The sequence below is a fragment of the Trachypithecus francoisi genome, unplaced genomic scaffold, assembly GCF_009764315.1.
Source record: "Trachypithecus francoisi isolate TF-2019V2 unplaced genomic scaffold, Tfra_2.0 Lachesis_group17, whole genome shotgun sequence".
Lineage (NCBI taxonomy): Eukaryota > Metazoa > Chordata > Mammalia > Primates > Cercopithecidae > Trachypithecus > Trachypithecus francoisi.
The window spans coordinates 39,092,318-39,164,151 of NW_022681462.1; the positions used below are offsets into that span (position 1 = coordinate 39,092,318).

At 43.2% G+C, this 71,834-nt stretch overlaps 2 protein-coding genes across 6 annotated transcripts; one reads left to right on the forward strand and one right to left on the reverse strand.

Moving 5' to 3' along the window:
* Positions 1-14,180: 14,180 nt before the first annotated feature.
* LOC117062891 (ribose-5-phosphate isomerase-like) lies at positions 14,181-51,373 on the reverse strand. 5 transcript variants are annotated; one of them, XR_004428611.1, is made up of 5 exons: positions 51,031-51,373; positions 44,510-44,570; positions 42,886-42,941; positions 17,742-17,954; positions 15,709-15,788 (listed from the first exon to the last, which is right to left on the reverse strand). XR_004428611.1 is itself a non-coding variant. In XM_033176768.1 (4 exons), exons 1-4 carry the CDS (start codon positions 51,307-51,309, stop codon positions 14,196-14,198), a joined length of 414 nt encoding a protein of 137 aa, XP_033032659.1. In that variant the 5' UTR covers positions 51,310-51,371; the 3' UTR covers positions 14,181-14,195. The 5 variants fall into 5 exon arrangements, 4 of the variants coding, with proteins under 4 accessions (XP_033032659.1, XP_033032658.1, XP_033032661.1 ...); XM_033176768.1 differs by lacking the exons at positions 15,709-15,788; positions 17,742-17,954 and adding an exon at positions 14,181-14,207 and having other exon boundaries at positions 51,025-51,371; XM_033176767.1 differs by lacking the exon at positions 15,709-15,788 and having other exon boundaries at positions 17,746-17,954; positions 51,025-51,371.
* A 790-nt stretch (positions 51,374-52,163) lies between these two features.
* Positions 52,164-53,598, forward strand: LOC117062910 (mitochondrial import receptor subunit TOM6 homolog). The gene has a single exon (XM_033176777.1). It carries the CDS (start codon positions 53,038-53,040, stop codon positions 53,260-53,262), a length of 225 nt encoding a protein of 74 aa, XP_033032668.1. The 5' UTR covers positions 52,164-53,037; the 3' UTR covers positions 53,263-53,598.
* Positions 53,599-71,834: the final 18,236 nt, after the last annotated feature.

Here is a 71,834-nt window from a genome sequence, read left to right on the forward strand (position 1 = left end):
TATCTCCACCAAGAAAAAATGAGGGACTGAGAGACTCTACTTTCTAGGAATAGAGCTGTGGAGGGTCAATACCTCAGAAGAGAAAAGTACTGGAATCAAATGAAAGTGAACCAAACTATGCATCAGACACTTATCTAGCCTCTCATATAGAAAAAAATATATTGAATAAACATCGAATGTGTTAAACACTATTTAAAAATAAGGAAGTACATAGAAAGGACTAAATTCTATTCTGTAGTTTGTTATAACAGATGGCACGTCTGGCACCTGAAATTAGAAACATAAAAACAAATATTCAAACTATTAATCACATTATAAGAATATTTCCCTGAGTGTCCAGGCAGTATTGAGCCCACTAGCTGAGTAAATTCCTAGTGTTCTCCTTTCTTACCTGGGAAGGCCGGGCGCGGTGGCTCAAGCCTGTAATCCCAGCACTTTGGGAGGCCGAGACGGGCGGATCACGAGGTCAGCAGATGGAGACCATCCTGGCTAACACAGTGAAACCCTGTCTCTACTAAAAAATACAAAAAAAAAAAGAAACTAGCCGGGTGAGGTGGCAGGTGCCTGTAGTCCCAGCTACTCGGGAGGCTGTATCAGGAGAATGGCGTAAACCCGGGAGGCAGAGCTTGCAGTGAGCTGAGATCCGGCCACTGCACTCCAGCCTGGGCGACAGAGTGAGACTCCGTTTCAAAAAAAAAAAAAAAAATTAATTGGCCGGGCGCGGTGGCTCAAGCCTGTAATCCCAGCACTTTGGGAGGCCAAGACGGGTGGATCACGAGGTCAGGAGATCGAGACCATCCTGGCTAACACAGTGAAACCCCGTCTCTACTAAAAAATACAAAAAACTAGCCGGGCGAGGTGGCAGGCGCCTGTAGTCCCAGCTACTCGGGAGGCTGAGGCAGGAGAATGGCGTAAACCCGGGAGGCGGAGCTTGCAGTGAGCTGAGATCCGGCCACTGCACTCCAGCCTGGGCGACAGAGCCAGACTCTGTCTCAAAAAAAATAAAAAAATAAAAAAAAGTACAAGGTTATATATAAACATTATTAGTAATTTTTACAATTTCTCTTTGGTCATTCATCTCCAGTTAGTCTTTTTTTTTTTTTAACTTTGATTCATACCATAAAAAAATAAACATTCCAAAATGAATACAATATTTATAAGGCACAAGAGAGCTTTATGTTTTTCAAACTCTTAATGAGAGCACTGGTCTTTGTTCCTTTTAGGTGGTTTCTAATTATCAAGAAAAAAATATCTTATTTCCTTTCTTGAAGCATAGACCTTAGCCCCACAATACATGATGAGAACTGACATGGGAGGCCCCCAGAGCTCACCCTCCCACTCCATTCTCTTTCCTCATCTCCTTCTGTGCTTACCAGGGACCCAGAGCATTAGCAGCCCCAGGAGCTGAGCAGGGAACCTCGTTGTGAGAAGGTGACATGAGGAGTCCTGATCAGTGAAGGCGAGGTTAGAGCTGAGCTTTCATCTTGGACTCACAAGAGAAAGTCCTCCAACTAGGGGGAAGGTGTCTTTCTTGCGAACAATGTAATGTAAAATATCTCTTAGAGGGAAACAAGTGGAGATCAAGGCAAGTTTGCCTGTAGTCAAGGAAGGAAGAATGTGACAGGGAAAGTTGGGATCTTGGACAGGGACACACTGTGTAGCACGTGACTCTAAGAAAGCACAAGGGCACTGATGATGTGGAAATGTGCCTCTAGAATGTACCTCTGGGAGGTGAATGCCATCCTACTTAGCTCCTGCTCAGCTAATCTAGAGAAGGAAACAACCCCATCCCCACAAGCACTGGGGACAGAGAGCCTGCAAATAAAAAGCAGCCTTGACCCAATTAAAGAATTGTCTGGTATCTGCTGCTTCCAGGATAGCTGCTCAAGAACATCTGATGCAAGTGTTGGAATCTGCCCTCCCCTGGCCCCTGGTGAGTGAGCCCCACCAGAGTGGTCTGTCCGGCGGGGTGCGGTGGCTCACGCCTGTAAGCCCAGTACTTTGGGAGGCCAAGGTGGGTGGATCATGAGGTCAGGAGATCGAGACCATCCTGGCTAACATGGTGAAACCCTGTCTCTACTAAAAATAGAAAAAATTAGCCGCGTGTGGTGGCGGGCCCCTGTAGTCCCAGCTACTTGGGAGGCTGAGGCAGAAGAATGGCATGAACTGGGGAGGCAGAGTTTGCAGTGACGCAAAATAGCACCACTGCACTCCAGCCTGGGCGACAGAGCAAGACTCTGTTTCAAAAAAAAAAAAAAAAAAAAAAAGAGTGCTCTTTCCAAGGGCCTCACAGGGAGAATGATGTGAGTCTCTACATTTAGAGCCAAGAGCCCAGCTTGAGTAAGAGGAAAGGGTGAAATATTTTATGTTTCAGGCAGTGAATATGAAATTCCTGGTGACCAGTTGTTCTATAAATTCCATCATAATCATCTCACATACACCAGACTGACTAAAAGGCTCTCTTATTTATTTGTTTGTTTGTTTATTTTGAGACAGAGTCTCGCTCTGTCGCCCAGTCTGGAGTGCAGTGGCCCCATCTCCGCTCACTGCAAGCTCTGCCTCCTGGGTTCATGCCATCTCCTGCCTCAGTCTCCTGAGTAGCTGGGACTACAGGTGCCTGCCACCATGCCCAGGTACGTTTCTGTATTTTTTAACAGAGACGGGGTTTCACCATGTTAGTCAGGATGGTCTTCATCTCCTGACCTCATGATCCACCCGCCTCAGCCTCCCAAAGTGCTGGGATTACAGGTGTGAGCCACCACGCCCAACCTAAAAGGCTCTCTTAATGGAAGAATTTCCTAGGATAATGACCCAGAATCAACAAGAAATAACTTTGCCTTATGTTTTTCCGAGTGGTGTTCAGGGAAACTCTTCTCACGCAGTCTCCCTGGTCATGTGGAGTCAGGTCCTGTCAGGGCTTCCAGGTTCTTGTCAACTCTGAGTGAGACCTGAGTCTCCCCCCATCTGGATGTGGTGCAGTCTCAGCCCTGAGATAGAAAGAGTCAGAGTTCAGGAGAGAAGAATGCCTATTCCATTCCAGTGTGTTTAGTGAGTAGCTTTGTCTTGAAAAGAACAGAGCCCCTAATAAGCCTTTTCAGGTTCTGGAGACTATGCAATCCCTACCTTGGAATATTGGTCTTGTCCACCTGCGAGGTGACATGGAAATTGACCAGACTTTAGTAGCGGGACCCGAGGCAGAAAAGGACTCTGTGGCAGGTTTCACCCACACTGCAAGTGGCTCTGCCACATGGGCCGGTCCAGATACAGATGGGATACAGACAACACTATCAACCATGCGGACGTCATTGGCACTCAGAGAATGCTCCACCATGTAGCCAATTCCCGGGTCATTTCAAAACATTTTCTAACACAGATTATATTCTAGACCCCAAGATATTTTAAAGAAATTACATGAATTTAAACCATATGAAATAAATTCTCAGAAACCAAAGGAATTGTATTAGAAATCCGGAAAAGGAAGTTAGTAAAATATCCAAATATTTGGATACTAAGTAACACACTACTAAATAAAGTTTGAGACAAAGAAGAAACAAAAATAGAAATTACAAAAGTGTTTTGAACTGAAAGGAAACATTGTATATCCAACTTTGTAAGATTCAAAAAAGGGAATCTCACAAATTTGGACATGCAATGTTATCCTTCAGTTCAAAATACTTTTATAGTTTCTATTTTCAAATAGAAATCAATTTATAGCCCCCAAATTACAGCAGTATTCATGCATTTTAGCAGAGAAGATTTTAAAACACCTGAGCTGCCACTCTGACACACCAGTAAAAAAAGACCAAATTATACTGATCTTTTAAAATGTGGGAATGTGACGTGCACATGTCTGGAAATAAAAACCTGCATTAGCAGCCTCACAACAGAAAAGTCCGAAAGGGGATGGGCAGAGTGTGTAACTTCTCAGAGAACTGGGAGATAGGGAAAATCAAAATAGCCATGATATTATAGGCCATACATATGTGAGACTCCTGAGAGCTTTCACGTTCTCAAAAGCCAAAAATCATGTAGTACTCATGGTTTTTCATCTTCCTGATGGTTGGTGAGAGTGAGGTCACTTGGCAAAGGCAGGAAGAAGTGCCCTGAAAGTCTTCCGCGGCAGCAGGTGAGGACACTAGGGTCCTCTCCCGGTAATGTAACAGCATCCCTACAGCCATGAGGACAGCAAGAAACATCAGCAGCTGCTCCGAAAGGGATGTGGCAGCCACTCGCTGGAGAGTCTGTGGGGCCCGAGTGCCCTAAGTCGAGGAGGAAGGAAGAGGCTCTGGGAGGCATCCTGGAGGGCCCTGGCCTTATTCACACAGAAGAGGAGCCCATGCCTACAAGTGAGGACTCACAGCCTCTTCTTCAAAGGCTCTCCAGCCATCTCCACCTAAGCCCGCCTGCTGGAGATGCATCCCCTGGAACTGCAGCTGATCGGGCTGCACTGGGAAGCTGCACTTCCTTGTGAGGTTTGTTTTGGGGCCATCACACTGTGCAGGGTCCCAGTGAGTGTCCTGCTCACATGAGGATGTGCCGCATCTCCAGGCTCCCAACTGGTGACTGTGATAGTGAAATGGATGGAATTTTGATTGGATCTGTGTGCCCTCTTTGTTAATATGTGTAAAAACATACTCTGAAAAATTGTCATTTATCCCATGTGCTACAAACCACTTGCTATAAACCACTTTTTCCCTTTAAATTTGGTCTGTCTAGTTAAGAATATAAATGTAATCTTACTTGCCATAGAATCCATTATCTTTGAATAGAAAACCATCTCTAATGTAACTCACTTCCTTAATCAAAATCAAGATTATCTTATCCTGTTGATTCAAACATTATTTTACTTCATTCTTACCAAGCCATGGCACTCAGAAATATTCGTAGAGCACAGTTTTAAGCAGACTATATTGAAAGCAAATATTTTCTTTCTTTTTTTTTTTTTTTTTTTTTTTTTTGAGACGGAGTCTCGCTTTGTCGCCCGGGCTGGAGTGCAGTGGCCGGATCTCAGCTCACTGCAAGCTCCGCCTCCCGGGTTTACGCCATTCTCCTGCCTCAGCCTCCCAAGTAGCTGGGACTACAGGCACCAGCCACCTCGCCCGGCTAGCTTTTTTTGTATTTTTTAGTAGAGACAGGGTTTCACCGTGTTAGCCAGGATGGTGTCAAACTCCTGACCTCGTGATCTGCCCATCTCGGCCTCCCAAAGTGCTGGGATTACAGGCTTGAGCCACTGTGCCCAGCCAAAAGCAAATATTTTCTATATCATTACTTACAGAATGTAGAAATCAAATTTATGTTCATTTGCAAACCACTAATTGTAAAAATAATGCATTCATTTATTGTTTGAAAACATTTTTCTTATGATGACTTACTAACATAGTCACCTCTAAAATCTCATTTCAATAAAGAAATGAAAGGAACCTTCATTGCCATGTACAATGATGTAGGAATGGAAAGGCCAGAACAACCACTGCAAAAGGTACAAAAAATTTAAAAGAATGAAAAGATTAAAGTTATATAATATTTATTTCAGAAGTAGTGAAAGGAGAGTAGATGATTTAAATACCAGGGTGACAAATACCCTTTGTCACTGAGCTAATGTTAACCTAACTTTTTGTCCCCTTGCCATATCTGCCAGGTTTGCATGTGGACACAATCCCTGACTTGGCACAGGCAGAGGAACTCTCCTGGGAAAGGAGAATCCAGCTAAGCCTCAGGAGTTACACAGGGCAGCATCTCTACATGGCCAGTGTTCTCCATGGGATATTTGCTGAGGTCTGAGTAATCAGGCAGGCTGGGGTTGCTGGGCTAGAAAGACATAAAACTCCCACACACTCAGGGTGTTCCCCCAATTCCCAAGACTGCACAGAGCATCCCACATACATGTCTGAATCATGGACACCAGTCTCCATCTCCACTGCCCCTCTGCTGATATAGGCCCTGCTGGGTCTTCTGATCAGCATGTCAGTGCCTGTGACATCTCCCAACCCAACCAGTGGTCTCTCCTAGACCTCCACTAGGGGCAGAATGAGTTTCAGAAGCTCTTCTCAGCTGTGTTGGGTTGACTAAGACTGAGTGACGTGTTCTCAGGTCTCCTTGCACAGGGACTTCACTGGTGCGACCTTTGGTGATTACAGACCTAGAGCCCTTCTCAAGGCACGACTTTCCCATGAAACTTGCAGTGATGTTGGCTCCACCCAGGGAAACTGGCAGCGGTGCCTTTAACTCTGTGGTTCTTCACAAGAAACACATCAGATCTCCTTCTGGGTCCACATAATGAATGGTCAATCCCACCACCAGCCACATTTCTACTCACCATAGGTCAAGATAGTTTAATTGAATTTGACCTCTCCTGCATTTCCTTCATGCTCACAGTCCAGCAGTCTGCCCAGTCTTAAATTCTTAACTTTGGGAAATGAAACATTTCACACCGGCTGGGCGCGGTGGCTCAAGCCTGTAATCCCAGCACTTTGGGAGGCCGAGACGGGCGGATCACGAGGTCAGGAGATCGAGACCATCCTGGCTAACACGGTGAAACTCCGTCTCTACTGAAAAATACAAAAAAACTAGCCGGGTGAGGTGGCGGGCGCCTGTAGTCCCAGCTACTCGGGAGGCTGAGGCAGGAGAATGGCGTGAACCCGGGAGGCGGAGCTTGCAGTGACCTGAGATCCGGCCACTGCACTCCAGCCTGGTCGACAGAGCAAGACTCCATCTCAAACAAACAAACAAAAAAAAACGAAACATTTCACACCATTCTGTATTTTCCCAGCCATATATGGAAAACTTCTATGTGTACATCTTCTAGTATGTGCTCTGTTTTTAAAACCAAAAGTTGGAATTTCAAGAACTGCTTTTTCCTATCAACAAGAAGTAATTGAGGCTAATCAAAGAGTTTTAGCATTTATCTGCTATGAAGTTACAAAACCTGCTTGACACTCAAAAAGCAAAATTTTTACTGATTTTTCCCCAGCCAGCCCCTCTGAGAATAACTCGTGTACAATGCTGTATTTAGTGTCTTATGGAGTGGGAATTAAGTGGGAAGTAGAAGAACTAAGAAGTCAGAAAAGTGGAAAAATATTTATTTTGATTATAATAAGACTGGGTATGGCGGCACACACCCATAATCTCAGCACTTTGGGAGGCCAAGGTGGGCGGATCACATGAGGTCAGGAGTTTGAGACCAGACTGACCAATGTGGTGAAATCCCATCTCTACTTAAAATACAAAAATTAGCTGGGCATGGTGGTGCAGGACTGTAATCCCAGCTACTCAGGAGGCTGAGGCAAGAGAATTGCTTGAACCTGGGAGGCAAAGGTTGCAGTGAGCCAAGATCATTTCACTACACTCCAGCCTGGGCAACAGAGTGAGACTCCATCTCAAAAAATAAAAATAAAAAATAAATGTAATGAAACATCTTAAAATACAGTAAAAACGGTTAAACCCCAAGATATATTCAACAAGTATTGCTACAATCTGTGTCAGTTGTCTGGCTGTTTTGCTGATTACTTTTGATAAACTAATGTAGGCAGAGTTAGGAGGAGCTTTCATTCTCCTCTCCCTTCCATCCTGCTTCTTTACTCACAGGGCGCTTGCTCCCCCTCATCTCTTATTATTTATGAGAGTGAAGCCTATGACAGGTGACAGGGACGTAAACTGCTGGTATCTGCAGTGTAGCTGACACACACATTGTCCAGTGTCTTCAGCAAGAAACTATTTCCTGGTTCCCTAGCATCTTTTCCTTACAGACTCAGAGGCCCTACTGAGCTGCTCCGCAGAGAAGCAGTGCGTGTGGGCAACGAGGCCACCCCAGCAGGAAGGTTTGTGTTTGGGGCTGTACCACTGTGGGAGGGATATGTATATGCTGCATGTAGTAATAAATGCCAGCATCTTCGGGCTCCATCCTGCTAGTTTTAAGCGTGAAGTCTGTCCCTGCCTCACCTGCTACCACTGAACCTGTCTGGGGTCCCAGAAAACCGATTGGAAACCAAATAGAACAGGAGTTGTGGAGGCTTCCCTGGTCTCAGCAGGCTCTGACTCAAGTAGGTAATGCCATTACTAAGCAGGAGGCTCTGGTTCTGACAATGTAACTGCCTGAGGGGTTCACCTTGCCTGCTGCCTAGATAGAGCTGATTTGTCAAGACAGGGGAATTGCAATAAAGAAAGAGTAATTCATGCAGAACTGGTTGTGTGGGAGACCGGAGTTTTATTATTACTCAAATCAGTCTCCCTGAACATTTGGAGAGCAGAGTTTTTAAGGATAACTTGGTAGGTGGGGGGAAGCCAGTGCGCCAGGAGTGCTGATTGGTCAGAAATGAAGTCACAGGGAGTGGAAACTCTTCTTGTGCTGAATCAGCTCCTGGGTGGGAGACCACAAGATCAGATGAGCCAGTTTATTGATCTGGGTGGTGCCAGCTGATCCATCAAGTGCAGGGTCTGCAAAATATCTCAAGCACCGATCTTGGGAGCAGTTTAGGGAGGGTCAGAATCTTGTAGCCTCCAGCCGCATGACTCCTAAACCAGAATCTCTCATCTTGTGGTCCTACACAGGCAATCTAGTCCCCAGGCAAGAAGGAGGTCTGCTTTGGGAAAGGGCTGTTACTGTCTTTGTTTAAACTGTAAACTGAGTTTCTCCGAAAGTTAGTTCAACCTATGCCGAGGAATGAACAAGGACAACTTGGAGGTTAGAAGCAAGATGGAGTGGATTAAGTTAGACCTCTGTCACTGTCTCTGTCATAATTTTGCAAAGGCAGTTTCAATTAGACCTGCAGCAGATAGAGGCCGGCTCTCCAGGGGTGACAGGTCAGGAGAGTGGAGTCTGGGTCATCACAATATCCCCACAGGATCTTGAAATAATGAGAAAGAAGTACAAGGTTATGCACAAACTTTGTGTGTCATTTTCATAATTGTTCATTTGTTGTTTATTTCAGCCTATATAATGTTTCTGCAATTTTGATTCATACTCCAAACATGTCCAATTTCCAAAAAGAACCCAAAGGACGCAAGGCACAAAAGGGTGTCCAGAATTCTTCTACATCCTCTTTCTGTTTCTAAATCAGATTCTTCTCTGGAGCTCAGGTCCTTGGTTCTTCTGGAATCTTCCTCACTCTCATAGATGTAAATATCACAAGCCCCATCCTAGAGCACAAGACGTTCTCATCTAACATGTGGACGGAACATACACAGGAGGCAGTGGGGCCCCCAGAGTTCACCTTCTCACCCCCTTCTCCTCTCTCATCTCCTTCTGTCCTCACCAGGGACCCAAAGCATTAGCAACCCCAGGAGCTGAGCAGGGAGCCTCACTGTGAGAAGGTGAACCAAGGAGTCCTATCAGTCAAACCAAGGTTAGAGCTAAGCTTTTGTCTCAGACTCACAAGGGAAGGTCCTCCCTGGGGGACAATAAGCAAATCTCCTGGTGGGTGCAGTTATGTGAAAAGAGCCTTGGGGAGGGTGGGGACCTGGCTTGTGAGCAAAATAACTTAAGTATCTTCTCTGTCTTGGGGGAAACCAGTGGGCATAAAATCTATGCTGCCATTGAAATAAATTTAAGTATTTCCTTCTATCTTCTCGAACAGATTTATTGTTTCTTAGTACTTCTCAGGTACATTTTACAAGCCTCCTTTATAAAGTTGAGTTTCCATAAATATTTTGATGATTCTTAACTCTTTGTTCATTTTGTTTGATAGAGTCCAGATTTACTCTTTCAAATGTTTTTAATTGAGATTAAACACTTAAAGTGCAGAAATGTTAAACGTGCAACTGAATAAAGTTTTATGTATATTCTGCATCCAGATGAAATGGTAGAATATTTCAGCTTCTCCAGATTCTTCTCTCATAAACCTGCCCAGTCATCAGTGGCTCCTCTATCCCAACCAACTGGCATTCTGACATCTATCACAATAATTTGGTTTTCCTTGAACTAGAGCTTCATGTAAATTGAAATAAACACTTTGTTTGGTTGTTTCTAGCTTCTTTCTTGTTTCTTTGCTGTTTTTGAGGCCTTCATTTCTTCCTGTGGATCTAAGTTACTGTCTGCTGTCATTTCCTGTGATTCTGAAGAATCTCCTCTTGAATTTTTTGTAGAGCATGTCTGCAAATAATAATTTATCTTAACTTTAATCAAGAAGAGTTTTCACTTTGCCTTTATTTTTTAAGCATACTACTGCTGGATATTGAATCCTTGGTTGAGTGTTTTTGTTTTAGCATGTAAATATGTAATTCTACTGTCTTTTAGCCTCCATTGGTCTTGAGGAAAAGTTAGATAAAGACTTTATTATTGTCCTTCTGTATATAGTGAGCCACTTTTTTCTGGATGCATTTGAGATTTCTCTTTGTCTTTGTCTTTGGTTCAGCATTTTTACTATAATTATGAATAGTATGATATGAGTATCATCGCGATTATCCTGAATAAGTACTGTTGATTTTTTGATCTATAGACTAACTTGTTTCATTGCTTCTGAAAGGTTTTTGCCTTTATTCTCAGGACTCTCAGGTATGCCATCTCCCAGAGATCCCCTCTCTGTGTGGTTCTTCTCAGCTTTTCACTCCATCGTATTGCTGCACATTTTTAATTGGACTCTTAGCCATTACAGGACTATTTATCTACTTGGATAGCTGGATAACGGTCAAATTTTTGCTTTTTGTGTAGTGCTGGTATCTCTTGCACCATCATCTTGTTGACATCGCTGCCCCAGGTCATTATTTTAATGATGAGGTGTTGGACTTGGCCTTAACACTCTCATGGAGTAATACTTGGGTATGTTGGGCTGAGAATTAGGGCATTTAACATGTGGAAAGGATGTGGGTTGTCTTGACCAGAGGGTAGATTCTTGTCAGTTATATTGATGAGAATCAATATAACTGGGATCTGGACTCTCCTCCCATTGAACTACTTACTGTCCTGTACTTTCTCCCACTGAATCCTGATGGGAATGTGTCTTCTGAGGCTATAAGAGAACATTGAGGCTGCATAACTTTTGCCTCGTACTCTTGGGGAATTGTAGAGGGAGCAAGCAGTCACATGGGTAGGCAAACAGTCCCAGCTGAGATCCGGCCAACTTCCAGCCAACTTTGACATTGGCCACCATTGAGATGACATCTTACTTGACTCATCATCTGACTATGTCCATAAAGAAACCCTGGCAGGAACCTTGATGAGCCCAGGCAACATCTAGAACCATAGAAATGATAGGAAATGATAGCAGTTGTCATATGCCATTAAATTTGGGGGTGATTTGTTTTGTATAGAGTGCCTAGAATACCAACTTTTAAATACACAGGACATACAGAAATAGAAAGTCATCTATTGATGCTATATGAATCTGGGTAAACTGTATATTTCAATATCAAAGTCTACAATAAATTACAGTAATAAAAATAAAATTTTATTGGTGGAGGGTAAAACAAATAAGCCAGTCAATTAGTTAGAGAATCTAAATGAGGTCCACACATATGTAGTCACCCAATTAACAATAAAAATGTTACAGTCATTGTCTTGTGCATTTGTGCTATAAAAACAAAGAAAGAAAGAAATACCTCAGGCTGAGTTATAAACAGCAGAAATTTATTTGCACAGAGTTTCAAAGGCTGGGAAGTCCAAGGTCGAGGCACCGGCAATCTTGGTGTCTGGTGAGGGCTGCTCTGGCTTCCTAGATGGCGCCTATGGCTGTGTCCACCTCCATGGTGGAGGTGGAAGGGCAGCAGGGACAACTCTGTGTGAAGTCACCTTTATTAGACTTTAATACCTTTCCATAGAGCAGAATCCTCATGACCTAATCACTTCCCAAAAGCCCCACCTGTTGATACTGTTGCACTGGGAATTAAGTTTCATTATAATTTTAGGAGGGGACACAGACATTCAAATCATAGCATCAATCTAGTAGAAAAATATATATAATAAATGAATGGTATTGAATCAATTTGATATTTATATTATACCAAATAAATTTTAGCATCTGCATTTTAGCTCTACACTGATACAAATGTCATGTGTAAATAAATCATAAACCGAAGTATAAAAGGTAAATAAAAACAAAAACGTGTAGAAAATAGCATAGAAGCATCGCTGGTGACCAGAAATAAAGAAAAAGATTTCTTAAAGAAGACACACATAGCACAAAGCACAAAGGAAAATATCAGTCAATGAGATATCACTCAAACAATTTTATTTTCATAAAGTTTTAAACAAATATATTTTAAAATATTGTTTGATGAATACTTATAGAAGAAATTACAGAGAAGAAAGTCAAGTTATAAAGAATATAGAGAGATTCAGGCAAGATGACTGACTAGATGCAGCCAGGTAGACCAGCTGCCACTGAGGGACCGGGAGGACAGACACACTCCTAAGAGATCTTCAGGGGGAAAGCAGGGAGAGTGGATAGAGAGAAGACACAGAAGCTGGGATGAAGTGGGAGGAAGCCAGGAACCCTGCACGGGGCTACCATACACTAGGACTCCTTCCTGGCCCCCAGTGACTACCAGGTGGATTGAACAGGCAAGGAGCAACCCCCTCTCCTCACAGGTCTCTGGAATCCAGGCAGGAGGAGATCCCTCGTCTCCTCCTCACCTCTCATTTGAATTGGCGGGGAGAGCTGCTTACAGAAGTGGTAGGGGGGCAGTACACCAGCTAGTGTGGAACCCAGAGGGTTTGGTGCTGCAGTGTCTGTAGCAGAGCAAGGCCAGGGACTCCCATCCCTCTAGGCTCTACCTGTTTCTACAGGAGACATTGCCTCTAGGGGAACTGTTGGACCTGAACTCTGCAGGGCGGTCTTGCCCATCAGATGAGGCCAGTCTGACCTGAGCATCCCTTGATTTGCTGGCCTATTCCCTCCTGTGGCGCAGCTTGGCTGCACTTGCTTGCTTTGCACTCTCGGGTGCCCCGGGGACCCGCATCAAATCTTCTGCACTGACGGACAATGCCTGACCAAGGAGAGCTCCAGAGGGGTGGCCACCGCACCAACCTGCCCTCTCCTTCCCCCTGCTGCAGCTTCCCCTGGCCCACAGCTCCCCTCCACATCATTCTGCCAGTGCATGTTCACACGAGGAGATTTTGCCTTCTTCACTTCGCCAGTGCACGAGTGTGCATGCACTCTGCGATGCCACTGCTTCTGACAAAAGTGCACACTGCCCCTGCTCACCCGCCATACCACCATTTTGCAGTCAGAGCCTTGACAGACACAGAGCCCTCCATCCCAGTCCATTCCATCTCCCCATCCTGGTGCCAACACTGCCGCCAGAGTGAAACTGGGCATGGAGAACGGTGGACCCTCCCCAACCCTGAGCAGCCACCACTGTTTGCCCAAGGGTGCACAGAGGGTGCATACAGACCTGCGCCTGCTAGCACTCTGCTCAAAACTATACAATTACATGGAAATTAAAGAACCTGTCCCTGAATGAATTTGGGGTAAAGAATGAAATTAAGGAATAAATCAACAAGTTCTTTGAAACTAATTAGAACAAAGATACAACATACCAGAATCTCTGAAACACAGCTAAAGCAGTGTTAAGAGAGAAATTTATAGCCCTACATGCCCACCCACATGAAAAAGTCAGAAAGTTCTAAATTTAAAAACTGACATCACAACTGAAAGAACTAGAGAAGGAAGAGCAAACCAACTCCAAAGCTAGCAGAAGACAAGAAATGATCAAAATCAGAGTTGAACTGAAGGAGACTGAAACACAAGAAAACCTTCAAAAGGTCAACGAATCCAGGAGATTTGGGGTTTTTTTGAAAAAATTAATAAAATAGACAGCCGCCTAGATGAATGAAGAAAAAATGAGAGATGATTCAAATAAGTGCATTTAGAAATGACAAAGAGGACATTACCACTGACCTCACAGAAATACAAATAACCCCCAGAGAATATTATGAATACCTCTATGCACACAAACTAGAAAAATCTAGAAGACACGGATGAATTCCTAAACATGCAAACCCTCCCAAGACTGAACCAGGAAGAAGTTGAATTCCTGAATAGACGAATAATGAGCTCCAAAATTGAATCCGTAATAAGCAGCCTACCAACCAAAAAAAAAAAAAAAAAAAAAAAAAAAAAAAAAAAAAGCCAGGACCAGATGGATTCACAACCAAATTCTACCAAACATTCCAAGAGGAGCTGGTATTATTCTTACTGAAACTATGCCGAAAATTGAGGAGGGACTCCTTCCCCATTCATTCTATGAGACCAGAATCATCCTCATACCAAAACCTGACAGAGACAGAACACAGAAAGAAAACTACAGGCCAATATCCTTGGTGAACACTGATGCAAAAATCTTCAACAAAATACTGGCAAGCCAAATCCAGCAGCACATCAAAAAGCTTGTCCACCACAATCAAGTACATTTTATCCCTGGGATGCAGGGTTGGTACAACATATACAAATCAATTAATGTGATTCATCACATAAACACTGACTGACAGGCAGGTGGGCAAGGCCAACAGGAACCGCCCACCCCACTGACCAAGCTGACTGTAGCTGCACAGCTGCATGAGGGAACCCAGGCCAAGCAGCTAAAAAACCTCCCAATCAGCCTATGGAATCACAGCAAATAATTGTTGTTTCAATCTTTTAAGTTTTGGAGTTCTCCAATATGCTACAAGAAAATGAAAACATTAACAAATCAGGCTAGGTAAAGCACTTGTCTAGGAAACAGCTTGGTTTCACTCCCCTTTGCCTCTCCTCCTCTGTACCTCTTATTTAAATGTGGGGAAATAACTCTTCCTCTGCCCTGGATTCAACAGATCAGAAATCACAGACTCTGAGAACATCTACAATGTAGACCCTTCACATTCTCAGATTGCGCCCCTTGTGTGAAGCAGGTGCACGAAGGGAGGGTCATCCACCCAGAAAGGGTAATTTAGTTCCAGGACCTGTCACTGTGAGAGTCTGGCTGAAATGCTGCTGGCAGTAAAACACCCCAACGTCTTTGGCTTCCACCCTATGGATAGAGAAAGAGAAGTAAAAGCCAGGGCCACTTCCCTGGAACCTGGAAGGGGTTCCAGCAACCTGGGCAGAAACCCCAAAGAAGAGCAGCCTGGGAGCTTCCGGGAGTCTCTGTTGATACCAGGCCATGGAGACACCTTCATCTGTGCTGCTTTTATAGGTGATGGAGACAAAGTCACCCCGAGTTGCTTCCAAGGTCTCTGGAGACTGAGTCAGGACAATACCACTAGAGCCTGCAGGGACACCCCATCCAGGCAGCACAATGCATTACTTCTCAAAGGATTACAAGAAACTTGCGCTGTTAAAAGACTCACGCCATGCTTAAACATGACAGAAATTAGCACCCCTGGACCTTCCTACTCTTTCTTATGTACAAGAATCCACATAGAAATGGCTGAGGAGGTGTCCTCAGGACCAGGACAGCTATGAAAGGGGACACGGCATAGTGCAGCCCCACCCTCAGGGGCCAATGGGTAGGTCCATCTTCACAGCCTGACCAGTGCCTTAGGGACCCTCTCATGAGAAGTGAACATGGGATGGGAGCAGGGACAGAGGTTTTCTGAGAGGCAAAGGACAGGCTCAGGGCTGTGGGCACCTCTGCCTCATGGTTAGCCCTGGGCTCTCTGCCTTCGTTTCCTAAGGAGAATTAAGGCATATCACCTCTCCATGTCACACTGTAATTTCCAAAACACATTTGAGCTCATTATCCCTGTGTCCAGGGCTAAAGCCCCTGCTCATGAACTTCGGGGGAAATGCACTCACCCTGAAAGCCCATCATTAGGAGGCAGAGGAGCAGGGCCAGGAAGAGCATTTTGGAGTGTCCAGGTATCTGCTGCTTCTAGACTTAAGGGAAAGGGGTATGTGGTTAGGCAGGTAGTTCCTGTCAGCTGCTCTAGAAGCAGGGCCCTTGCCTCCAGGGTTAAATAAACACATGTGTTCATGGAGTTAATTTGTGTATCTGATGACCTGAACCAGAGCCCCTCTCCACAGGGCTCACTCTACCTGTAGCTGCCAGGAGGTGGTGGAGAGGATGGGGGTGCCTTGGGTCCCACAGAGACTCAAGTTGGACTGAGCAGGGCCAAGATGTTGCCCCATTCACAGAGCTCCTCTCCAGAGGCCGGAACAGAAGAGGATGTCTACAGCAAGATCACTGGACATTCCATTCTTATGGAGATGGGGCTTGCTCTACTTTATGCTCTAAGTGGATGCCAAGGTAACAGTTGCTCTGAGCCCAGACGGGGTAGTGAGAGATCCCAGGAGCCCTCAGCTCTCCTGTATTCATAGGGAGCCTCTGGTCTCCTCCATCATGGGAATCTGTAAGGAGACAGATGCAAGAAGTTGGAGGGAAGTGGATCTTCCTAACAGCTGTCGGCAGTAACTGAGGCCAGGGGAGGGGCAGGTAGATCAACACTTGATTTTTGAGTCCCAAATTCTAAAGACAGTTGGATATTATATTCCCAAATTCGGGATTACTCCCATCTACTGAGTCAAGATATTACTAGAAAGTTGATTGTTATACACTTTGCAAAACATTACAAAATGCCTCGTGAACTTAACTAAAAAATATGCAAAGCAAATGACAGTCATTTCTATACTTTGGACAATTTTCTCACCTCACTCAGCCTACACCAAATATATTTCCCTAGTGAGTAGAATGGGTAAAATAGTAAGCTAAGGTGGATCCTATCTGGGTCAGGGGCCATCCAAATCTTCCATGAGGGCTGAAGACACGGGCTTCTGAAGGCAATCAGAGCACCAGAGAATCGCAGCCCATGACTATGCTCTGTGTAGACAGCTCCTCCCAGATGGTTGAGGGCTGTCTATGGCTGTGTCCTTCCTTTTACATGATAATGTGGGACAGAGCAGCTCTTCAAACAAACCCTGAGCAAGGCTGTCCTGTGTGTGACCCACTGACCTGGACATAAGTGGCACTGGATTCACTTAAGAAGTGAAATGACCTGTGATCATGAGAAACAGGAAAAGGAAGGGAGATGGGGAGAGAGAGAGGCTGTGGCTTGTGTATGCACACAAAGATTTGGTACTTCAACAGTTTAATACACTGAGTATGGTCCCCAAAATGTCAGATCCTCTTCCTTAGAACTTAGTAATGTCATTATTATTTGTAAAAAGCACCTTTGCAGATGTATATTAGGGATATTAACATGAGGAGATTATCTGGATTAACCAGGTGGGCCACAGCAGCCATGACAAGTGTCCTTTTAAGAGGGAGAGATTTAACACAGACAGAAGAGAAGGCAATGTGACTACAGAGACAGAGACTGGAGTGATATGGCCACAGCCAAGGAAACTTGCAGCCACCAGAGGCTGGAAGAGGCAAGAACAGTCTTCCCCTAGAGCCTCTGGAGGACCCTGGCTGCCAAAACCATGATCTTGGCCCTGAGAAACTGCCTCTAAACTTCTGGCCTCCAGAACTATGCATTTCTGTTGTCTTAAGCCACCAAATTTTTGGGAATTTGTTATAGTAGCTCTAAAAAATACACAAAAAGTACTCAAGGAAAGCCCAGACTAAAGGTGCAATGGTCATTTGCAATTTCCTTGTTCAATGTTAAAAGCTACACATAAGTGGATTGGTGGAGGAGTTTATGGTGGAAAGAAATGCACATGAAACCCGTAGCCCCCAGTGAGGAAATTTTGTGCAATGAATAATGATGACTTTTAGTTGAAAGTGACATCTGGCTAGTAATATCTTACACAGCCTCTTCATTCTAGGATATTCAGAGGTACATAAAACAGAGCCCTGAGTATTCTTCTCTAAAAAAAAAATAATAAACTTACATTTAATGGTACATCATCTGGATAAACTCTCGGACAGCCCTTGATATCTGTAGTGCTCCATTTCACAGATGAGAAGATCGTTCATCAGAGGGCGTGGGTGGTTTGCCCAAAGTTACATGGTCAGTGAATGCTGGGACTGGGATTTGGATCCACACGTGTCTGACATTAAGTTGGTTCCTTCCATACGGACAAGCCCACAGATGATCCCACTGCCTATAAAATGGGAGAAGAGACAAAACCAGAATGCTGTGAAATTCACAGTTCCCTTTTGCCTCTGCCCCATACCATGTGAACCCTAACATTAAACTCAGCCCCTTCTACAGTTTCTTCTACAAAATGCAACTTTCTTTAAGCTTTTACAAACTCTGAACATCTTCATTTCAGACTTAAGGGAAGGAACACATCTTGCCTTGCCCTAACCTCTTCCTCCTCTCTTCTGTCAGTTTCCATCTCTGACCCTGTCCTTCTCTCTCAGATTGTGTCCTGCAAATCTAATTTGTCCTATTAGGTAATCCTACCCTCCTCTCGAGTGCCGTGGGATCTAACCACCTGGCTCTCAGATACCCAGAATGTACACAAGTTAATCAAAGGGTTTACCCAGAAGGCTTTCTCCCTAAGAGGAATTCTTGTGCTAGCTCTCCTCATGATAAACTGTTCCCCGTCTTTTGTCAAAATTGACACCAAATGCTGACAAGTTGGAAAGGGTTGGATGATTAGAAAGAAACCATCCCCTCACAGAGACAAATGGCATTCTCTCCCTGTGTGAGAGCTTCCTCTAGCTGCTGCAACAAATTGCCACATCCTTACTGGCTTCAAACAGCATCGATTTATTCCCTTACAATTCTGGAAGGGAGAAATCTCACACGGGTCTCACTGGGCTAAAATCAAGCTTCCCTGTGGACATCATGGGGAAGAGCTTGTTTTCTTGCCTTTTCCATCTTTTACATGCTGCTGTCTCTCCCTGGTCATGGCCTTTTCCTCACATCACACAGCCTCTCCCTCTGTAGTCACAGATCCTCCCCACATGTGACCCTCCTGCCTCCCTCTTATAAGGACAGTTGTGATTACACGGGGCCCACAATATAGTCTATGATAGTCTTCCCGTCTCAAGATTCTTCATCACGTTTGCCAATTTCCTTTTGCTATGTAATTTAACATTTATGGGTTACAGAGATTAGGGCATAAATATCTTCTAGGGGATAGGGGAGGGTACATTACTCCACCTACCAAACCTCCTTATGATCCCCCAGCTGTCCTCCCCTAAGGAAGAAGGATCCAAAGTCACATGACTTGGAGAAGGAGAGAAAAGGGAGCAGCCAGCAGCTTTATAAAGCAAGAGAGTGGGAGGGATCTGAGTCAGGGCCCTCTGGTCTGGGGGTTTCCTGGGCTGGAGAATTCTTCTGCTACTGCTGCTCAAATGTGGACATCAGAGTGTGGAGTTATTTGTTAGAGCCTCCTCTGATTTTGTGACCTAGAAGAAAAGAATCACTACTCAATCGCAACCTATGAGAGACTGCTAAAGAAAAATTAAATGGTTTCTTAATGTCTGAATTTCTCCACCCATCATAAGAGGAAAAGTGGCAAGAATTTAGAGGAAAGATACCTCCACAAATGAGGATTTGCCTATAGTCTTAGGCTGGGTTTCTAATGACAAGGATTTTCATGCAAGCACTACATTTACAACCTGCCAAAACCCCTGAGAGAGAAGGAAGAAAGTGGGGCAGGGAAAGGGAAATGAACAGTGAAAGGCACATCAGCAAGCAGCTACTCATAAGGACAACTGAAGCTCAAGCCCACATAGAAACATGGGAAAATGCCTCTGGGTTATTCCACCTGAGAGGTGAGGGAGCTGGGGTGTGTATACACCTCCCTTGTAATCACTGATTGAGGACTGTCATACAGGATGCTTATACCAAGCCCTGAAATCTGCCATGTGTGCAGGCAGAGCTGCCTTCCCAGCTTCAGAAAGAGCAGTAAGGGGTAGATATGGCCTTCAGGAGTCTGCAGAAGTACAGTGAAGGGAAAAGGCCAAGGGTAAAGACAAGGACTGCTATATCCACAGAGAAAAGGTGTGTATGTTAAATCTGGAGGGTTCATGTGTGCTAGATCTCTCTGGAATAGGATCCTGGCTAGTCAGTTGCAAGCAGATGCCCTAGAAAATCAGGCCCCATGACAGCGAGGAGTTTTGTGCACAGGGTGCACCCACTGTGGCTTGGCCACCCATAGTCATGCATGCAGTAATACTCCCCAGAGTCCCCAGGCTGCAGGTCACTGATGCTGAAAACATAGCTGGTTCCACTTCCCTTGCTGCTGTATCGGGCTGGGACACCTGGGGCCAAGGTAGTGACATGAGATATAAGGGGTTCAAGTCTTTGTCCAAGTTTTATCCGGATCCAAGATATTTCACCATGTACATCTGCACTGGCTTGGCAGGAGATGGAGACTGTCTCTCCCAGAGGTGCAGTTAGGGATGCTGGCGTCTGGTTCAGGATGATGTCTCCACTCACTGTCATAGAGTAAAAGAAGACAGTGACATTGATGGTGCACAGTAAGAACATGCACCAGGCAGCAGTTGCCCTCACTTATGAGAGAGAGTTCATTGACCTGGCCTTTCCCCAGGGCCTCCCCGTCACCTGCCCTCCGGAAAGCCAGGCTCCAGAGGAGCTACACCTGAGCTCCCAAGAACATACTGGCAGGCAATGCTCAGAGCTTGGATAGTGCATGAGGCATGAGACTTTATAGAGACTTGGACTGGGAGGAGGCATACGGTGAGAACATGCAAAAAAAGAGGCACCAAGGCAAGGACCCACTTGGCCTGTGTGCTTGTAAGATTTTGACCTGAGAGTGGGCCCAGTACCCTTGTGATGAAATCAGCAGTATTAAGGAGACAACTTTTCTATCTTTTGAAAGTAGCCAAAAAGAAAATGATGCCCTTGCCTGGAGGGAAAGGCAAGAAGAAACACATCTTTTGTGACACTGACTTTCATAGCCAGTCTAGAATTAGACAAGGCATTAGTTCAAAACTGCAGAGGAGACTGACTCAGGAAGTGGAGGAACTCTTGAAGCTAGAAGGGATGTTAGTACGATGGGAATAAACTTCATCAATAATTTTTTTTTTTCCTTCAGATCAAGGACTCTGGTGTCTCACTTTCAAGGCTCCTCTCACACATCCTGGGGTGAAGCTCCCTCCATCCAGACTAGTCCCTGCATCCTCCACCCAGGACCTGACGACCATTGCTTTGGGGTTTATGTGGAGTCACCATTGAAGGTGAATCCCAGCTTGTACCACAGATGGTGGTGGCCACTGAGATACAAGTTGGGTGGTGGGGCTTCCTGGCTAAGAATCCAACTCAAGTCCCTTGGCTCTTTGATAAATGGTTCCCACTCGTGGGTTCCTGAGGCTGTGGCTACAGGCCTCAGTTCTAAGTCCTTTCTTCTCACACTCACAGCCTTTCCCAGGACTCATTCTGGCCTCCTCCATGCTGGGAAACCAGACCATCCTCCTGCTACCCTCTTTAGAATCCAGCACTAACAGCCTGGAAGCTTTTCTCTGTAAACTCTCCAAATGCAACCTCTGACAGAAATCTGGCTGGAGCAGCCAGCATGTTTCTATCAAAAACCCCTGATTTTTCCCAGATAAATAAGCAAAAACAAAATAAAACAAAACACAGAGGAGGAGGGGAAACCTACAACACAATTTTGCTGTTGAGGAAACATAACTCCCAGATTTTATGTCTTTTCCAACTTTTCTTGTCACTTCGTAAGCATGATTCTCTTTTTGTGACTTATTAAAGGATGGAGGAGTTAAGGAGAACCAAGAAAATTTAATCTTAGAAAATAAAAAGAGACATGGAGACAGGAAGAGGTTATAGTTTATAAGCTCTCTGAAGCAGGTTGTATTTCTCTAGCCATGGATGCTGCAGCACCAAGATGCCAGGGGAGAACATCACGAGTTAAGTTCCTGCCCTTCCTGCCTCAGAACCCCACAAACACGCACACATATGGCAATGCATTTCTTCTCCTAAAGAGTAGGTCTATGGCCCAGCCAGGCTCTTTCTGTTAAGTATCTTTTCTGGATAAATTAGAATAATTTTAGAAGCAGTTAGAAGAAATGATAGCAGTGATTTAATAAAAAACAAGATGTTTGAAGCTTGCAGTATTTACGGCTGACGCAGCAGTTTGGTGACAGCAGAAAGGCTCCAGGTTGTTTCTGTGTTTCTGCTTTGCATCTGAACCACTTTGACTTTTTCAGTCTTGGGCTCTATGCTTTGTCTCAAGAGGGCTACAGTGGCTCTAAGCATCATGTCCTCTCATAACCGTTCCAGGAAAAAATGCAGGGCAAAGCTCTTCACCTTCCCTCTTTTTCATGAAACACCAAAATCCTTCCAGACTTTTCTCACCCTTCACTCCCCGACATCTCACTGTGAAGCTGATCCCATATGCCCCAAATCTCTGCTCCTGTCCTGGGCTGGGAGAGGCTCATGTCCTCCCCATGTGCAGCAGGACAGAGCTGGTGCCTATGCACCAAAGGAGCGGGGGAAGGCTGGGGTGTAGGTGCTAAGAGCTGTACCACATCTTCAATCTTATCATATTTCTAAGTTGAATCGGATGGAGAGGGGAGATACAAATAGCCTTTATATCTGGTGGGATTGGAACAAACCAGGCCCTGAAGATGACAAGGAAGTCAAATTTCTAATTTTCCAGACGGCAATTTTAGCTTCATCAGTTGTGAAAATGTGGTCTGTGAGTTTAAGACCAGGACAGACTTCCAGGTACTACAATAAATGGGAAAGAAATCTGGAATGAGGTCCTCAAGCTTTATGCTGCCCAAGAGCTGCCGGGCACTGGCCCTGGGCTATGGAAAAAGCAATTTTTGTCCTGAGCCATGGGGCTGAGGACCTAGGAGGAACCAAAGGCCCTGCCCACGGGGCTGCCCCACAGGGGTTTCAGGGAAGGAAAGTGTTCACACTCCCACAGGCGCTGTACCAAGCCCAGAGCCCACCACCAGGGTGAAAGACTCAGAGATCAGAGCCTTAGCGCTGGGCCTGGGGCCAGCTGTCCTCAGCTCTGTCCTCACTGGTCTGGAATGGTTGAGACCCTACTGGAGCCAAAGAGGGAGGAATAGCAAATGTCCCCAGAGTCTTTATTCAGCCCAATGCTGTTCTGCTTAGAAAGAAATGGAGCACACGCTAAATAAACATAAACATAAAATGATTGTGTATCCATGGAATACTATGCAGCCATAAAAAGGATGAGTTCATGTCCTTTGCAGGGACATGAATGAAGCTGAAAAGCATCATTCTCAGCAAACTGACACAAGAACAGAAAACCAAACACCGCATGTTCTCACTCATAAGTGGGACTTGAACAATGAGAACATGTGGACACAAGAGGGGAACATCACACATCAGGGCCTGTCAGGGGGTGGGGGGATAGGGGAAGGATAGCATTAGGAGAAATACCTAATGTAGGTGACGGGTTGATAGGTGCAGCCAACCATCATGGAACACGTATACCTACGTAACAAAACTGCACATTCTGCACATGTACCCCAGAACTTAAACTACAATTTAAAAGAAAAAAAAGTGCGTATGTATAAATGTATTTGTAATATGTATGTTTAGATACACATTATAATATATATGTTTACAAATACTATATATCTATATTGTAAATGAATATCATATGTAGCTTTAGTTGCTGGTACAACATATGATTTTAAATTTTTGTCCCAGGTTCAAATTTCTGCTCCAAATTTCTTGCTAACTGTATGGCTTTGGACAAGTTCAGACGTTTTTCAATTCATTTTCTCACCTGCTAAATAAGGGTACTGCTAACATTTGTATCATAGAATCTGTGTGAGAATTAAATACATATCTATATATGCTATGTATGTATATTACAAATAAACATATTTATATAAATAAATACAACTTTAATTACTAATACAAGTTATTAACTTAAATTTGGATAAATTGAGCACAAACATTTAAAACCAGCAATGGTGCACCACCCCACGGCCCCTTCCCCGCCACAGAGCCCAAGGGTCATGAGGCTCAGGACCCTGCCCCATGTCCCTGCTAGGCCAGGCAGTGACTAGCCCATTGCTGAGGATGCTGAGTGACCTGAAGGGGATCTGGAGAACACAGGGCAGGAGGTGTCAAGGTGACAGGCAGTGGGTGTGGGCCCCAGTGAAGAGGCACTTTGTACCCAGAGCTCCACATGGGCAGCTCCTCCCCTGGTGGTGCAGCTTTCATTCCTCAAGAAAACATTCCTGTTAAATGCCAGCAAACTGAGGATGAAGCCTGAGTCCTCCCTCCTCACCAGAGAGTCCGAGCTGCGGGAGGAAGAGGAGCAAAGCTGAGTCTCCATGTCCACAAGGAGCCTCCTGAGACTGATCCTGTTCAGTGAGGGTCGGATGAGCTCCGGGGAACAGCCAACTTGGAGGGGAGTGATAATGCCAGGCTTCAAGTCTCACAGTACAAAGCGTGTTTTCCGCACAACTCAAGACACTGGCAGCTCCTCTCAGGCATCCAAGGTCACACCAAAGAACCCATGCCAGCCTTAGGGGCTCCCTGGTGATAATGAGACACGATTACTCTATTACTTTGCTAGTACTTCTAGGAGCGGGGAGCTCTCTTTTGTTTATTGTGGAGTTTGTCTGCCATCTAGTGGCAGATTTGTGACTTAGCGTCTCAGAGGATTCTAAATGCTGGGTCCCAGTGAGTCTTGGCTAAGAATCTTCTTTCATGGATATTCGTGGAACTGATCCTATTATTTCCATCACTAGGACAGATCCTATAGGGAACACAAATGATTCCTCTCCTCAATAAGCCTGTCACCTAGTTGGGGTCAAAGGATATTCAGAAAAGATATTAGTCATAAAGCAATCAAAGGCTGAGTTCTGTAATTGACATGAGATGCCAATGATGTGGAAAAAAGGATGGGCGGTGAGGAACCATTCAGGGAATAATAACAAAGGCTGGGGTGGGAAGCTGAGGGACCCTGGTCCGGATGGGTCAGCCCAGCCTTATTCTTCCCATTCTTGAAACCCTTCCAGAGCAGCTCCGAGGACCACAGCAGCAGCATCTGCACCAGTTTGGAAGAATCTGGGGCCACACAGACTTCTGGACTAACAGTTGGTGAAGTTTGTGCTCTGAGTTATAACAGTGTGAGTGACCACATGTGATGATTGAAACTAGTGTTGACCATTAGAATTTCTTTTTAAGGCCAGACGTGGTAGCTCATTGCTGTAATGCTAGCACTTTGGGTGGCCAAGCCAAGGAGGGCGGATCACCCGAGCTCAGGAGTTTGATACCAGCCTCGACAACATGGTGAAACCCTCATTTCTACTAAAATACAAAAACTTAGCTAGCCGTGGTGGCGTGTGCTTGTAAGCCCAGCTACTTGGGAGGCTGAGGCACGAGAATCGCTTGAATCTGAATATGGGAGGCAGAGGTTGCAGTGAGCTGAGATGGTGCCAAAGCATTCCAACCTGGGCATCAGAATGAGACTGTGTCTGAAAAACAAACAAACAAGAAGAATTTCTTTTTTTCAAAAAAAAGCTTTATTGAGGTATGACTGACATACAAAAAGCCATACATATTTAGTGTATAAACTAGAGGTATTTGTAGGTAAGTATATGCCTGGGAAACCATCACCTCAATCTTATGCCAAAAACTTATCCACCATTTTCAAAAGTTTCCTTGCAATCTCTTTGTTTTGTGTGTGTGTGTGTGTGTGTGTGTATGTGTGTTGTTTTGTTTTCGTTTTGTGGTAACAAAAAGACCTTAGCATAAGATCTACCCCCATAGCAAAATTTTAAATATATGACATATGTTTTTAAACATATGCCCTAGTTGTACAGCAGATCTCTAGAACTTACTCATTTTGCATAACTGAAACTTTTTACCCTTTGACAAATATCTCTCCGTTTCCCTCTTCTTCCCCCAGTCCCTGATAACCGCCATTCTTCTCTCTGCTTCTATCAGTTTGACTATTTTAGATTTCACGTATAAGTGAGATCATGTAGTACTTATGTTTCTGTGTCTGACCCTTTTTTTTTTTTTTTTTTTTTGACAGAGTCTCACTTTGTTGCCAGGCTGGAGTGCAGTGGCACAATCTCAGCTCACTGCAACCTCCGCCTCCTGGGTTCAAGCGATTCTCTTGCCTCAGCCTCCCAAGTAGGTGGGACTACAGGCATGTGCCACCATGCCCAGCTAGTTTTTGTATTTTTAGTAGAGATGGGGTTTCACCATGTTGGCCAGGATGATCTCAATCTCTTGACCTTGTGATCCGCCCGCCTTGGCCTCCCAAAGTGCTGAGATTACAGGCGTGAACCACCACGCTCAGCCTGAATTTATCTTTTTATCAGTATATATGAACTTCTTTATCTCTTCTTTCTCTGGTGACATTTTTTGACTTAAAGTATATTTTGTCTGATATATGCATAGCCACCTCTGTTCTCTTTTGGTTACCAGTTGCGTAAAATACCTTTTTATGCCCCTTCACTTTCAGCCCACATGTAACCTTAAACCTAACATAAGTCTCTTAAAGACAAAAGTATAGCTAGTTCTTAGATTTTTTAATCCACTCTATAACTTTTGATTGAACAATTTAGTCCATTTACATTTAAAGTACTCGTTGATAGGTAGGATCTTACTATTACCATTTTTGTAAATGTTTTCTGTCCATTTTATAATTCTCTTGCTCATCTCCTCTTATTGTCTTTCCTTGTGGTTTAATTATTTTTTGTATTGTGGGAAGCTCTGATTTTCTCTTTATCTTTTGTGTATTTACTGTATTTCATGTATGTGCATGTGTGTGTGGGGGGGGTCAACATAAGGCTCACATCAAACACTTTACATTTCTAGCAGTCTGTTTTAAGCAAATAGTAATTTCAATTGTATATAGAAATTCTACACCTTACTTCCTCCACACACATTTTATGTCGTTGAGGTCAGATTTTACTTCTTTTTATATTGTGGTTCCATTAACACATTTCTGTGGTTGTGATTATTCCGACTACTTTTGTCTCTTAATTTACATGATAGTGTTAAAAGTAATATACACAACACCATGATAATGTTAAACAATATTCTGTGTGATCAAAAATGTGTTTACCTTTAGCAGTGAGATTTATTGTTTCATATGCTTTCATGTTGTTGTTTAGTGTCTTTTTATTCCAACATGAAGACCTCCCTTTAGCACTTATTTTAAAGCAGGTTTAATCATGATGAACTCTGTGTTTTACTTTGTGAAAGTCTTTATCTCTCTTTCAATTCTTAAGGGACAATTTGCCAGGTAAAGTATTCTTGGTTGACAAGCTTTTTTCTTTTTTTCTTTTGAGTGTATTATTTCACACTTTCATGGTTTACAAGGCAAGAAATCCATTGATAATCTTATTGAGGGTCTCTTACATGTGAAAAGTTGTTTTTCTTTTGCTGCTTTCACAATTACCTCTTTGTCTTTAACTTTTGACAATTTAATTTTAATGTATCTCCATGTAGACCTCTAGATTCAAACTATTTAGGAATTTACATTTTGTTTAGGCTTTGTGATCTGGGTGTCCATTTATCTTGCTGGATGTGAAAGATTGGGGTCTCACTCCCATAGCCCAGGCTAAATGCAGTGGCATGATCTCAGCTCACTGAAGCCTCGACCTCCTGGGCTCAGGTGATCTTCCCACCTCAGCCTCCCAAGCTGGGACCACAGGTACATGACACCATGCTCAGTTAATTTTTCTATTTTTAGCACAGACAGGGTTTTACCATGTTTCCCAGGATGCTCTTGAATTCCTGGGCTCAAGTAATCCACTTGCCTTGGCCTCCCGAAGTACTGGGACCATAGGTGTGAGCCACTGCTCCTCACCATTATTTATTTAATTAAACTTTCTGACTCTCCCTGTCTCTCTTTCTCTCTCCTTAAGTTTCTGTAATGTGTATATTGATGTGTTTGGTGGTGTTTGACAAGCCCCATAAGTTTTCTTCACTCACTTTCATTTTCTTTTGCTGTTGTTCATCTAACTGAATAATTTCAAATGACCTCTTTTTGGTCATTTGGTCACTGATTCTTTCTTCTGCTTAATTGAGTCTGCTCTTGAAGCTTCCTATTGAATTTTTCAGTCAAGTCATTGCATTCTTCAGCTCCAGGGTTTCTATTTGGTTCTCTTTTATGTTTTCTATGCCTTTAATCAACTTCTAATTTTCTTTATATATTATTTTCCAGATTTCATTTATTTGTCTATCTATGCTGTATTGTAGCTCATTGAGTTTCTTTAAAATAATTATTTTGAGTTTTTTGTCAAACTGTGTATGACTCTTCATTACTTGAGACTCAGTCATTGGTGTTTTATTAGTTTCATTTAGTAAAGTCATGTTGGTATCATTCTTCATGATGCTGAGCTTCAAGTTTGTGTCTGTGCATTAGAAAGAGCAGTAACCTCCTGTAGTCTTTATAGCCTAATTTTGGAGGTAAAGACCTTCAATAGTCAACCCAGTCAGAAAATCTGGCCAGATCTACTGGCAGTATCCACAGACAGGCAGAATCAATACTAAAATCAATAGGCAGAGTCATCAGATTCATGGGTTGGTGGGGCTAAAGCAGAGTCTATAGGAGCTGGAACTCAGTTCCCAGGCAGATGTGGCTGCTTCTGGGTCTGTAGATTGTTGGAACTGGAGCCAAGACCATGGCAGTCTGGCCACCTCAGGGACCACAGCTGAATCTATGGTTGGCAAGTCTGCCAGCAGGGGCACTGACAAGTGTGGCACTTGCAAGATCTGCAGGCAGATGGGACTGCCTCTAGGACCATGTGTGAATGAGGCTGAAGACAGGTTCAAGAGTGAATGAGGCTACTTCCAAGTCTGCAGTCAAGGGGTCCATTATAATGTTGCAATCAAGTATGGCTTCTGTTAGGTCCCTGGATGGACTGACCTGCCCTCAGGACTGCAGTTGAGCAGGACTGTAGCTGGACAAAAGCTGTTTCTGAGTTCATAGTCAGGTATGCAGGTGACAGATCTGCCATCAGGTGTTTAGGCAGGTAAGGATCCTGCTAGGTCCCTGGACAGACAGAACTGCCTCCTCCTCCTTGCTCATGTTTGAACAAGGTTAGTGTTGAGTCATGTAGCTTCTTCCAGGTCCATGCAGGACACAGGTGAAGGAGAATTTCTGTGATGATGAAAATGTCTGTATTCATGTTGTCCAGTGTGGCGACCATTAGCCACATGTAGATATTGAGCCCTTGAAACTGACAAGCTAATTTTCCATTTTATTTAACCATAATGAATTCTAATTTAAATTTATATAGCTACATACGACTAGTATTTACCATGTGAGATGGTGCAGTTTTAGATAGTAATAATCAGTAATATCACCAGGACAATCAGGCTGCTAACTGTTAAGTGGATAAGTGGATAGTCTGGCCCACAGCCACCACACCAAGTTGGGGGATGTAGTATGACCAAGGTAGACAGAGCACAGAATAGATCTTTGGAAACCTCCCTGGTTTCTGTTGCATCCAGATAGGTAATGGACACTATCTCTCTTGGAGTCACTGAAAGGGAAGCTTGAGACTGGGGCCCGAAATGTTGTCACTAGAATTTGAAAACAAAAGACAAATATGCCCATTATTAGTGGTGTCTCACTCCATGTTCTTCCCAGAAAAGTCATGCTGGCTGATCACACAGGGCTGTGAATGCTGTTCTCGCTGAGCAATGATCTCAAATCTCTATGAACCCCATAACTTGGGCCTCCCCAGTTTCTTCTTTTTCAGCTACAGCCAGAGTCCTAAGAGTCAAAAGTCCAGAGACCCTTGTCCAGGATTAAAAGTTGTACCTACCTGAAGTTGATCCCATCTCAGAGGCAGTGACCAATCACTGAAAAGCCTTTAAAACAATCCAATGGTATAAAAACAGACTGAGGAAGATCACTATGAATGGACACGGAGTGATTTCCAGCCCACGCTGTTAAGTAAATATGAGGAACAGAATATATACATTTAAAAATGCCAGAATCCAGAAAGACTAAGTGAGGAAGTTGGCAAATTTAGCACACTAGATTGGGAGAGATTTTAGGATGTTTGTGAAAAAGTCAGCACCATTGACTTTATAGTCATGCTTCAGAGCTAACCTTTTTAAAAAGGTGACAAAAGGGGAGAACACTGGTTACAGCCATCACATGACTCTGTGCAGGATTCGTAGCTGGAATAAAGGAACCTCAAACCTTCATGTTTGAATGCCCAAGTCCCAGCGATGTGAGTTTATGTTCATGTCATTGCTTATAATGCACAGAAACCAAAGGATGGAAAACTTTTTTGTAAAGACAAGCCTTCACAACATTTTCTGCTTAAAACAAAAAGCACCTGAGATTAAGAATCAGAAGGTCCAGGTTCTAATCTTAAGCGAGCCAGCCCTGTGACCCTTGGCAAATTTTCTCATCTATAAGAAGGTAGGGACAGATGAAATGACCAAGGCCAACCTTCTAATCTAAAATCCTAAGACTCTAAAACTAAAACATAAAGATCTTGAAAATTGTAATGTTGGAGCCAAAGGCCATTATCCTTAGCAAACTAACGCAGGAACAGAAAACCAAATACCACATGTTCTCACTTGTAAGTGGGAGCTAATAGAGGGCAACAGTACACACTGGGGCTGACCAAAGGATAGAGGGTGGAGGGTGGGAGGAAGGAGAGGATCAGGGAATATAACTAATGGGTACTAGGCTTAATACCTGAGTGACAAAATAATCTGTACAACAAACCCCCATGACAAGAGTTAACCTATGTCACAAACCTGCACATGTGAACATGCAGGCAGAGATCAGGGGGATGGGCCTACAAGCTAAGGAACACCAAAGGATATCAGCAACCCACTAAGAGAGTTTGGAGGAAAGCACAGGACAGATTCTCCTTCACAGTCTAGAGAACCAATTCTACCAACACCTTCATTTCGGAGTTCAAGCTTCTAGAACTCTGAGACAATACATTTCAGTTTTTTTTAAGCTTTTCAGTCTCTGGAACCTTGTTATGGCAGCCTTGGTAAACTGATGCATGGAGTTCAACAACCAGCATGAGGGTTTTGACCCACCACTGGCTCAGTGAGCATATGCACCCTCTAGTGCTCCACTGAGATCTGCATCTGCTAGACACCAGAAGCTTCTAACAGGCAAGGAAAAAGGTTTCTGAAGCATGTAAATACCCCTGCCTGCATCTTCTGGCCAGAGCTCGGGAAAGTACAAGGAGCAGGAAAGCTAATGATTAGCTTGTGATTCTGAAGAAAGGAAAGAAGCAAACCCCACAGCTGGTACCTCTAAAAGTCTCTTGTGATTAGGGACAGTGGCACTTGGCAGGCTACCGGTACTTCTGTTTTCCCTTAATTTCACAATAAAACCTGAAAATGTAGTTCTATTATTTCACAAAATGTGTTTTCAGGTTTTGTGGTGCTTACATAGTAGAAGCGTAAACATTTTCCCTTCTACTACCCAATCAAGGTAGAACCGAAGGCAGAGTGAGCAATAAATGCTGTTTTTGGTTTAAACCAGTTCTGGCTTTCAAGTGCTTTATCTTCTTCTTTACCTTCTACCTTTAAAATTAAAGGACTTTAATTTTAAAGAGCAAATCCACCAAAACCATTTAAATCCCTACAGGTTTACGTGTTTAAAAAGTAGGGCATAAAACTGTTGGGGCTCTGGATACCCCAAAATAAAAGCCTCAGAAACATCCTCAGGACCTACCGGACACGGTGGTTCACTCCTGTAATCCCAGCACTTTGGAAAACCCAGGTGAGCGGATAACGTGAGGTTGGGAGATCGAGACCAGCCTGGCCAACATGGTGAAGCTCCATCTCTACTAAAAATACAAAAAAAAAAAAAAAAAAATAGCCGTTGTGGTGCCACATGCCTGTAATCCCATCTAGTAGGGAGGCTGAGGCACGAGAATCACTTGAACCTGGGAGGTGGAGGTTGAAGTGAGCCAAGATCATACCATTGCACTCCAGCCTGGGTGAGAGTAAGACTGTCTCAAAACAAAACAAAAGAAAATAAGTAAAGAAAAAGAGAGAAAGAGAGAAAGAAAGAAAGAAAGAAAGGAAGGAAGGAAAGAAAGAGAGAAAGAAAGTTTCTTTCAAAAGAAAGAAGAAAGAAAGAGAGAAAGAAAGTTTCTCTCAAAAGAAAGAAGAAAGAAAGAAAGAAAGAAAAGAAAAGAAAGAGAAAGAAAGAAACTTTCTCTCAATTTATTCTGCCCTCCTGACTCTGGCCCCTTATGCTCCCCTGAGGATAGCCATAGAAACTAGAATTCCTCCTCCCCAAGGCAGGTCACAGAAACCACAACCACTTTCCTTTTCCCTTTCCCCAAAGCCACACATAGAACTGTGAAAGGAAAATAAATCTTGAGGCCCCCAAATCACTCAAGCTGGGAACTGCTTAGGGCAAACCTGCCTACCATTCAATTCAAAGTCATCCCTCTGCTCACTGTGATAAATGCATATATGATTGCCTCCTTTGGAAAGGCTAATCAGAAACTCAAAAGAATGCAACCATTTGTCTCTTAACTGCTTATGACCTGGAAGCTCCCTCCCTTCTTCAAGTCTTCCAGCCTTTGCTTTGAGTTGTCCCACCTTTCCAGACCAAACCAATGTTCATCTTGATGAACACCTCATGTCTCCCTAAAATATACAAAACCAAACTGTGCTCGGACCACCTTGGGCACATGTACTCAGGACCTCTTGAGGCGTGTCACAGGTGTGTGTCCTCAATTTTGGCAAAATAAACTTTCTCAATTAACTGAAACCTGCCTCAGATTTTCATGGTTCACATTTTGGTAACCACAGAGGGATACTGAGTGGAAGTGCCCCGACCTTTGACAAATCTCCTATCAGTGCCTGGGACCTGCATGAGCTAATTTTATGGCTCAAACCAACAGGATAATTTGCTGAGGTCTGGGAGTATACCCTCCAGAGAACCCCTGATCTCCCCAAATCTGGTCAAAATCTAAAGTTTATTTTGCTGTACAACTCCCCATTTTTTTTAGAAGTTTTACTTGCTTCCAGCAAGGTTGGCAACATTTCCTGTTTCCATGACAATGGAAGGCAGGTAACTCTTTATGGAGTTTGAGCTTGCTCCCAGCAGGGAATATGAGTTCAAGTTGTTCTTTTTTTGTTTTTTCTCCTGCTTCTAGGACGATAGAAAGCAGTCTTTAGCCTGAAATCCATCCCTAGGTAAGTAGTTGAATTGGGGTTTTATCTTGTCTAAAGTTTAACAACCAGTTGGTCTCAATTCCTCCTTACCATTAGAGCACTCAGTGTTCATATTCTCAGAATGTGTTGTTATTGTTTGTTGCAGTCTTTCTCCCAACAGATTTGACCAACTCTACCTGACTTGATAAAATGCAAATAAGAATTCCAAATTATGAGTAACAAACCCTTTCTAATTTGGCTACAGTTCCTCACAGCTGCAAAAGAGGGAAAGACAAACAAACAAACAAAAAACTATGCACTTTCTATGTTTGCTTCCTGTCAAAAAAAACAAACAAATGTTCTTTCATTTACTTTTCTTCCACCCTATACTTCCTGCTTCCCCGTTTGCCATCTGCAGTACCAAAAAAAGTCTAGAGGTTTATAATGACTTGAACCCCTTTAAAGAATTCAGAATAAAGGTGTCACTCACTGCAATTGGGGTGCTCTGTTTTCTTTGTGGAGTTTTAAGAGTCATGGGCAGACTCTTCTTAGGTCTAAAGCTTTGTTTTCCTGTATTGCGTGACCCGAACTCTTTGGCTTTGGGGGTACCAGAGATTACCTTGTACTGTGAGAGGATTTGACCATGTCTTGTATAATGGTGGATGAGATGAAGGACTGTTATCATGTTTGTCTCAAAGGCAAACTACAAACTAAGTTTCTCCCAAAGACCAGGAATGAACAAGGACAGCGTAAAGATTAGAAGAAAGATGGAGTCAGTTAGGTCTTATCTTCTTCACTGTCTCAGAATTTTGCAATGGAGAGTTTCATAACTTTAAATAATGACTATCACAGTTTTCATAAAGAATCTGGATAAACAATTATAATAAAATAATAAGGTAAATGTAATGTGATAAATACTTATAGACAAACTTGTCATAATTTAGAATCTAAAGTTATATTAAATTATAGATATTTCATTATTTGGATATTTTCCAATAAAAATATATTGTAGTAAAACATTCTAAAAAAGTATCCTTCTTAAAAAGGTGAACAATTTTTGTCTGATTCAAAGCTTATTTAAAGGTTATGTATAAAACAAGGTAAAAGGAATCATGAAATAAGAGAGATGTGTAGAAAGCTATAGAAATAAAGGTTTTTTACTTTTTTGGTGAGAAAGATTAAAAAGAAATAGTTTTATATAAGAAAAAAATCTTGTATGGTTAATTTGGACCTAGAATAAAATGACTGGTTGTTTAAGAAAGAGGTATATTCAGGACAAACCAGACAAACCAGAAAGTCCAAGCATGTCATGAAGAGTCTAAGGCACAATAAAAGGATTAAAAAAAAAAGACTTTTTTTTTTTTTTTTTTTTTTTTTTTGAGACGGAGTCTCGCTCTAGCTCGGGCTGGAGTGCAGTGGCCAGATCTCAGCTCACAGCAAGCTCCGCCTCCCGGGTTTACGCCATTCTCCTGCCTCAGCCTCCGGAGTAGCTGGGACTACAGGCACTCGCCACCTCACCCGGCTAGTTTTTTGTATTTTTTAGTAGAGACGGGGTTTCACTGTGTTAGCCAGGATGGTCTCGATCTCCTGACCTCGTGATCCGCCCGTCTCGGCCTCCCAAAGTGCTGGGATTACAGGCTTGAGCCACCGCGCCCGGCCAAAAAAAGACTTTTATATGGTCAAGCTGTCTATATTTAAAGGGAAATTATAATGGTCTTTCTGGAGAATGGGTTTAAAAAAACCATTTATATGCTAAGGAATTTATTAGAAGAGTAAGGGATTGATTTCTTAAGGGATTTACTTTTAATAAATTTATTAGAGATTTTAATTATGTTTTTAAATATATGTAAAGATACATTTAATGTTATTAATATATAATTATATGTTTCCATGCATAATTATAATTAGATAATATATATTATCTGAACTCATCCTTTTTATGGCTGCCTAGAATTCCATGGTGTATATGTGCCACATTTTCTTTATCCGGTCTATCATTGATGGGCATTTGGGCTGGTTCCAAGTCTTTGCTATTGTGAATAGTGTTACAATAAACACGTGTGCATATGTGTGTGTGTGTATATATATAATGTAGATGTATTATATATTATATTAACAGAATATATTTATTGTAGTAATAAAATAATATACTAATATGTTGTATTGTATATTAATTATACTAATTATTATATTAATAAAATAGGATTAAAATATGATGGAAGACATTTAGCTGCAGCTTATGTGCCTTGCTATAGTATCTCTTGTCCTAGGACTTAGGGACCTTGTTTTTGTGACTAGTCTATACAACATTCTAATGAAACTGGAAATCAAATAATGAGAGCTACTTGGTGGACAAGAGTACCACCAGAGAATACTTGGGAATGTTAGCAGGGAGAATGTGAGAAGCCTTATGGTATACTCAAACTAAACTATATGTAGGTGTAACTACTGTTCCTCTCACTTTAACTTGGAGCATCCAACATTATTGGGTTTGTAACTGGTACTCACATTGCATTTCCATTATAAATGCTCAATGGCAACAACGTATTTGGTGGATAAAACAGCACTAGCCAACTAAGGCAAAAAGAACCTTAGGTGCAATAAAGGCAGGATTTGAGATATTAGGACAAGCTAAAAATGTATTTAACAACAACAACAACAAAAATTCACAAGAAAAGTCGATACTTACCAGTCTAAATAGATTAAAAGAAATACTCTTTCAGAAGGAAAGTATGGGTTGGGAAGCTATACAAAAAGATAATGACACTATTGTTAGATAGATAAATCAACTACTCAACTAACAAGGAGCCATGCCAAAAACCCAGTGATGGAAAACAGCATGAGTCCAAACTCAACAAAGTTTACTGACCATGCTAATCCAAATGGAAACTGAAGTGGCCTCTAAAATGTGTCCTACCATTTTGGATGCAGAAACACAAGATATACATTAATGCAAAAACATACGAACCCTCTTCTTCCTGGAAAATTACTACCAAGGATATGTAGCTTAATTCACTGTACTCTTACAGCAATAGCACCCCACATAGATAATAACCAGACATATAACATAGTGCTAGTAGGAACAGAGGTTTTTTTTTTTTTAGTAATAACCATATTTTCCCAATGGGGAGTTGACAGGCCTTATTAAGTAATAGTACTTGCAGTCCAATTTCAGTTCTACATTGTAAAAAAATTCAGGAAGTTGGTGCTACCCCCAAAATGTTTGGAATCCTGAAGTCACATAAATATGATCCTTAATTTCTTTTTTTTTTAGTTTAATTTAAAGTTCCAGGATACATGTGCAGGATATGCAGGTTTGTTACATAGGTAAATGTGTGCCATGGTGTTTTGCTACATCTGTCAATCCATAACCTAGGTATTAAGCCCTGCATGCATTGGCTATCTATCCTGATGCTCTCCTTTCCCTGGGCCCTCTGGACAGGCCCCAGTGTGTGTTGTTCCCCTCCCTGTGTCCCTGTGTTCTCACTGTTCAGCTCCCACTTATAAGTGAGAACATGAGGTGTTTGGTTTTCTGTTCCTATGCTAGTTTGCTGAGGAAAATGACGTCCAGCTCTACCCATGTCTCTGCAAAGGACATGATCTCATTCCTTTTTACAGCTGTATGGTATTTCATGGTGTATATGTACCATATTTTCTTTATCCAATCTATTATTGATGGCATTTGGGTTGATTCCATGTCTTTGATATTATGAATAGTGTTGCAGTAAACATACAAGTGCATGTATCTTTATAACAGAATGATTTATATTCTGCTGGGTATATACCCAGTAATGGGATTACTGAGTCAAATGATATTTCTGGATCTAGCTCTCTGAGGAATTGCCACACCATCTTCCACAATGGTTGAACTAATTTACATTCCTACCAACAATGTAAAAGCATTCCTATGTCTCCACAGCCTCATCAGCATCTGTTGTTTCTTGACTTTTTAATAATCGCCATCCCTGCATGAGATGGCATCCCATTTTGCTTTTGAGTTGCCTTTCTCTAATGATTAGTGATGTTGAGGCTTTTTTTATATGTTTGCTGGCCAAATAAATGTTTTCTTTCGAGAAGTGTCTGTTTATGTCCTTTGCCCATTTTTTAATGGGATTGTTTGGTTTTTTTCTTATAAACTTGTTTAAGTTCCTTGAAGATTCTGGATACTCGAACTTTGTCAGATGGATAGATTGGAAAACATTTCTCCCATTCTGTAGGTTGTCTCTTCACTGTGATGATAGTTTCTTTTGCTGTGCAGAAACTCTTTAATTAGATCCCATTTGTCAATTTTGGCATTTGTTGCAATTGCTTTTGATGTTTCGTCATGAAATCTTTGCCTGTGCTTTTGTCCTGAATGGTATTTTCTTCTAGGGTTTTTATAAGGTTTTACATTTTCTAGCATTTTATATATAAGTCTTTAATCCATCTTGAGTTAATTTTCATGTAGCGTGTAAGGAAAAGGTCCAGTTTCAATTTCTGTATATGGTTAGCCAGTTCTCCAGGCACCATTTATTAAATAGGGAATCATTTCCCCCACTGCTTTTGTCAGGTTTGTTGAAGATCAGATGGTTGTAGATGTGCAGCCTTATTTCTGAGATTCTATTCTGTTCCATCGGTCTATGTGTCTATGGTTGTACCAGTACTGTGCTGTTTTGGTTACTATAGTTTAAAGTCCAGTAGTGTGATGCCTCCAGCTTTGTTCTTTTTGGTTAGGATTGTCTTGGCTGTACAGTCTTATTTTTGGTTCCGTATGAATTTTGGAGTAGTTTTTCCTAATTCTTTGAAGAATGCCACTGGTAGTTTAATGGGAATAGCATTGAATCTACAAATTACTTTGGTCAGCATGGCCATTTTCATGATATTGATTCTTCCTATCCATAAGCATTGAATGTTTTCTCATTTGTGTCCTCTCATTTCCTTGAGCAGTGGTTTGCAGTTCACCTTGAAGAGGTCCTTCACTTCCCTTGTTAGTTGTATTCCTAGATATTTTATTCTCTTTGTAGCAATTGTGAATGAGAGTTCATTCATGATTTGGCTCTCTGCTTGTCTATTGTTGGTGTATAAGAATACTTGTGATTTTTGCACATTTATTTTGAATCCTGAGACTTTGCTAAAGTTGTTTATCAGCTTAAGGAGCTTTTGGGTTGAGACAATGGGGTTTTCTAGATACAGAATCATGTTATCTGCAAACAGAGACAGTTTGACTTTCCCTCTTCCTATGTGAATAATATCCTTTCTTTCTCTTGCCTGATGACCCTGGCCAGAACTTCCAATACTATGTTGAACAGGAGTGGTGAGAGAGATAACCCTTAATTTATATCCCCTGCTCAAAATAATATATGATATACAGGTGACATGGTTTGGCTCTGTGTCCCCACCCAAATCTCATCTCAAATTGCACTCCCATAATTCCCATGTGTTGTGGGAGGGACCTGGTGGGAGATAACTAAATCATGAGGGCTGTTTCCTCCATACTGCTCTCGTGGTAGTGAGTAAGTCTCATGAGATCTGACGGTTTTATCAGGGGTTTCTGCTCTTGGGTCTTCCTCATTCTCTCTCTGCCTGCTGCCATCCATGTAGGATGGGACTTGCCCCTCCCTGCCTTCCACCATGATTGTGAGGCTTCCCCAGTCACGTGGAACTGCAAGTTCCAATTAAACCTCTTTCTTTTGTAAATTGCCCAGTCTCATGTATGTATTTATCAGCATTGTGAAAATGGACTAATAAATTGGTACCAGCAGAGTGGGGTGCTGCTGCGAAGATACCTGAAAATACGGAAGTGACTTTGCAACTGGGAAACAGGCAGAGGTTGGAACAGTTTGGAGGGCTCAGAAGACAGGAAAATGTGGGAAAGTTCGGAGACTTGTTGAATGGCTTTGCCTAAAATGCTGACAGTGATACGGACAATAAGGTCCAGATGGAGATGAGAAATTTGTTTGGAACTGGAGCAAAGATGACTCACTGTTTTAGCAAAGAGACTGGCAGCATTTTGCCCCTCCCCTAGAGATTTGTGGAACTTTGAACTTGAGAGAGATAATTTAAGGTATCTGGCGGAAGAAATTTCTAAGCATCAAAGCATTCAAGAGGTGACTTGGGTGCTGTTAAAAGCATTCAACTTTAAAAGGGAAACAGCATAAAAGTTTGAAAAATTTGCAGCCTGACAATGTGATAGAAAAGAAAATCCCATTTTCTGAGGAGGAATTCAAGCTGGGGTCAGAAATCTGAGTAAGTAAGGAGGAGCCAAATGTTAATCCTCAAGACAATGGGGAAAATGTCTCCAGGGCACATCAGAGGTCTTCACGGAAGCCCCTCCCATCACAGGCCCCAAGACATAGGAGAAAAAAGTGATTTTGTGGGCCAGGCCCAGAGTTCCTGAACTGTGTGCAGTCTAGGGACTTGGTGCCCTGCATTCTAGCTACTCCAACCATGGCTGAAAGGGGGCAACAGAGAGCTCGGGCCATAGCTTCAGATGGCACAAGCCCCAAGACTTGGCAGCTTCCACATGGTGCTGAGCCTGCAGGTGCACAGAAGTCAAGAATTGAGGTTTGGGAACTTCTGCCTAGATTTTAGAAGATGTATGGAAACATCTGGATGTCCAGGCAGAAGTTTGCTGCAGGGGCAGGGCTCTCATGGAGAACTTCTGCTAGGGCAGTGTGGAAGGGAAATGTTGGGTTGGAGCCCCTATACAGAGTGTCTACTGGGGCACCACCTAGTGGAGCTGTGAGAAAAGGGCCCCCATCCTCCAGACTCCAGAAAGGTAGATCCAGTGACAGCTTGCACCATGCACCTGGAAAAGCTGCAGACACTCAATGCCAGCCCATGAAAGCATCCAGGAAGGAGGCTGTACCCTGCAAAACCACAGAGGTGGAGCTGCCCAAGACCATGGGAACCCATCTCTTGCATCAGCGTGACCTGGATGTGAGACATGGAGTCAAAGGAAACCATTTTGGAGCTTAAATATCTGACTGCCCATCCTGGATTTCAGACTTGCATGGGACTTGTAGTCCCTGTGTTTTGGCCAATTTCTCCCACTTGGAATGGCTGTATTTACCCAATACCTGTACCCCCACTGTATCTGGAAAATAACTAGTTGATTTTGATTTTATAGGCTCATAGGCAGAAGGGACTTGCCTTGTCTCAGATGAGACTTTAGATTGTGGACTTTTGAGTTAATGCTGAAATGAGCTAAGACTTTGGGGACTGTTGGGAAGGCATGACTGGCTTTGAAATATGAGGACATGAGATCTGGCAGGGGCCAGGGGTGGAATGATATGGTTTGGCTGTGTTCCCACACAAACCTCATCTTGAATTGTTCTCCCATAATTCCCATGTGTTGTGGTAGTGACCTGATGGGAGATAATTGAATCATGAGCGTGGTTTCCTCCATACTGTTCTCATGGTAGTGAGTAAGTCTCTTGAGATCTGATGGTTTTATCAGAGGTTTCTGCTTTTGTGTCTTCCTCATTGTCTCTTTGTCTGCTGCTATCCATGTAAAACAGGACTTGCTCCTCCTTGCCTTCTGCCATGATTGTGAACCTTCCCCAGTCACGTGGAACTGTAAGTCAAATTAAACCTCATTCTTTTGTAAATTGCCCAGTCTCAGGTGTCTTTATCAACAGCATGAAAATGAACTAATACAACAGGAAAAGGATGCTTTCATTGGAAAGGGAGGAAAAATGAGACTGTAGTTGTTTTAGATCTTATTTGCGACCAGATAACATTTGATTTAAATTATACTGCCATTTGGTACAATACTGGGTTAATAAGAAGTTACTTTTATGATGAAATAGTACTGATGATAATGAAGAAAACTGGAGAATTGGAACTCAGCCCTCCTCAAATTGTACTCCCAGCAGAAAATGAACAAGCAATTAGACATCATAAATCATCAGCTAATTACAGTTCTAAATGCAAAGGTATCATAAAGTATAGATACAAAGGGAGGAAAAGTATTTAATTAGTCACAGCCTTTCAAAATCTATGTTCAAGATTCTTTTCTATGATAATTGTTTCTTTACTTCATTGTCTTTACCTCAGTGGACCTCTAAGTTGTTCATCATATTGTTAATTATTTTTCTAATATTCCTATGTTACAAATATTATAAATACTGCAAAAATGTTACCAAAAGAATAAAACTCCAGCCAAAATTATGTTAGCTCATCAATTTGAACTATGGCCACAGAATGTATGTAAGGTGGTCTTCTATTGTCTGTTTTATCCAACATACTCTTTCTTCTAATTCTGACCTACTAAATTACAACAGAAAGGGACATGCTCCCAGTTTGCTCTGAGTCTGTGCCCCTGGTTTATAGTCCTCAAACTTAGCTCAGAATAAAACTAACTTTGACTTAAATCTATAGTGGCTGTTATTTTAACCTTTTGGTTAGTTGATCCACATCAAGAAAAGCATGTAGTTTCAAAATACTGGAGCAGATATCCAATCACCTAAAAGAGCTAAAACTTAGTATGTTCAAGTGAAGAGCAAGAAATAGCGGAGGTCAGGGGTGTGGAGGTGAGAAGAGTGTGCTTTCTTGATAGTGGTCATCTCGGGGAAAGTGATGGCAGTGTGCTTTTTTTTTCTTTTAAATGAAATGACTTGAATTATTTGTTTCTTCAATCCATGTGCATATATAACTTCGAAAATAAACAGCAATGTAATTTACTAAGAAATAAAAATACTTGATGATCAAGTCAGTTGGAAAAATTAGATACTTGGCTTTTCAAAAGACTAAGAAAATCCACCACAAACCACTGAGGCTTTAAAAGAATATCTTCAAGAAAACAAGATTGAAAAAAAAAAAAGCAATATAAAATACTTAAGGTATTGCCTTCCTAGGCAGCCATCCACCTTGTTTAAGGTCTCCGACACATTTGACATCAAGGAAACTCCAACAGTATGCATTATCCAACTCCCTAATCTGTCTACCTGGAATCTCTGCCTTACTACCTACCGTTAAGCTGAGGTCAGTCTGGTTTAGAAGGTAACCTCTCTGCCTTCACCAGAGCTGGCTGCAGGCTGCCAGCATTCTGTGCCTTCGGGATTGGGAGGGTTTCCTAAGAAACCCAGTTGTTCAAGCCTAAGTCCAAAAAGTGCGGGAGCACCAGTCACTCATAAATCTCACCTCCTACCCCAGTGCATAGTATCACCTTGACTAATCCAGTGAGAGATTATACACATACTCTTCCCTGCAATGGCCAGATGAGGGATGAGAGCTGGCTCCATCTGAGCAATTGTCTTCCCTTCTACTTCCCAAAACCTGCTCTTTCCTTATCTCTCCCTATATTTAACTGGCTCCACTGCTTTCCTCCATCAGCTCCTACTAATTTATGATGTACTTGCATTACTAACACGTTGCTTGATTCCTTTTAGCCTGATTTGTTTTTTCTTGAGACCAGGGTCTCACTTTGTCACCCAGGCTGGAGTGCACTGGCACAATCACAGCTCACTGCAACCTGGACCTCCTGGGCTCAAGGGAGATCCTCCCGCCTCAGCCTCCCACATAGCTGTAACTGCAGGTATGAGCTACCACACCCAGATAATTTTTGTAATTTTTGTAGAAGCAGGCTTTCACCATATTTCCCAGGCTGGTCTTGAACTCCTGAGCTCAAGTGATCTGCCTACTTTGGCCTCCCAAAGTACTGGGATTACAGGCATGAGCCATACCTGGCCTAGCCTGATTTTTTTTTCATGTATAAAAAGGAATAATATTCCTTGAGGATAGAGACTACCTGGCCATCTCTGCATACTCTGTAGTGCCTAAACTCAACATGCACTGAAATATTCACCAAGGGATTAAACAAATGCACCTAAAACTACAATTCCAAGAAGGAATCCTTGGTCAACAAACTCTCCTATTCATGGAATCTCTGACCTAGTACAACCTTGAGGTACAAGACAAGGCCATGTGTCCACAACCCCAGGGAACCAGAAGATATAGCAGAAGCTGTCATGATGCAGATGGAAAGCAGGACATACCTGGAAGGAAGTGGGAATACAGACGAGGTTCAGATTCTCTTGCTTCACGCTTTCAGCTGTGGAAACAAAAGCCATATTGGCAGTTTTTCACTCTCTTCACTTTATTTTTCTTGTCACATGTGTTTGCTCAAATCCAACAAACAAGGGAAGGTCTATTTCACACTGACAGCTGCCTTTCATCCTGTGTCCCCCTTCTAGGTGGGAAAGCTGGTGACTGTACTTCACACATCAGAAGATAGGGACACAAGAAAGCCTGGAGAGGTAAGCACTGACCACAGAAAGCAGTGTCAGTGTTTGCTATTGTTATGTGCCTGGCAACATTCTAAGAACTTTGTAGATATGAACTCTTAATCTGAACAATCCAAAAAGTAAGTTAAATTATTTTCCCCATTTTGCAGATAAGGCAAGTGAGGCTCAGAGAGGTAATGTAATTTGGTAGTTATACCGCTAATAAGGGTCACAGCTGGGGTAAGATCCCAGGCGGTCTAGCCACCCAGTCTTAAGTCCCCTATATTGCCGCACCTAGGAAAAAGCTAGAACTTTACTTTTGCATTTTAGTAAAAAAGATACTTATTTGTAGGCCCCAAAGAGTGGCTAAAGGAGATTTATTTTTCCAATTTGGATTTGTACCTTTCAGGAAAGTTTGATTTAAAAAAAAAAAAAAAGACTTCAGGAAAAACCTCGTTAAAATTTCAAGTCTTTTTAATCACTGAGTGCATCTTGGGAGGTTTGGGTGCCACCATTACAAAATCCACAGTAACTCCTGTGCCCTGAAAGTATTCTCCAGATACTTGGTTAAGATTGAAAGGTATGGCTTGCAGTAAGCTGAGATCCGGCCACTGCATTCCAGCCTGGGCATCAGAACGAGACTCTGTCTCAAAAAAAAAAAAAAAAAAAAAAAAAAGATTGAAAGGTATGTAACACAAAAGCTCCTATTTGGCCAATGAGAAGCCTTCCAGAAGTCATCACACCAGCACTACAACCACTCCTTCATAACAAAGTGTTCCTGGACTTTCCCTCCTGGGCTCTGCCCCTTGGCACCTAGAAGAATTCGGCATTCAGGCAGGCCTCTCCTCTGGGCTTTGTTCTTACAAACAAAGAGCAGGGCGGTAAAACCTGTTGAGCAGCCACAGGGGCTGATAATTCCTGAGCCTTTCCTAAGCATAGAGACACGGTAATCAGTGTGAAATAAGCACCTGCAGGAACCAGCCAGCAATGGCAGGAGCCCCACATCCACTCCAGGGTCATGGACAGGGCAAACCCACTGTGGCCTCAATCATCTGCCTGAGGAAGTCTAAGGCCACACACAGGCCTCAATGGTACAGTGCCATCGACATGATTAAAATTGTACTGTGACCTCAAGCTAAGTCAGCTCCTCCCATCTAGATGAGTAGAGTAAACAAAGGCAAGGACACCCTTCAAAGTTGGATGAAGAGGCCCAAGATTCCCTCTCTCCACAAAAGAGCAGAAACACTCAGCTGACCTCAGGTAGTCCCTCTCTCCAGCTCTGTACTGCTGAAGCCAAAAGGGCAATGCCAAACCTGTGCGCCACTTCCTCCCTTTCCTCTACCTCCCTACCCCATCATCACCCACAAAGCATCCAGCAGACAGTGAGAGAGCGTACCTATTCGCTGCACAGCGTGGACAATTGTCGAACCGCTTCCAATTCCCAGCACTTGGTTATTCTGACAAAAGGGGGAAAGAAAAAACAAAACTTATTAATACCATATTTTACTCCCTTGTCAGCCCACTTCCTAAAGCTATAAAATTATTATGAACAGCAATTCACCAACACAGGTGCAAGACAGGTACTGTGCCTATTTTATAGGAACATAAACACTGAACCTCAGTGCTGTACTTTAACCAACGCATGGTGGACAAATGTTCAGCAAGGCCCTCCTCCCTGCATTTCTGACACTGTCAACACCACCACTTCCTCCCTCCATTCTACCACATAATTGGTGCAATTACTTGCAACTGAATAGCAACTTGTGTCACCCTCATAGAAATGGCCTGCATATAAACACTTAAAGATCCCCAACATTTCAAGCCAGCAACAGTGTGTTTAAAAAAAAAAGAAAGAAAGAAGAAGAAGAAAGAAAAGAAAAAGATTCCTGGCCAACCCCAGGGAGGTAATTAGAAAAACACCTTAAAAAAAAAAAAACAAACAATAGAGCCTGGAGCCTAGGTAAAGGAGGAAAGCTAAGGCTTCTGGCTTCAGTGTCTTCCACAGGCACCTTCAAGTTGGGAGCACCACAAGACATATCAGGCCCACCATCTAGAGCTCTCCCAAAGTCAGCAGATAAAGGGAGGACCTGAAGTAACCTTAAAATAATAAACTATGTCAGCATCTGCCTAGGTGACGCCACGGGGTGCTCATTTTGCATGAGCCTGCCTCAGAGAAAACGGGAAGAGGGCAAAGGCTTAGTTAAGAACATGAAAAATAGTCTTCATCTGCAATAGAAGGATTGTAATAGAGCAGAGCACTTCCTGAGTACAAAGTACAAGCAGGCATCACAATACCGAGCCTACCACCTTAAGAAACAAAGAAGGTACCTACAAACAGACCAAAGACAGAGTAAAAGCTCAGCTCAGTCTACTAGACCACAAAGACCAAAACGAGGCCAGGGTACTAACAGTCAGGAACTAATACGGAGTTCAGTGCCTAAGCAACTTCCTGACATCTATCTCCTGCAGGTGCAAGGCAAAGTCAACTGAACACCAAAGCGGCAGCTACCATTTATTAAGCACCTACCAAGAAGGCTTATAAATGTTAATATAAAGTCAAATCTCACAACAATCACTTATGACCCAGAGACCCACTATTAACACTTTATAGATGAGTTCACTATTGTAAGGAAAAACTGAAGACTTTGAAATGATCAAAAGAAACTACCGGATATCCTTCCAATGGGATGCTGGAACCTGATTGTATTGTCTGACTCGAAGAAGGTATGTGCCTTTGTCTTTAAGATATATGACGACTCTATAGAGATACACTTTAACTTGCAGAAAACTGTTAACAAAGCAAGTAATTTTTGTTCTAAAGCAAATTAATAGTGTTCTATGAGATACAATTATGAACAGATCTTCTAAATTCATTTTAAGATTTTTTTTTTTACTACATATGAGCTTATGGTTGACTTCTCCTGTCTGCTTTGAACATCTCCACCAAAACTCATGTTGAAAGTTAATTGCCATTATAACAATATTAAGAAGTGGGACCTTTACGAGGTGATTGGGTCAGAGGGCTCCACCCTCATGGGTGGGATTGGTGCCCACCCATAGCACTGCAACATCTGTTCTCTCTCACCAGCTACCAGCACCTTGATACTGGACTTCGCAGCCTCCAGAAGTATAAGCCAAAACATTTCTGTTCATTATAAATTACTCAGTCTCAGGTATTCTATTACAGCAGCACAAAATGGACTAAGACACCTATGAACAGGTTCTAATAACTTTTCCAGTTCCTTAATTTACTGAGTTAAAGAAAATCTTTGACATATATTCATTTTATATATGTGTGATTTTACCTGTTTTAAATATACATACAAGATATATATCTTGTATATGTATTTACAGTACATATAAATAATATCAATGCCCCCCCTCCCACACACACACACATACAAACTCATCCTCAAACTCCTGGACTCATACAACCCTACTGCCTCAGCTTCCCACATAGCTAGTACTACAGGAACATGCCACCATGCCCAGCTAATTTTTTAATTATTTTAAGAGACACAGTCTCACTGTCAACCAGGCTAGTCTCGAACTCCTGGCCTCAAGTGATCCTCTTACCTCTGCCTCCCAAAGTGCTGGGATTACAAGATGAGCCATTTCAATCGAATAAGCAACTTCTGGAAGTTCAATTTGCTGAAACATCAATCTACTTCAAATTTCTTAAGATTTCCAACAACTGATTAACAACTAATTTATCTGACAAAGGAAAGCCCATAGTAAAACCTTCTTTTTAGGAAGAAGAAAAGTCCTGAAGCTTCGGCCCTCAGCACAAACAGGGCCACAACTAAAATCCTTCATTCCCCATAGGACAAAGGCCATAGGAATACTTAAAGTCAGCCAGTTAACGTAGGCCTCACGTTAGATATGGTCCTTCTCACAGTTAGACTACCTCTATAACTAGAAAAGATTAGAAAGAATGACCAATAAGTAGAGTTACCAAAAAAAAAAAAAAAATCAAATACTAATGTCCCCACAACCACATACATGTACACTAAAAATGCTTCTATAGCCTCTCCTACCTACAGAAGACTTTACCCAACAACTTTTGTGTTACTGACCTGGTGGAAACTGCTTTTACTAGCTCACAGTTCCAAAGTCACTGAATGCATCAGGTGCTTGGGTTATCAGAACAGGGTTCGCACTAGGTCAGGATTCCACCTGTGCCAATGCTCTCAAGAAGGCAATGTGTCTAATGCAGTTGTTTAGCTACCTGGGACAATCTCCAAAGGCAAGGACTTCAAGACAAGTAAATGACACATCACAGCACAGAAACATTCAAAATGGCTAAATATCTCACATATAAAAATCTTCAAGCAATGAGAAAATGTCCTATGTCTCAGTGTGGAAAAACTCAAACTTTTTCCTCTGCTCTTACACCACAACAATTATCAACACAGAAGACTTCTGTAACCAAATGTATGGGGATTTCTCCCCATATCCCAAGCAAGCAATCTACTCTGCAGCAGACACCAGCTGGGTATCCTCCAAATCAATTTCAACACTCTCTACTTGGAGATACCATAAGGTTCCACTAGTTGAGGGCTCAACTCTCAAGATTGCCTCCTCCTTCCTACCAAATGCAAGTTCAGGCCTCCAGAACTTCTGACTTGCCAGCTTCAAGTTGGAGTTCCCACAACCCTCTCTTTGGGTTTGATTAACTTGCTAGAGTGGCTCACAGAACTCAGGGAAACATGTTTACCAGTTTATTATAAAGGCTATGATGAAGGATATGGATGAAGAGATGCATAGGTAAAGGCATGTAAGAAGGAGCACAGAGCTTCCATGCTCTCTCTAGGCACACCATCCTCCAGGGACCTTCATATGTTCTGCTCTCCAGAAGCTTCCAAACCCTGTCCTCTTGAGCCTTTTTTTTTTTTTTTGAGATTTTATCGAATAGATATGATTGGATCTTGGAAAAGACCAGGAATTATAAGGGCCTAGAAATGTGACTGGACAAAAATGGCATGATCCAATACTAGCAGACTGACTGGGGGAATCCTGCAAGGGCTGTCTGTTCAGATTCTTCACCTGCAGCATTCCTTCCTCCAGGGTATGGAAGAGGAACCCGCCTGAAATGGGGATCTTAATGACCTACAATCAGACAACATAGGTCACAGAATTTCTTTATGGCCAGCTCCAAGACAGAAAAGCACTGGGGAGACAAAGGAGCAAGCAGAAGGAGGGCAGAAGGTAAGAGAGGAAGATTCTGTTTTCTGAGGCCTGCTCTGGGCCCTAAAGCACCCCAAATATAACAAAAGACTGTAGTAAGAGTTATGAGAGTTATGAACCAGGAGCCATGGATAAAAACATTGTGTATATGTGTGTGTGTTTAGAATATCACACTAGATAGACTTAACCTGACCTTCACACTTGACCTGAAGCTAGGAACTCTAGCTTTACAGTCATTCAATCACCAGATTCCTGGTTACCAAGCTTAGCCATACATTCATGTCACTCACAGTCCCAGCAGGCAGGTGGCATAGAGGTGAATTCGGATGAATCAGACAAGCTCTGTGTAAGGTTCCTTCTTTGCCTTTTGGAAGAGACCAGGAATTGCAAGGCCCTGCCAGGCCTAAAGCTCTTCAACTATGTGGTCCCTGCTGTCTTGGAATCAAATGACTGGCCCAGGAATCAGTGTCTTTGCCAAAGCCAACCAGAGGTGACCAAAGGCTGCCTATGAGGTGGCCCAACAGCAGAAGACTGCCAAGCAGGCCCTGCTAGAGGAGTGGCCCCATTCTAATGGGCAATATTAAACCACATGTATGTGCAACATCAGAACTTCCCTCAGCTTGTCGAATGGAGTAACTCTGGAAATACTACTTCTGCTAACCAACTAGAACCACCGCCCATCAGCTTCCTCAACCAAGCCAGTCAAAAAACAAAGCCTAGGCTCCAAAGAGAACAAAGGGATGAAGCTACAGATGTTCAGAAGAGCCTAGTTCTGAATGGCGACCCATCCTGGGTAGCTACACCCCCAGAAACAGACAGAGCTGGGCCCAGGGTGGCTATACAAAGGATTCACCTGAGAACTCTCCATGTTTTCCATCCACCCAGACATGGAAGTGGTCGACATATTGGAACTCCAATGGACTAGGGAACAGGAAGCCCTACTCCCCAGAGATTCTACACAAAGAACCTCCAATAACCCCAACACTTTCATATTTGTGTCCACACTGCACACAATTGAACATGTATGTACTGGGCAGGCCCCACTGTGACCAATGCTAAATGAAGGTTAACTACCCTCCAGGAGCTTACCCTTTAAGGGGCTGGAAGAAATGAACACACAGATGACCAAAACATAAGATACAACATAAAGCACATAAGAGGCATGAAGTGCTACAGAATCGCGGAAAAGAAATCTTCCTCTCCTTAGGATGCTAAGGAAAAACTGAAAGGAGGAAATGGACTTTAAGCCAAACCCTGAAGGGCATATATGACTTTAACAGGTGCCCCCAAAAGGTCACTGGAGATCTCTCCAAAATCACCTAACTTCATGAGATGTGGTCAGAATCCAGTGTTTTGGGGCTCTAGCCTAAGGTCAGGGCTTGCAGATTTTTATTTAATCAAATACATAACTATAACACAAAGGTCAGGGAGATGTGCCACCAAATATTAACGTAAATTCATTAACAAGACAACTTAGATATGGGGCTTTTCTAATTGTATTCTCATGTGAATTACATTTGACTATTAGCTATTCACTTTATGCAGACATTTTGAAATTTCAGCTTATTGTCTCACTTTTACAACTGAGGCACTGAATCCCAAAGGTAGGGTCAAATTAACACATTTTACATTATCTCTGTTAATCCCCATAGAAAATCCTATTGCCAATCAGACTTGCAACAGGCTACACCAGAATAGGGCAGCAGTGGAAAGGGTAGAAGGGAACACTGGGACATCCCTCCCACAGAACTGGCTGAGCCACAGGTTACCACACTGTCCACTCCCACTCAAACACGCTGTGGTGAAGCTCATCAAACATCATCTAAGCAAAATAATTTTGTTGAGTAAAGCATTAACAAATGTAAAGAACTATTATTGGAGAAGAAAAGAGACTCTAATACCACTTTCTAATAAGTAGAAATGAGAAATTAAAAAACCAGTAAGACCAAGGAAACTACACCACAGGGCAGACATACTCCACTTGGATTCCTTATTATAATTAAGATAATTAACTTGATTGCTGACAGCAAAACCACCTGGATTTAAAAAAACAAAACAAAAAAACTCCACTAACAGCACCACGCCACTTAACAAACAAGTAGGGACCACGACCTGACTGAATAACAGCTAAACATCTCTGCAGCCCCGCCTTAAAAAATAAACCAGCATCCTCCAGACTTAGTCCACCCCGCCCTATGGAAAGGAGGAAGTTTGAAGCCCCGGGTCTTCCCTTCCCTCGAGGAGTTCACTCAGGGGCCGGCGCGCACCAAGCCCAGAACCTCCTTCGACTGAAATGTCAAAGCACTAACAAACCAACTCTCCGCCGGCATCCGGGTCAGTAAAGAGAAATGAAAACCTCTCCGCAGTCCCAAAGCCCACTATTTTCCATTTATTGATAAGGAGACCACAAGACAACTACCTCTAGCCCCCATTCCAAACATGAGACAACACCAGGCTCCACTTTGCAAACTGTTCCAGCTGGACAAGGAGTCTTTAGAAAGCTCAAATATTAGAAGATTCGCCCCCAACCGATTCCACATCTAAAAGGTCTTTAAGGAGCAAGGAAGAGGGGTCTAAACTCGGGTAAAGTGCACACTCTCTACCCTCTCACTCAGCCCCCGCCCTGCCAGGACGTAGGCGCGCCTCGGCAGCACCCAGAAAGCGCAACAGGAGCCCAACACGCCGAGGACATGCTTCCCGCGCCCCACGTCCCCAGGTGCTCACCCTCACGTGGTTCTCCACGGCCGCGCGGCCCGCCAGCTTCTTGGCCTCCTCGGCCTTGGACATCGTGGAGGGGGCCGGGCAGATGCTGTTGGAGTCCCCGCAGCTGGTGCCTGTGTTGCCAGCACCGCCACGGGTCCCGGACTGTGCACGCCCCGGCAGCCGCACGTGGGAACCCGGGAGGTCCCAGCTGTTCCCTCCTCCGCCAGAGGCCGCGCCCCCGGCCCTCCCGGGCAGCGGGGCCAAGACCCGCCCGTAGAGGGTGCTGAAGGGCCCGGGGCGCTGCATCCCGACGCCTCGCTCCGGCCTCCGCTGAAGTCCCGCCCCCGGCTCCCCCGGAAATCTGGTCGCTTACGTACACACTCTGCGTGCCCTGCTGCGCGGTCCTTGCTGGGAAGTGTGGTTCTATGGCTTCGAGGACCGCTATCTGCGTCTCAGTCTGGACTACCAACCCCATAATGCTCTCCGCGACGAGATGCGCAATCGCCGGCGACGGGCTCCGGCATTCGCTCTGTGGGAGTATCAGTGTGGTGACTGCTTACTCGCGGGAAGTGTTCTCAGGCCACGATTAGGTGAAGCACAGGGATATTTCTGTTCGCCCATGCATCCGAGAAAGGAGTGTTAGACCTGACCCTGTTGTTTCTCCCAGCAGTGAGAACGTGGCCATGGACGAGAATTCCAAGTAGTGGCACTTCTGTAGACGACGCGGCCCTTTTGGGATTACTACTACCCAGGAAACTCACATGCGACGCGGGCGCCAGCTGAAGTCCATCTAGACCCCCGCAGACCCAAGGTCACAAGTTGAGGACCCCCTGCCGTAGACATTCTTCTGCACCTAGTGGTGGAGCAGGTGGACCTGCACCTTGCTCCGCCCATTTGAAGACTGGTTCTGCACAGATGAGTGTGCTCTGCAGCGATCCTGCACTCTGGTGACTAACAAGGACTTACTGTGAAAACAGATTTATCTTTTCTTCTCTACCTTTAAGGTTTCTTGCTGTTGAGAATAGTTAAGGGACGAGGAATTGTTATTGCCCCCATTTTACAGGCAAAGAAACTAATACTGGCCCCAACCTTACCGACCACTTGGAGGTCCCCAAAAACACATGACCTTTGTGTTTCTCGGCTGTTAGTGGAATCCTTTCTGTCTGCTCATGAACTCATCTTCAAACGCATTCCAGGCTTTCAAAACTCTTCTGTGAGCGCAAGTCCCTGGTATGGGCCACTGTTAACTGCCGCTTATCACCTAGATTTTCTTAACTATGCTTTGCCCCCTGAGGCTGTGAGCTCCTGAATCTTCACCTTTGTCTGTAGGAGGAAAAGTTGTTTGAGATGATATTTGAATCCTTCAATTTAGGCCAAATTCAGAACATAGCAGAAGGTTCTGGCTAACATGCAGAACCGTATGACTGGACTCCCACTACTGTTGGTCTGCAAAGTTGAAGGCTACTGTAGGCAAGTGTGACACCTTTAATGTATCTCCTTAGGAGCAGTCTTTCACCTTATTCATGCTCCTCGGCACCCACACCAAAAGAATGATGAAGCAAATGTTAGCTAGTCTCTGCTTTACCCCATCACCCCCATCCTGAGGACCTTTGAACCATTTTAAATGCTCTACCTGCCAGCCTGGCCATCTATGCACTGCTTGCTCCATCTACCCTTCTGATTCAGCTGAAATGCCACCTTCTCAAAGAAGTCTAAGTGACCACCTCATCTAAATTGGGTTTCCTACCCACGCCTCCTCTATCACTTTGCCCATGGTTGTATTTCCATCACAGAACTTCCATCCATCATTCATTTCCTTCGTTTTGTACTTCTTTATCATATATCCTCTGTAGAAAAGAACATTCTGAGAAGACGGACTTTGGGTGTCTTTCTACAGAATCTTCCATTCCTAAAACTTCCTGACCTGTAGATGGTCCTCAACAAATATCTAAAACACTTTAAATAACAAATAGATGTATTCACCCGCGACGCCGATACGGTTCCTCCACCGAGGCGCATGCGAAGGTGCCTACTATGGCTTCCAGCGGGGTCCCGGTGAGCGCTGCTGGCTTGGCTAATGAAACGCCCGAAATACCAGACAACGTGGGAGACTGGCTTCGGGGCGTCTACCGCTTTGCCACAGATAGGAATGACTTCCGGAGGAACTTGATACTAAATTTGGGACTCTTTGCTGCGGGAGTTTGGCTGGCCAGGAACTTGAGTGACATTGACCTCATGGCACCTCAGCCAGGGATGTAGCCAAGTAGACAAATGGAATCCTGTGCTGAACCCGAATCTTCCAAAAAACAGCCTACAATCTGTGACCACCACAAGATGTGCCCTGATGGCAGCTGAAGTTTGATTCAGATGGGCACTTTTCTTCCCTCTCCCTGCCTAGTTTCCTTTTGTTCCTTGAGTCCACGCAGAATTCCATTCTCTGGTCAGCCGACAGGCTTAAACTAAAGTATGGCCTCTGTTCTATAAAGTTCTGTACATAGTTCCCAAGCTTCTGCAGGGGGTGATCTTTGCTCTTGTCCTGAGAAATAACAGTGTTGTTTTAACAAACATTTGAAATAAATACCGTACACAAAAAAATAAATAAATAAATAAATAAATAAATAACAAATAGATGTCATATTTTAACCCTACACTCCACCTTCGGCCATACAAAATTTTAGTCCCTGCGTCCATGCTCTTACCTCCGTGTTTTTGTACACTCTGTACCCTTCTAACTCTTGGATATTCTTCAAGACTTCATTCTGTTACTTGTTACTCTGCAACTCTAAACACTACTCTTAGTTGAGTTGGCTGTTCTTCAGTGCTCCCAATCACCTGTAACCTCTCTTTCATAACTATCTTGCTCTATTCATTTGACTGTCTCACCCAAAAGACATGTCCCTTGATGGCAGAGACTGTTGCTCATAAAGTGGACAGTGCCTTGTTCAATTACTGTTTTGGGGTGGCAAGGTGTGTCTGTGCCTGTTTGTGTTCTCTTTCCTTCTCTCTTTTCTCCATGTTGTACTCATCTTTCCATTTCTGTACCCCTTTTAATCCTTTCCTTAAGTTGTTATTCATGCCTAGTGATTCTCATGGACATTCTGAAATCCAGGTTCTTAGGGCTGAAGACTATGCTGATCTTTGAAATAATATGAGTATCACATTCTGATGACACTTCATTTGCATAATTATTGATAGTACTACCAGGTACGATGCTAAGTACTTTGCAGACTTTATCACATTTAATCCTAACTTCAAGAAGTGGATACCATTAACTCCTGGCAGGGCACAGTGGCTCTCACCTGTAATCTGAGCACATTGGGAGGCCAAGGCAGGTGGATCACCTGAGGTCACAAGTTTGAGACTAGCCTGGCCAACATGGTGAAACCCTGTCTCTACTAAAAATATAAAATTAGCCAGGTGTGGTGGCACACGCCTGTAGTCCCAGCTACTCAGGAGGCTGAGACAGGAGAATCACTTGAACTGGGGAGGTAGAGGCTGCAGTGAGCTGAGATGGTACCACTGCACTCCAGCCTGGGCAAGACAGAGTGAGACTTCATTTCAAAAAAAAAAAAAAAAAGAAGTGGATACTGTTATCCTCATTGGTATAAAAGAAGTCCTCACTTTGGGAGACCAAGGCAGGCAGATCACAAGGTCAGGAGTTCGAGGCCAGCCTGGCCAACATGGTGAAACCCTGTCTCTTCTGAAAATACAAAAACTAGCTGGGCATGGTGGTGGGTGCCTGTAATCCCAGCTACTCGAGAGGCTGAGGCAGGAGAGTCAGTTGAACCCAGGAGGTGGAGGTTGCAGTGAGCTGAAATTGCACCATTGCACTCCAGCCTGGGTGACAGGGTGAGACTCTATCTAAAAAAAAAAAAAAAAAAAAAAGTCCTCACTTACTCAAGGTCACACTGCTTGTGAGCGAAGCTGGGATATGAACCTCCACTGATTATAGGACCAAACCCTGACCTAATAGAATCACCTAGATGGGGATTTATTGATTGCCCCACCCCACCCCCAATATAGCCATGAACTTTGTATAAACCACACAGGTAATGCCTTTTCTCTTTTTTTTTTTTTGAGATGGAGTCTCGCTCTGCCGCCTGGGCTGGAGTGCAGTGGCCGGATCTCAGCTCACTTCAGCTCACTGCAAGCTCCGCCTCCCGGGTTCACGCCATTCTCCTGCCTCAGCCTCCCGAGTAGCTGGGACTACAGGCGCCTGCCACCACGCCCGGCTAGTTTTTTGTATTTTTTTTTAGTAGAGACAGGGTTTCACTGTGTTAGCCAGGATAGTCTCGATCTCCTGACCTCGTGATCCACCCGTCTCGGCCTCCCAAAGTGCTGGGATTACAGGCTTGAGCCACCGCGCCCGGCCAATGCCTTTTCTCTTTAAAGCCATAAGTAATAGCAGTAAATCTTAAGACAAAATGGTTAAGAGGGAAAAAAACTATGAATGAGGAAGTACTAAATGAAGGGACGTGCACAGGTTTTGGATGATGGACCAGATTCAGGGTCTGATAAAGTAAGATCAATCTACTTTATAACTTAACCCACTAAAAAGCCTTTTTTTAATTACAAGGGCCATGCTGATCTCTGTATGTTGCCAGTTTTAGTATGTGTAGTGCCAAAGCGAGCACTAAAAAGTCTTTTTTTTAAAAACTAGATTGCACTAGAAAGAACCACATGAGGTTTATTCTTCCCTCTTTCAAGAAACCTAATGAAATTGGGCTGAGATTCCAAGGAACTCCTAGAAAAGAGTTATCAGTACCAGAATGAAGGATCCTAGAGGGCAGAGCCCACCGTTCTACCCTATTTATAGTGGTGAGAGGTAGGGCCTGCGCCTGTGTGGGCTTTAGTTATTCGCTCCCATGATAGTCCCAGCATGGTCCAGTCTGAGAGGAAACAGAGGCAATGGGCACCATGGCACTTCACTTAATGCTGGTGTGTTAGTCCATTTTCATACTGCTGGTAAAGACATAGCTGAGACTGGGCAATTTACAAAAGAAAGAGCTTTAATGGACATATAGTTCCACGTGGCTAGGGAAGCCTCACAATCATGGCAGAAGACAAGGAGAAGCAAGTCACATCTTACATGGGTAGCAGCAGGCAAAGAGAGAGAGCTTGTCCCATTTTTAAAACCATCAGATCTCGTGAGACTTACTATCATGAGGACAGCACAGGAAATACCTGCTCCCACAGTTAAATTATCTCCCACCAGGTCCCTCCCACAATAGGTGGGAATTATGGGAGCTACAAGATGAGATTTGGGTGGGGACACAGAGCAAACCATATCAGCTGGGATGTAGGCACCACCAGGAAGATACATAGCCATCATTGTGTGCCTGCCCAGGCTTCAGCGAAGCAGGAAAAACTCTTGCTTTCCACTTCCTCATTTCCATTTCCTCTCCTTTCTCACTCACTTTTCTCAAAGTTTGTACATTTTTCTCACTTCAAAGTTTGTACGGTTTGAAGATGATTTCCATGGAAGACTGTACAGAGCTACAAACTAGATATTGGAATGGATTTGAGGATCCTGCCAGAGACTGAAGATGCTGGCTCAGATTTATCTCAGAATAGAGTTTGGCTCACCCTACTTTCACTCAACAGCTTCACTCATTTAGACATAGCAACCCAACTTCACACCCTCCACTCTCACACTGTTAGAATGACCCTTTGGAACCTCAACTTTTGGCCTGCCTTGCTCCATCCCCTTTTCACAAGGGCAGGTTTATTGTCTACTAGCAATCTTGACTAGGGCCTTGAAAGAGGATTGGACCTTATTCACAGTGGTCTAATGATCAAAGCAAGTCTTTGTTAATACATCAGTGTTACTACCTTGCTATGCATGTAACACTGGAAAACAGCATAGTGCAGTCCATTTACCAAAACCAAATCTTACTACTAGTTGACCAACACCATGTGGTTCTGAGAAAAAGTGTGTATAGAACAATCCCTTACTGCTGTATAAAACCATTCCTTGCTTAAGGATCACCTGCCTTTTGGTGTCTTTACACCAGTGATTGTCAACTTGGAATGATTTTTGCCCCTCCCCTCATGGATATCTTTGACAATGTATGGACACATTTTTTACTGACACAATTGAGAGAATGCTACTGGCATCTAATAGGTCAGGGCCAAGGATACTGCTAAACATCCTTCAGTGCACAGACAGCCACATACACAAAGAATTTTCCCAACCAAAGTGTCAATAGTGCTGACATTGAGAAACTGCCTTAAAGAATCTTCAGGTGGGATTACATGGGAGGTTCTGTTAGCAGTGGCGAATCCATACAGGTCTGCAGCAACCTCAATTCTTGCCTCCTCAGAAGAAAGAATTCAAGGAGGCATTAGGCAATAGGAAAGACCAATGCAAGTTTTAGAACAGGAATAAAAATTTGTTTAAAAACTTTAGAGAAAGAACAAAAGGAAGGAAAGTCCACTTGGAAGAGGGTCAAGCAGGCGACTTGAAAGACAAGTGAGTGGTTTGACCTTTTGAATTCGGATTTTATATGTTGACAAACTTCCAGGGCTTGCATTTTTTTCTCCCCTAATTCTTCCTTTGGGGTAGGCTGTCTGCGTGTGCAGTTGCCTGCTAGCCCTTGGGAGGGGACCATGCATGGTGTGTTTATTGGAGTTGTACACATGCTCACTTGAGGCGTTCCTCCCTTACCAGTTGAATGTCCCTAGGAGGCCATATACCAGTTCACCTCTGCCATTTTTCCTCTTAATGCACATGCTTGAGCCCACTTGTGCAACTCCTGAGATCTTATTGGGAAGCTGTTGACTACCAGTTTCAGGTTTTTCCTATCTGTTGGGAGACTGAATTTCCCAGGCACTGGTGTCAACCAATTATTATTTTAGAGAGGCAGTTAACAGCTGACCTGATGGTCACCTGACATTCTTTGTAGGGGTTCGGGCGAGTGCTCTCCTGCCCTGCTCATGATCGACTAGCTACCCACTGTAGCATTTCTCCCCTCAAGATTCCAAGACCTCAATTCTTTAGGAAAAATGGATGATCAGCCTTTCATAAATCCCTCCTGCTGATGGTGGGGCAGTGGTGGTTCTGTGACTGTTGGCCTGTTGCTAGCTGTCAGGGAAGGAGAGTGGCTCCATGGGTTGATGAAAGCAGTATCCAGCCAGGTCCAAGGGAGGCAGGGGCAGAATTTTATCTCCATCATGTATCCCTGATGGACATCTAGGGGTCCCCTGTAAGAGGGTGACTCTTGAATATTGAGAGGATGGTATCCCTCTCTGAGGATTATCTGGAGCTTGATGGCCTGAAGATGAAAATAGACAAATTGGGTTATTAGATTTAATAGAATATTAAAATGAAATAAGAAAGTGAAGATAGCTTCAAAAAATCCCAAGCCTGCCGGCACACCCATGTAACTGGTGGCCATAGTCATACCTGCCAAGACTTGGGTTTATTGGGTTGCTAGCCAATTCCAGTATGTGCCCAGAATTAGAATATTCATCCAGATTTGTACGTTACCCATCCCTTTTGTTTCTTCTGAGCTGCAGCCAGAGATCACTAGCTGGTTCACAGGAATGAGAGTTAGTCTAAATTGCAGAGAAAAACTCAAAAACAGCTGATGAGACTAGAATCTAAGAACAGGTATACCATAGTACTTGAAACATAATTTGCCAGGCACGGTGGCTCATGCCTGTAATCCAGCACTTTGGGAGGCCAAGGTGGGCAGATCACTTGAGTTCAGGAGTTTGAGACTAGCCTGGCCAATATGGAGAAACCCCGTCTCTACTAAAAATACAAAAATTAGCTGGGCGTGGTGGTGGGCGCCTGTAATCCCAGCTGCTCGGAAGGCCATGGCAGAAGAATCGCTTGAACCCAGGTGGCAGAGGTTGCAGTGAGTTGAGATCATGCTTCTGCACTCCAGCCTGGGCAATAGAGTGAGAGACTCCATCTCAAAAAATAAATAAATAAAAACAAAATAAATAAACGTAATTTTTCTCTCCAGTTCTCATTTTTATTAAAAACAAATCATGACAGGACAAATTTGTTTGCAAAATAAACTTTAGACTTATTATACTTGGCCTAATTATTTGCATAAAGCACAGCAAGAATAATTATTTCCCATATAGGCTCCTGTTTAAATTGGCTTTGATGAAACTTTGTTCCATAAGGAATCTCAAATAAGACTTTTGCCCAGCCATGGGTTGGTGCCATCAAATAACCTGTGTGAATTGAATAAACTCCTTTCCTCTTGAGGTCCCCAGATAACCTGGGACTCCTGGGCCTGTCAGAAACTGGTATTCTTTACTTACTACAGGTCAGGAACCCTTTACAGGCACCATGTAGATAAGGTATGTTTCCCTAGGGGGGCTTTATTGGCTGTATAAGTCAAATTTGATTCCTTAAAGGAAAGCACACCGTTCAATTTTGGCTTCAATTTTGTCCTTGCAAAAGAAAACAGATTCTTATTGCACTTATGCAAATTACTATCTTGCCATAAGTTAGCAATACTCACAAATAGTTTCCAAATTCTGGGGAATCTGGAAGAGAGAAATATGCTACAAATTTTGTTTACAAAGGTATGCTTTGCTCATTTGTTAAAAATTGTAAATAGCTCGAAAGAAAAGCTTTCTAGGCTTTGAAAAACAAAGGATTAGCAATGTTTTAAGCAAAAAGTAACAAGAGGATTGTTTTAGTGTTTTCTTGGTTCAGTCCATGCAGTTTAACTCCTGTTCTGCTTCATATTCATGAATATTTTAGCTCTCCATGAGAGTCCTGAAAGTTTTTTCCTCTATTATAATGTCACAATATCCAAAGTTATCAGAAACCTGCATTTAAGAGCACCTGTTAGATTCCCATAGCTGATTATAAACTGCCTTCTAAAACAATCCTTTAACCCTCTAAAGTGGGCAGAAAAATCCATATTCCCATGACTTCTTATAACTTTTTCCCAAAAGCACATTCTACCTTCCTTACATACCTTGCATGTAAAACTATTTTTCCAGTAGCCTCAAGTACATGTTACACTGTTAAGTCTCAGCAATTTTTACTTTTGGTGAAAAAACTGGTAAGTAAATGATTTTAATTATGTACTAAGTTTGGAGCCTAGGACACCAGACAGAAATCCAGATAAGATTTGACTCTTTTCAGCATAACTAACTCTGCATGTTCCCAGGCCTTACCTAGCTTTATTTAAAGCAGAGAATTTGTAGAGTTAAGAACCATAGTGCCAGTTTGTGAAGCATTTAGAAGGCATAGTAATCTTTAAAATTGTATAGCATTCTTTCATAAATTCCCTTTCACAAATCTTTTTTAACAACTTAGACCACCTACAACATGCTTGGACTTTTTTACTTGTCCTAAACATCCCTTTTTTAAACCACCAGTCATTTTACTTTAGGATAAGAATTAACCATATGAGATTTTTTTTTTTCCTACAAAATCTCTTCTTTATATCCTTCTTTACCAGAAATACCACTTTACCTTTATAACCTTTGAATTAGACAAAAGTCATTTTCCTTCTGTTAAAAAGTTAAGGTTTGTACTGCATGTTGCTATGTGAGTCCTGTGGAGGGGGAGCAGATAAGGTGGTTACCGACATACTGCAGAAGTTATCCCCTGCTCAAGAGTTTGCTCAGTTAGATTTTTCACTAGAACTTTTCTGAATAAATGTGGGCTATTTATAAACCCCTGAGGTAGGACTGTACAGGTTGAAGTTATTGGTTAAAGAATTAGGTAATTTTGCGGGGAGAGATAGGGCTATCAGACAGATAGATGAATTCAGAGGCTGGCTAAATATTGAGTGAGCACCCATTTTGGAAAGTGTATTTTTGCCCCAAAGACGTGTGAGGACATTACCAGGGAATGGTGGGAGAATAGTAATCAGTCCCTTAAGTAATATAAAGGGGTGCAAATCTTTTCTTTTGGAGGAGGGTGCCATTTGCCCCCATTGCCTGACAGGATTTGGAAGAGAGCTGCTCAGAGAACAATATTAGCACAGAGTAGGCAGCTCTTGAACCCAAAAGGGAAATTTATAATTTTACTTGCCATCTGCAGTGTTGCCCTCAGCTTTGTCCTGTTGGTGATGATGTGTGATTTGGAAGGCAGCTCTAGCAGAGAGCACCTTCAGCTCAAGGTTATCAGGGGTTGGGATTCTGTCCCAAGGGCCCTTTGGCCCATCAGGGCAGTCTCATTTCCAGTGGCCAAGCTTGTGGCAGAGAGGCAAGCCATTAGACGCTTTTTCCCATTTATCCCATTAGGGCACTTTGTCTTCCAGTGGCCTGGCTTCCCACACGAATGCCAGTGCCCTTAGGGCAACCTGAAGGAGGCTGGTGGGCTTGCAGGGGAGCCAATACTTGAACCCACCTCCTTTCTCTGTGTTTCTCCTTTTACTTAGTCTTGTCATCCTTATTCTGCTCTCATTTATAAAAGACTGAGGTGGCTAATCTGAGGACCTCCTGCACAGGGTACTGCGTTGTAAGGCTGACTTTTGCAATTTCCTCCCAGTCCATTCTTAAGCCAAATAGTATTACAAAGGAAAACTAGTTTTTTGTTTTAAGGTTTGGGGGAATCAGACTTTTCCCAGTTTTAGGGGGTGCATCCAAGGGCATGATCTTTAATGTGGAGATGCTGTTACCCATCTGCAAAGGGCAAACAGAGGAGAAAAAATGGAAAAAGTTTTTCTTCTGCTTTCCTATTATTCTGAATGAGACATCCCCCATTGTCCTTAGCATTCCAGAATAAACCGGTCCATCTCATCACAATTACCCACTTGAAAACAGAGGAGATACTGGAGTGAAGAGTGGGCCTTCTGTTCATCCCTGAGGTTCTGGAATGAACTGGTCTTACTGTGTACCCCTAACCTTTTCTTCTCTGTTGTAATGGTAATCTGTTAGCCTAGGACCAAACTTCATCTCTGTCCTACGGGTCTCTTGCACCTGCTGCTGTGGGTCAGCCTATATCCTTGTCTCCATGACCCTATAGTAACTCTCACTTCAGCATTTTAGCAACAAAATGATTATCTCTTTTCTTATATTTCCATTTCCGTGTTCTTTAAGTAGATGAGAAGCCTGTTTTTCAGCTAACTGCTACAAGGGGCTAGACTTCCCTCCCTGCAAATATGACCTTGAAAGTCTTGATGCATGTTAAGAAGGGCATGGAAGTGATTAGAGAAATGGAAGTTACAGGAGAAAGTGGGAGGAAGTGAGAGGAATACTCATGGAAAGACTTCATGTGCGCATAAATACAGCAGCCCTTGGATTCAAGAGGGCAACATTTATTTGCCCTCTTGACATAAAGGAGTAAACTCCAGAGTACTTGGGGCTTGGGGTAAGAACTCGCAAATGGTAAAGGAAGAATTTGTCTTCCTTCCAATGGGAGCTTACTCAAAAAAAAAAAGCAAGTAGGTGGGATCCTTCAAGGGCCAGAGTGAGGTCCTATGCAGGCAGACAAATTGCTTCAAAAGCCACTGGAAAACTTGGCCTTGTGGTGTAACAGGAACAAAAAGCATATAGTAAGTTATAAAGAGCTGGCAGGGCTAGAGTTCCAATTAGTATCTGTCTCAGCAATGTGCCAGCAGACAGGGGAAGGGTTGGAGGTCATCTGAGCTGGTAGGATAAAAACAAGTATAAATCTCGGGGCTATCTGCTGTGTCTTTTCTGCCATGAAAATTCAGCAAGAGCCACAGACACGTGAATAACGGGAGTGTGTGTTTAAGAAGTCACATGGCATGTGAAGTGAAAGCAAAGAGCCAGACTTGCCCCCAAGGCAGATGGTCTGGCTGGGTGTTCAAGGCCATTTCAGAACACACAGAGAAAACAGGAGAATAGGCAGTGCAGGTTCTTGGGGGAAAGCTGATTTTAGTTGAAAAAAGCAGAGGGAAACCCAGACATTGCACACTTTTAAACTTTAGCCCTATCACTTTCATGAGCCTCCTGCCCAGGAGGGCCATTAGTTCTACTCAGTGTGGACCCCAAGGTCCTTCCCACTCCCATGAGCTACCCATCAGGGTGAGCTGAGAGATCAGCTGGGGGGAGTAGAGCCACTGTAGCTGAGAGGAATTGTTTGTGGAATTGGTTAGTAAGCAGGAGAGCAAAAAGGAGAAGGAAACCATGAACAGTGGTTGAATGCCTCCAGCTGAAGTAGGCAAGGCGTATAGGTCTCTTACCACTAGGGAACTTATCCGAGTCATACAGCACCAAAGTATGTTAGTGGTGGTGAGTTCATACAGGTCTGCAGCAACCTCAGTTCTTGCCTCCTCAGAAGGAAGAATTTGACTGAGGAGATGGAAGGCAGGAGAGATCAAGGCAAGTTTTGGAACAGGAATGAAAGTTTGTTTAAAAGCTTTAGAGAAGTCACAAAAGGAAGGAAAGTCCACTTGGAAGAGGGCCAAGTGGGTGACTTGAAATATCAGTGCGTGGTTTGACCTTTTGACTTAGGGTTTTATACGTTTACATACTTCCAGGGTCTTGCGTTCGTTCTCCCCTGATTCTTCCCTGGGGTGGGCTGTCTGCATGCATGGTGGCCTGCTAGCGCTTGGGAGGGGAGCGTGCACAGTGTGTTGACTGGAGTTGTAGGCATGCTCACTTGAGGAATTCTTCCCTTACCAGTCAAATGTCCCTAGGAGGTCATATACCAGTTCAACTCCACCATTTTGCCTCAATGTGCATGCTTGAGCCCAGTCGCCCAACTCCTGATATCTTATCATGAAGCTGCTGATCACCAGTTTCAGGTTTTTTCTATCTGTTGAGAGACTGCCTTTCCCTGGCATGGGCTGCAGCCAGTTATTTTAGAGAAACAGTTAGCAGCTGCCTGACCATCACCTGATGATCCCCTGACATTTTTGGTGGGGGTTATGGGGAGCCCTCTCTTGCCCCGCTCATGCCTGACTAGCTACCCACTATAACAACACCTCATCTATCTTGTGCAGCTTGTTTCACCTGTTTCATCCATTCCCAGAACTCCCACATGATCACCTTCTCCAGACCTATCTTACCCCTAAGGAACTCCCTAGCTCCCAGTACCCCCACCCACATTGGTTGTTCCTTGTTTGCCAAGGCACTCTCTGGAGCTCACCTCTTTGTCAGTGTTGTCATTTAGTTCCATCCATTTGTTTTCTCTGGATGGAGCTGGAAGAAATTTCAGATCCATATGGGTGGAAGAGGAGAAGGATGAAGGACACCAAGCTTTGCCAGTTTGCTGAGGTAGGGGTGAGGAACAGACATTCACAAAAAAAGATCTTCCACACCGTCAGAGGAATCAGCTCTAGCCCTCAAGGAGGAGGTGAGAGGAGGAAAACAGACTATTCTGCTGTGTGAGTATATAAATTCTCTAGAAAAGTCAGAGGGGCACTTTCTAAGACTGGATCACACATCCATGGACCTTGTTGAGTGTGAGAAAATGATACACCAAGATAAAGGTCGCAGAAGCAAAAGTTTTCTCTGACCTTCTCCTGCCCTCCAGTCTCTGGCTTCTCATTCTCCCCCAGGATAGTCATAGAAACTAGAATCCCTCTTCCCCAAAGCAGGTCATAGAAACCAGAACCCCTTTCCCCGAAAGCAAGCCATAATGCCTGAAAATATTACTCCAACTTTCCCCCACCTTTCTGTGTGAAAATTGGCCATAAAGAAATTGCCTGACCTACAATGTAGGGATAACCATTCCAGAGAAGTTCCTGCCCCATATCCAGAAGGAAGGAATGCTCCACAGAGAAGCCAAGAGTCATCTAAGCAGACAGGCCTTGCTGGGTTTCCCCACTCGGTCTGTTAGCATTAGATTATAACCTTTATATACGATCATATTTCTACATGGCTATTCATAGTTCTTGAATCTAAGCATAAAAATGGGCAATTTTCTCTGTATTTTTGAGTCTTCATTCTAAAGACTCCTGTGTCGTGTAAAATGATGATCAAATACATTTGTACTCCTTCTCTCCCATTAATCTGCCTTGTGTCTGTTGATTTTCAGTGACCCTTCAGAGGGTGAAAAGGAAACTTTCTCTAGGCCCTTAAAACCTTCACAAGGCTGACTTCCTTGCCTCATTCAGGTTTAGCCACAGAGGTCTTCCCTGATTTACTAATAAAGTACCACTGCCCCAATCCTCAGCCCTCCCATCTCCCCCTCACTTCCATCAAATTATTCTATTGTGCTCTGTCATCATCTTGTTATCAAGAAAGAAAAATAGCTCAGAGCTGTCTGAGGAATGTGAGGTGTGTAAAATGTATCAGGCCCAGAGAGCACGGGACTTCAGTCATCCCATCTCTCTTGCACCCATTCCCAGAGGCAATTGTTTAAAGGCATTTTCTTTTCCTTTCCTTTCCTGTAGTTTCATAATGTAACCCTCACCCATTATCTCCATATTCCTGGAACTTGTCATCCAAAGAACAACATATAGGCAATCACCAATCAACATTATTTCTTTAAACCAATGAGAATCCTTGACAAACAACTTTGTATCAGTCCACTCCTTATCCTTCCTTTTGGTCTATAAACACCTGCCTGTTAACAAAGGCTGAATGGAGCTCACATCCAAGGTTACTTGGGACTGAGTCCTCCTTATGGCTCAAGTAAGCTCTTTAAAATGACACTTTGTGCCTCACCTTCTTGCTTTAAATCAACATTATGTTTTTACTTATTTACTTATTTATTTTTGACACATGGTCTCACTCTGTTGCCAAGGCTGGAGTGTGGTGGCACCATCATGGCTCATTGCAGCCTCTACCTCCTGGGCTCAAGTGATCCTCCACCTCAGCCTCCCTAGTAGTTGGCACTACAGGTGCGTACCACCATGCCTGGCTAATTTTTGTATTTTCTTTGTAGAGATGGAGCTTTACCATGATGCCCAGGCTGGTCTCAACCTTCTGAACTCAAGCGATCCACCAACCTCAGCCTCCCAAAATGCTGGGACTACAGGTGTGAGCCACCATGCCTGGCTGACATTATGTAATCTTTTGTTTGTTTATTGCCTATACTCCCCCCTTCTAAAATATAAGCAGAAAACTCACCTTCCTCATTCACTGCTGGATCCCAGCATTTGCAGAATGAATGAATGCAGGGTGCCAGCCCTTAACACCTCCTTTCTTTCATCCTCCAACTCCCCACCTTCAACCTCATGCTACCTCAGTCAGCCTGGAATTCCTCACTCTTATTAGCTCACAAGCAGTTTCACATTTAACAATCCTACCAAGAAACTATGATTTTTTAAAATGGACTGAGATAACTCCATCCAACATGCTTCTCCTTCTGCATTTCTGAAACAGTTTGCCATTTATAAAGCACACCATTGGCTCTGTTGGGTGCTCTATACAGTGTTTCTGATAACTTTTACAGCAACTATTTTCTTGCTGGTCTCCCCAACATCATGCCCAGTGAGAGCTTATAGGGAAGGAGCTGCTGAGGCCACTGGGCCTAGGGCAACATCACATAAAGGCAGGTTCAAGTTAGAGAGGAACAGACCTGAGGTCGGCTATCTTTGTTCTCTTCACTAGAAAAGCAGGGCAAGTCTTGATTGCCATTTAAATATAGACTGACATAAAGCACTATTCATGGAAAAGGAAGATTCAGGAAATGAAAATTGTTTTTATTATTTCAGGGAGGATAAAAGCAAAACAAATTGCTAGCTTTCTTAGGATGTTTTTCTTACGTTGTTTAGAAAGTTCAGGCTCTCTCAGCCTTCAATTTTTATGTCAATTTCCCACCATGACTTTGTACATTTTTTTAATGACCAAACATTTGTTAGAGATAAGGCTAAGTGTCTAAGCATTTAATGCTGTTAAGGAAAAAAATTACTCATGCCACTTGTGAAAAATGGTGAGGCAGACTCATACAAGAGGAGCCATGCTGATAGGTATAGGGACCACTGCAAAGGGGTCTTGCAGTGGGAGAGGGAGATTGGACTCAATTCCAACTCCAAAAAGGACAAGCAGGGATTTATAATCAAGGAGCAGGGCCCGGGCATAGTGGCTCATGCTTGTAATCCCAGCACTTTGGAAGGCCAAAGCAGGAGGATCCTTTGAACCCAGGAGTTCAAGACTAGCCTGGGCAACATAGTGAGATGCTGTCTCTACAAAAAAATAAAACGTTAGCCCAGCATGGTGGCGCATACCTGTAGTCCCAGCTTCTCAGGAGGCTGAGGTGAGAGGATCACTTGAGCCCAGGAGGTTGAGGCTGCAGTGAGCTGTGATCAAGCCACTGTACTCCAGCCTGGGTGACAGCAAAACCCTGTCTCAAAAAAAAAAAAAAAAAAAAAAAGAGGAGCAGGGTGGGAGCCAGTGGATAGAAAATTACTAAGGGGAAACATCAAGGATAAGGGTTTCTGGCTAAACTGCCTTGATAGGATTATTGCTGAAGGCAGTCTAGGGTGATAAGATATTGAGTGTGGTCAGATACCAAGGGCAGATATTTTTGCTAAACTGACTTGGAAAGTTTCTTGCTCAAACTGGATTATATAAGGACAGAGGAAAAAGCCCAAGGTTAAACCTAGTTAAAAAGGACTCCAGGAGCCTCAGTAAAGTTTTGGTCAAAGGATAGAGCCTTTGTAAATGCTATTGCCTCGGAGAGTCTGTTTTTAACTTTTGGAAAATATCAGGGAGAATAAAGAAGCCAGGTGGTCGAGGAACCTTTTATTAACCATCTCAGTTGATTATTATAATATGTTTAGTTAGAGCACGGAACATGGTGGAGGTACTTCAGTGTGGTTTAAGTTGTAAAAGGAATAACAAATTAAGTCTGAGAAAGAGGGAGGACCTAGATGTTTTTATTTTCAGCACAGCTACTGACTGGCTTTGTGACCTTTGTGAAAGCCCTTCATCTGTCTAAACCTCACCTTCCTCCTATTAAATGAGAGTTGAACTCATATAAACAAAGAGTTCGAAAGTGGTGGGGAGTGGGGTATGGGGGAATGACAGTTGAAGTATATTATCTCTACGGTCTCTTCCAACATTAACATTTTACACAACTGTTTCTGATAGATCATTCCATTTAACCCATGTTTACAGAGGATAAAGCATAGGGTGAGATGTAAAGGCAGAGTGTACCCCTAAGTCCCAACTCTGAGCTACAGGGGATCCTGCTTTCCCCAGTCAGAAGAATTCATCACTGACTCCTTCCCTGTGACATAATTCTGCAAATTCTGCAGGACTCCAGATGGGGTTCCCACAGCCCATTCTGCTGAATGTTACCCAGGAATAAAAATGTATACAGTAGACTTTTAAAAACTTAAAAGACTAATACAAGCGTAACAATGACTATTCACTGCAAGAAAGAAAAAAAATGAAATAGTGTAGGAGATCCCACCATCATTCTTTCAATGCTCTCAGCCAGCCTCAATTCCCATGAGACTCACTGTTTGAATATTTTGAGGCCCCAAATGTGAGTCTAGTGTTCAACCTGATTCCTAATGCATGAGCCAACAACTTCACTTGGTGCCGGCAGTGGGTTAGTACCTGGAAGAAAAACTGGCTGCTGTGGACCTAAGGAGAGACTCAACAGGGCTCTCCAGCATGCTGTTTTCAGGGGAATTTTCAATGTTGATTTTCCTGATAGTCGAATTTCATTATCTGCCTGAAATTAGAACCTAAACCCTGGTTAAAATGAGGTAGGCGTGGTGGCGTATGTCGGTAGTCCCAGCTACTCAAGAGGCTGAGGCAGGAGAACTGGTTGAACCCGGGAGGCAGAGGTTGCAGTGAGCTGAGATCTTGCCACTACACTCCAGCCTGGGCAATAGAGCAAGACTCCAGCTCACTGTACTATATGTCCTTTATTGCTCCTGCTGACATCTTCAGTAGCAGTCTGATTCCAGTTATTTTTTGCCACTGTAAAAGTTGTCAGAATCAAAATAGGGTCACTTGTGTTAAAAAAACCCTGAGAAATGGAGCCAGGGAAGGCCACAAAAGGAGGGTTCTTACATACATATGTGGGATGACAAGAACTCTCACAAAATAACTCTGAAAAAGCACAGTCTTGCAAAAGGGTCATTGCAACCTTACACAAAAAATAAACTTCTGTGAGGACATTTCCCCAGCAATTGTCTGTCCCACCTCATTGTTGTTATTGATCCTTGTAGCCAAGGATAATTCTCTCAAAACAATTCTGTAATCCTCCTCATTTTTCTTCTAAAAATATCTGTTCTTCTAAATATGCTCAACTGCCTAGGCTGGCTCATGTGATATGCTCTAGAAAACAAATAATACAGCCACCAGCAGGAGAAGGGCCCCAAGTGTGCTGGCCCTTGGAAGTTGAATACAAGTTTCTGACCATTATAAAGTCCATTGTTCCCTCTCCTTAAGGAAATCTCTCCTTCCTTGTCCCATAGAGAACAATGTCTTCTCTCTCTCTTTTCCTTCTCAATCTACACAGCCTAAGCAGAAGGTTTTCATTCAGTTGCCTCATCTATTCATTCAACAAACATTTGTGGAGCACTTACTATATGCTAGATGCAGCTCCAGTTTCCAGGAATAGAGCAGGGAGCCACAGAGACAAATGCAGCCCATTTTAAAGCTCACATTCAGTCCTGTGCCTCAGTTGTCATGGCCCGGGCACCTTCCAGTGGAAATGATTCTGTTCCCTCACTACCTTAATGGTGGACAATGCTGTTGAAAGAGAATTTCTTTAAGATAAAATATAACTCTCATACAGATAAAAAATAAACACACATTAATACTTTATTGAGCTCATTAATAAGGAATCTGGTGAGGTGTTACAACCATTTTAAAGAAGTTCCAAAAAATCACAAATTATATGGAGTAAAGGAATGTTGAAATGAATGTGCCAATGGGGGAAACAAAGCAACTTCCTCCATGTATTAGTCTGTTTCCACACTGCTATAAAGATACTACCTGAGACTAGACAACTTATGGGGAGGCCTCAGGAAACTTACAATCACGTGGAAGGCAAAGGAGAAGCAAGTACCTTCCTCACAAGGTGGCAGGAGAGAGAAAGACCAAGGAAGTGCCACACTTTAAAATCATTAGCTCTCGTGAGAACTCACTCACTATCACGAGAACAGCATGGGGGAGATCACCACCATGAGCCAATCACCTCCCCTCAGGTTCCCTCCCTCGACATATGGGGATTACAATTTGAGATGAGATTTGGTTGGGGACAGAGAGCCAAAATATATCACTCCACAGTAAGACAAGGAATTCAATTGAACCTCTGCCATACAGAGCAGATTTTGCATGTCTTTAGATAAAAATTACTTTGTATTGCTGTTATTTGTTCATAATTTACAAAACTGAAAAATAGCTTTCATGGAATCAGATAACCTGGAAGGCTGTCCTGCACAGTTCAGATAAAGCAAAGTTTTCCATTGAAGTTGAAGTTTTCCCTACAATGCCAACTTCAAGATTCCCACGTACCTATCTCTCTAAAGCTTCAGGAAGCTATTAGAGGATTTCACAAACTCAGCAGTACGGACATTTTGGGCAAGACAATCCCTTTTTTTTAATTAAAAAGATTTTTTTTTTTTTGAGACAAGGTCTCACTGTGTTGCCCAGACCAGCCTCAAACTCCTGGGTGGAAGGGATCCTCCTGCCTCAGCTGGTATTTTACAGTAAACAAATGAAAGCTGACTTATGATGTTATTATAGTTAAAGTCTATCCCAAACTACATGAGTTCCTTGGAAATATCTGTATTTATTTGAAGATGATGGGCTTAGGTAACGAACAAGCAAAAACTGTTTGCAGTAAATGAATGTACAAATTCTGAGACAGGGTTCTAGGAATAGTCCTCTCTTTCACTATATTTCATTAATGACATTCTACCTACACGATCTACCTTCTTTGTAACCCTCAGACCCAGCCCTTGTATTTATGTCCAACTCCAGCTGCTCAGTGCAGGCATTTTATCAATTCGTTTTTCTTTCTTTTTTTTTTTTTTTTGAGGTGAAGTCTCACTCTTTTGCCCAGGCTGGAGTGCAGTGGCACAATCTCGGCTCACTGCAACCTCTGCCTCCTGGGTTCAAGCGATTCTCCTGCCTCAGCCTTCCAAGTGGCTGGGATTACAGACATGCACAACGCCCACGCCTGGCTAATTTTTGTATTTTTAGTAGAGACAGGGTTTCACCATGTTGGCCAGTCTGGTCTTGAACTCATGACCTCAAGGGATCTACCCACCTCAGCCTCCCAAAGTGCTGGGATTACAGGCGTGAGCGACTACCCTCAGCCATCAATTCTAGATTATTACAATAGCTTCATAATTTTTCTCCTTTCCTCCAATTTCAACTCCCTTCTTCAGCCATCAGAGCGATTTTTTTTAAAAAAATCTGATCATGTTATCCCTGTTTAAATCTTACAATGCATCTGTTCTAAGGTTAAAGTCCAAACTTCTTAACAAGGCATGCAGGGCTTTTCCATGAGCTGACCTCTTTTTCCCTCAGCATCATCCTCCTCCACCAGTCCCCTTTTACCACCTAAACTCCAATTACAGCCAGCCACTCAAAATTTCTGTAGCATACCTTATTTTATTATATCTTCATGCCTTTGCAAGAACCAGTGCCTCCACACAGAATGTCCTCACTATAACCACCACCCCCCCCCCCCGCCATCCTCCTAGTCTTCATCTTCATCTGGCTAAGCCGTCTTCTAGGTCAGACAAAATTATGTATATATGTATGTAATTGCTACACCAGGGTACGAGATGGAAAAAATAAGTGCTATGCCTGATTTTGGCCACTAGAGGGCAAGCTCCTTGAGTGCAGAGCCTGCATCTATAGGTTTTTACGTCTGTATCCTCAGGGCTTTACACTGGTACCAGTATGAGGTTACTGGATGGATGAATGCATAGACAGACAGATGATGAATAGATGAAATCATCATGTTAAAATCCCAGTACAATGTGGGGGGTCACTCCTGTAATCCCAACACT

Bases quoted from the DNA above. Each gene is read 5' to 3' on its own strand.
- LOC117062910 (XM_033176777.1), top strand. From the start codon at position 53,038: ATGGCTTCCAGCGGGGTCCCGGTGAGCGCTGCTGGCTTGGCTAATGAA.
- LOC117062891 (XM_033176767.1), bottom strand. From the start codon at position 51,309: ATGCAGCGCCCCGGGCCCTTCAGCACCCTCTACGGGCGGGTCTTGGCC. The intron at 42,942-44,509 runs GTACGCTCTCTC...TTGTTTCCACAG, and splicing joins CCACGCTGTGCAGCGAATAG to CTGAAAGCGTGAAGCAAGAG. The intron at 17,955-42,885 runs GTATGTCCTGCT...CCCATTTTATAG, and splicing joins GTATTCCCACTTCCTTCCAG to GCAGTGGGATCATCTGTGGG.